The sequence below is a fragment of the Onychomys torridus genome, unplaced genomic scaffold (assembly GCF_903995425.1).
Source record: "Onychomys torridus unplaced genomic scaffold, mOncTor1.1, whole genome shotgun sequence".
Lineage (NCBI taxonomy): Eukaryota > Metazoa > Chordata > Mammalia > Rodentia > Cricetidae > Onychomys > Onychomys torridus.
In genome coordinates this window covers 3756266-3809000 of record NW_023414046.1, presented here as the reverse complement: position 1 = coordinate 3809000, position 52735 = coordinate 3756266, and the positions used below count along the sequence as shown (strand labels likewise).

The 52735-nt window shown below is 37.2% G+C and overlaps 1 pseudogene; it reads right to left on the bottom strand.

Annotated features, from left to right (window-relative positions):
* Nucleotides 1-23737: 23737 nt before the first annotated feature.
* Nucleotides 23738-47401, bottom strand: LOC118576623 (annotated as a pseudogene).
* Nucleotides 47402-52735: the final 5334 nt, after the last annotated feature.

Genomic DNA, 52735 nt, shown 5'->3' with positions numbered 1-52735 from the left:
GCTTCACCTTTACTTTCCTTCATTCTTTTTGTTCATTTTACAATCTAGTAGTGGCTGCATAGAAGTATTTTTTTATTATCTTAGAAGCAAATAGAAACCCCAAAGGGATCCTTGATTTAATGTGTATGTTTCGATTATACAATTCTGCTAGCTTTCTATTTTTGTTTGCATTCTACAACCTTATTTAAGTTAAGTCCCTTATTTCTCTGTTAAGTTTTAATTTGGCAGATATTTCTATTGGTGAGTGTCAGGAGTTGAGGTCTCCCACTATTAATGTGTGGAGTTTTAAGTGTGATTTACGTTTTAGTAATGTTTCTTTTACATACGTGGGTGCCCTTGGGTTTGGGGTATAAATGTTCATAATTGAAACTTCATTTTGGTGGATCATTCCTGTGATGAGTATGTGATGCCCTTCTTCATCTCTTTTGATTGATTTTAGTTTGAAGTCAAATTTGCTGGATATTAGGATGGCCACATGAGCTTGCTTCTTATGACCACTTGATTGGAAAGACTTTTCCCAGCCTTTCATTCTGAGGTAGTGTCTATCTTGAAATTGAGGTGTGTTTCTCCTATGCAGCAGAAAGATGGGTCCTGCTTTCTTATCCATTCTGTTAGCATTTGTCTTTTTAGGTGAATTAAGTCCAGTCATATTAAGGCATATTAATGACCAGTGATTTTTAGTTCCTCTTATCTTTGGTAGTAGTGTGTGTGTACTTCTCTTCTTTGGAGTTTACTGTTGTTGGGTTACTTTTGCCTGTATTTTTGTAGGTCTATTGAATCCCTTACGATGGAATTTTACTTCTAGTGCTTTCTGTAGTCCAGATTTGTGCATAAGTTTAAACAATATCTATCCACAAACCCAACACATGTAAAAACAAACTCACAATCACATACACACAAACACATAGACTGTCGTATAAAATTATATAAAGACTGTGAAAATACTTAATTTCTAGAGTCTGTCTGTTTAGGTAACATGGTGACCTCCAAATTTGCCCCATTTCTTCCTAATGACATCATTTAATATTTACAGGCTGAGGACAACTCCATTGTGTGTGAGAAATCCTGTGAGATTTTCCTCTGAACACCAATATGTCCAAAAGAAGTCTGGATGCAGCAATATAACTTGTTTAACTTATCTTTAGTTCCAAGCATTTATGAATTATATAGAATCCATTTATTTCCTTGATGACCAAGAATGTTGAAGTAGAGGCTAGCTAACAGGAAAATACCCTAGGAAAACCATGATAGATGAGGGCACATAGGGAATAGGGAGAGGTAGGGAGTTGAGGAGGCTCTCAGTAATCCACAAGTTTGACTCCTCCTTGGTCTTCTGGCAGTGAACCAAGGGTGCCTGGACCAGTCTACTCTGGTGACCAGCCTAGCATATAACCCTGCTGTCATCATAGATCCTTTGTCCAGTGACACATAGAGGCATATCCAGAGATCCACAGCCAGGAACCAGACTGAGCTCCAGGAAACCAGTTGATGAGAGAGGAGAGATACTGCGGGCAAGGAATGTGGAAATCATGATGTTAGGACATGCAGAGATGACTGGCCACACTTGGAGGCCATGAACTGTGGCCTGGTTGCTGTGGAGCCCCCATGAGACTGGATTAGGCCCTCTGGATAGGGAAGACAGTTGTTTGGCTCAAACCATTTGGGAAACACCCAGGCAGGGGAATCGGGATCTGTCCCTGGTCTATGGGAAGGCTTTTGGGATGTGGTGCCTGTGGTGTGACACCTTGCACAGCCTTGGTGCACTGGGAAGAGGCCTGGACCTGCCTAGTCTCAGTGTGCTGGGCTCTGCTGACTCCACATGGGAGACCTCTATTTGGGGGATGTGGGGATGGTGGAAGACTTGGGAATGAGGGCTGAGGGGTCGGAAGAGGGAGGATGGGATTTTGTGGATAGCATTGGACTGAGTAGAAAATTTCTTAATAAAGAAAAATGAAAAAAAGAAACTATTTACTTAAAATTTTCTAAAATCTGTGTATATGGATTAGTTAAAAATCACTGTTTATATATTTAAGTATTGTAACTAATAGAATAAAACTATCAAAATTCTAAAAAATCATTGCAAATAAAAATAATCAATTTCTGTACAAATGAAAATAAAAATAACAAAATTTTAGCGAAATATTTTATTTTCCTCATCTTTTCAATAGCACGAAGATTGATTCCATATCTAGTATATTCTGAATATAAATGAAATAAACATGATGAGACAAGTATTTATTTGGTTTCCTGACTAATGTACGTTCAGAAGGTTCCATGAGGGGTGTGAATGGACCATGAGATATTCTTATATTTACTGACTGAAGTAGCTGTATGTGCTTCCCACAATGGAACCCTCAGCATCTGATCACGCTAGAATATTCACATTTATTCCCACGACTCCTAATTGTTCATTAATTTATTTGGTCATATTTTAACTATCCATTGTCACCATTATGGAGGAATCTTATCAAAACAATGTCATTCAGTTTTTATAGCCAAAGCAATTGAATTACTTTTGTACTGGTGTTGTCTTTTAAGTTTTGAAAACCTAGAAAATAAAATCCAATCCTGTTTAAAAAGAAGTCACCATTTTTGGCCACAGAATTGCTTTAAACTGAGGTATGTTCTTTTTATCCCTTATTGTCTCTAGAACTTTTACTACCAAATATTGTTGGACTCTTTCAAAGGATTTTCTTCATCTCATAAGGTGATCAAGTGTTATTTCCTTTTTACGGTTTGAATATGTGGTCGATTACACACTAATTGAGTTTCACATATTCAATCATCCTCACAGCTGTGGGATGAGGCTGATTTCATCATGGTGCATGATATTTTTGATGCATTATCAGATTTGATTTGCAAGTGTTATATTGAGATTTTTGCATATAATTTCATAAGAGAAATTGGTCTTTAATTCTCCTTTTGTAATTAATATTTAAGAGATTTGCATATCAGGGTAAGTGCCTCATAAAGTGAATTGAACAATGTACCTTCTCTGCCTGTTTTTTGGAATAATTGTTTGTGTATTGGTGTTAATTGTTCTCAAAAGTCTTATAGATTTCTTTACTAAAACCCTATGAACCTGGGCTTTTTTAATTTGCTTGAGAGACTTAATGAATGCTCCTATTTCACTAGGGGTTATACATCAATTTAAATTGTGTATATGACCTTGAGTTAAGTTTGGTAGGTGAAGTCTATTGAGAAAAGTGCCTATTTATTTTAAACTCTCCAAAATATATGAGCATACTTTTAAAAAGCATGTTCTTAAGGTTCTCTGCATTTCCTCAATGTCTGGTGATTGTCACTTTATATTTCCTATTTATTTAGCACTATCTAGAAGACACCTCTTTGTTTGTTTGTTTATTTGTTTGTTTTTGTTTTTTTACATTTTTTCTCCTTTTCATATTTATTGTATTTGTGTTTTAATTTTACACTTCAGCCATGGGTTCCTCTGTCCTCCCCCATCACGCCCCCACCACCACCTTCCCCCAAGCCACTCACCTCCATTCCCATCTCCTCCAGGGCCAAAACTCTTCTGGGTATTCATTTAAACCTGGTGGATTCAGTACAGGCAGGCCCAGTCCCCTCCTTCCAGGCTGAGCAAAGTGACCTGTGTAAGTTCAAGGTTCCAAACAGCCAGCTCATGCACTAAGGACAGGTCTGGGTCATACTGCCTGGGTGCCTCCCAAATAGTTCAAGCTATTCAATTGTCTCACTTATCCAGAAAGCCTGATCCAGTTGGGGACTCCACAGCTTTTGGTTCATAATTCATGTATTTCCATTTTTTTGGCTATTTGTCCCTGTATTTTTCGAATCTTGGTGTCAACAATTCACGCTCTTACAGTCCCTCCTCTTTCTTGATAAGTGGACTCCTGGAGCTCCCCCTGGAGCCTGGCCAAGAATCTCTGCATCCACTTCCATCAGTTATTCGATGAGAGTTCCAGCACAACAGTTAGGGTGTTTGGCCATATGATCACCAGACTAGATCAGATCAGGCTTTCTCTCGACCATTGCCAGCAGTCTACAGAGGATGTATCATTGTGGATTTCAGGGGACCTCTTTAGCACTTTGCTTCTTCCTGTTCTCATATGGTTTTCATTTGTCATCATCTGTTATTCCTTGTTTTCCCTTTCTGTTCTTGATCCAACTGGGATCTCCTGCTCCCCTGAACTCTCTTTTCCTTGAAACGTGCCCTTCATTACTCCCACAGTCATCCAGGTTGTTCATGTAGATCCCATCCAATTCTCTGTCATTGGGTGATCACTGTGTCTTCTCTAGGGTCCTGTTTAATGGGTAGCCTCCCTGGAGTTGTATAGCAGTCTAGCCATTATTCTTTTACATCTAGTATCCTCCTATAAGTGACTACATACTATGTTTGTCTTTCTGAGTCTGGGTTGCCTAACTCAGGATGATTTTTTCTAGATCCATCCATTTGCCTGCAAACCTCATGATGTCAGAGGTTTTCTCTGCTGAGTAGTACTTCATTGTATATATGTACTATATTTTCTTTATCCATTCTTCAGTTGAACGGCATCTAGGTTGTTTCCAGGTTCTTTCTATTACAAACAATGCTGATATGAACATGGCTGAACAAATACCCTTGTGGTATGATGGAACGTTCCTTCGGTATGTTCAGAAGAGTGCTATAGCTGGGTCTTAGGGGAGATGGATTTCCAATTTTCTAAGGAAGCCCCATATTGATTTCCAAAGTGGCTGTGCAAGCCTGCATTCCCACCAACAGTGGAGGAGAGTTCCCCTTTCTCCACATCATCTCCAGCATAAGCTGTCTTCTGTGTTTTTTATCTTAGCCACTCTGACAGGTGTAAGGTGGTATCTCAGAGTCATTTTGATTTGCATTTCCCAGATGATTAGAGATGTTGAGCAATTCCTTAAATGTCTTTCAGCCATTTGAAGTCCCTAGGTTGAGAATTCTCTGTTTAGTTCTATAACACATTTCTTAATTGGACTGTTGGGCATATTGATGTCTAATTTCTGGAGTTCTTTATATATCCTGGATATCAGCCCTCTGTCAGAAGTGGGGTTGGTGAAGACCTTTTCCTATTCTGTAGGCTGTCACTCTGTCTTGTTGACCCTGTCCTTTGCTCTATAAAAGCGTCCAAGTTTCACCAGGTACCATTGATTGATTGTTTCTCTCAGTGTCTGTGCTACCGGTGTGGAAACTGCTCTCCTATGCCAATATGTTCAAGACTACTTACTAATTTCTATCATATCAGGTTCAGAGTAACTGGATTTATATGGAAGTCTTTGATCCTCTTGGACTTAAGTTTTGTACACGGTGTTAGATATGGATCTATTTGCAGCCTTCTACACATTGACATCCAGTTATGCCAGCACCATTTCTTGAAGATGCTTTCTTCTATCCATTGTACAGTTTTGGCTTCTTTGTAAAAATTATATGTTCATAGGTGTGCAGGTTAATGTCAAGTTCTTCAATTCAATTCCATGGGTCCACATGTCAGTTTTTATGCCAGTACCAAGCTGTTTTACTACTGTAGCTCTATGGTAGAATGTGAGATTGGGGATCGTGATGCCTCAAAAGGTTGTTCTATTGTACAGGATTCTTTTGTTGATCCTGGATTTTTTGTATTTTCATATGAAGTTGAGTATTATTCTTTCCAGATCTGTGAAGAATTGTGTCAGTACTTTGATGGGGATTGCATTGAATCTGTAGATTGCTTTTGGTAAGATCACCATTTTTACTATGTTAATCCTGCCTATCCATGAGCATGGGAGATCTTTCCATTTTCTGACATCTTCTTCAATTTCTTTTTTCAGGGACTTAAAGTTCTTGTCATATAGTTCCTTCACATGCTTAGTTAGAGTAACCCCAAGGTATTTTATAACATTTGTAGCTATTGGAAAGGGTGATGTATCTCTGATTTCCTTCTCAGCCTAATTGTCTATTGTGTATAGAAGAGCCACTGATTTTTTTTTAGTTGATCTTGTATCCTGCTATGTTGCTGAAGATGTTTACAAGCTGAATCAGTTCCTTGGTTGAATTTTTGGGGTCACTTAAGTATACTATCATGTCATATGCAAATAGGGAAAGCTTGTCTTCTTCCTTTCCAGGTTGTATCCCCTTAATTTCGTTATATTCTCTTATTGCCCTGGCTATAACTTCAAGTACTATATTGAATAAGTATGGGGAGAGGGGACAGCCTTGTCTTGTTCCTGATTTTAGTGGTATTGCTTAGAGTTTCTCTCCATTTAATTTGATGGTGGCTGTTGGCATGCTGTAGATTGCCTTTATTATGTTTAGGTGTGTTCCCTCTATTCCTGATTGCTCCAAGACCTTTATCATGAATGGGTGTTAGATTTTGTCAAATGCCTTTTCTGCATTTAGTGAGATGATCGTGTGGTTTTTTTTCTTTGAGTTGGTTTATATGGTGAATTACATTGATGGACTTTGGACTTTCGTATGTTGAACCTCACTTGCATCCCTGAAATGAAGTCTAATTGATCACAGTGGATAATTATTTTGCTGTTTTCCTGGAGTCTGTTTGCCAGTATTTTATTGAGTATTTTTGCATCAATGTTCATGAGGGAGATCGGTCTGTAGTTCTCTTTCATTGTTGTATCTTTGTTTGGTTTAGGAATCAGGGTCATTGTAGCCTCGTAGAAGGAGTTCGGTAATATTCCTTCTGCTTCTATTGTGTGGAACAATTTAAAGAGTATTGGTGTTAAGTCTTCTTTGAAGTTGTGGTAGAATTCTGCACTGAAACCACCGGGTCCTGGGCTTTTTTTGGTTGAGAGATTTTTTGGCTTATTCTATTTCCTTAGGGGTTATTGGAATATTTAAATGATTTATCTGGTCTTGATTTAACTTAGGTAATTTGAACCTATTCAGAAAATTATCCATTTCTTTTAGATTTTCCAGTTTTGTGGAGTAGAGGTATATGAAGTATGACCTGATGATTCTCTGGATTTCCACATTGTCTCTTGTTATGTCCCCCTTTTCATTTCTGATTTTGTTAATTTGGGTGTTCTCCCTCTCTCTCTCTCTGTCTTTTGGTTAGTTTGGATAAGGGCTTGTCTATCTTGTTGATTTTCTCAAAGAATCAACTCTTTGTTTCATTTATTTTTTGTATTGTTCTCTTTATTTCTATTTTACTGATTTCAGCTCTCAGTTTGATTATTTCCTGGGATCTGTTTCTCCTGGGATACTTTGCTTCTTCTTGTTCTAGAGCTTTCATGTGTGCTGTTAAGTCACTAGTGTGAGATTTCTCCAGTTTCATTATGTGGGGATTAAGTGCTATGAATTTCCCTCTTAGCACTGCTTTCATAGTGTCCCATAAGTTTTGGTATGTGGTGTATTCATTTTCATTGATATCTACAAAGTCTTTCATTTCTTTCTTTATTTCTTCCTTAACCCACTGGTGATTCAGATGAGCATTATTCAGTTTCCAAGAGATTGTATGTTTTCTGTAGTTCTTTTGTTGTTGTTGTTGTTGTTGTTGTTGTTGTTGTTGAAATCTAACTTTAAACCATGGTGGTCTGATAGAATGCAGGAGGTTATACCAATTGTTTCGTATCTGTTGAGATTTGCTTTGTGGCCAACTATGTGGTTGGTTTTAGAGAAGGTTCCATGGGGTGCTGAGAAGAAGGTATATTCTTTTTTATTCAGGTGGAATGTTCTTTAGATATTGATTAAGTCCATTTGAGCCATAACATCAGTTAAGTCCATTATTTCTCTGTTAAGTTTCAATTTGGCAGACCTGTCAAGAGGTGAAAGTCTCCCAATATTAATGTGTGGGGTTTTATATGTGATTTAAGCTTTAGAGATGTTTCTTTTACATATGTGTTTGCCCTTGTGTTTGGGGCATAAATGTTCAGAATTGAGACTTCATCTTGGTGGATCTTTCCTGGGATGAGTATGTAATGTCCTTCATCATCTCTTTTGATTCATTTTAGTTTGAATTCTATTTTGCTGGATATTAGGATGGCTACACCAGCTTGCTTCTTAAGACCATTTGATTGAAAAGTCTTTTCCCAGCCTTTTATTATTAGGAGGTGTCTATCTTTGAATTTGAGGTGTATTTCTTGCATGCAGCAGAAAGATGGGTCCTGTTTTCATATTCATTATATTAGTAGGTCTCTTTTTATTGGTGAATTAAGTCCATTGATATTAAGGGATATTAATGACTAGTGATTGTTCATTCCTGTTATTATTTTTATTTTTTGGTGGTAGTGTGTGTGTACTTCTCTTCTTTGGGGTTTACTGCTGTGGTTTTATCTATTGCCTGTGTTTTTGAGGGTGTATCTGACTTCCTCAGGTTGCAATTTTCCTTCTGACCAGATAGCAGCGGGGGCCTGGATGCTGAGTCTGTGGAAGTGGCTGGGGTCTCCTTTTCTTGTCCAGATGGGAGCTCCTCTTTTCCAGATGGTTGTTCTGGGGCAGGATGGAAGCTCTAGTCCAGATGGGAGTTCCAGGGCAGGATGGAAGCTGGGGCCTGGTTTCTAAGTCTCCAGAAGTAACTGGGGTCACTCTGGTCCAGATGGGAGTTCCAGGGGCTGATGGGAGCTGTGGGCTCATCTCTGAGTCTCAGGAGAGGCTGGGGTCTAGGGCAGATGGATGTGGGGGCAGGGTGTGGAGATTGCAGAGTCTGCCTGCAGTCTTGGAAAAGGGGAGAGTTCCTGCAGGGCCCACAGAATGGCTGGGAACTGGGGCCAAGTTGGTCAGGTCTTCCTGGGATGGCTGGTGGCCAGGAGTGAAACCTAGAGGTGGGTGTCTCTCTAACTATTACCCCAGGCACTCATCTCTGGTCCAGATGGGAGTTCAGGGACAGGATAGCAGCTGGAGGTTGGTGTCTAAGTCTCCAGAAGTGGCTGTGCTCTCCTGCGGATGGGTGTGGGGGCAGGGCAAGGAGGTTGTAGAGTCCACCACAGGGTCTGGGAGATGGGGGGTCCTGCCCTATGGCCAGAACCTGGGGCCAAATTGGGCAGGTCTTCCCTGTAATGGCTGCTGCCCAGGGCTGGGACCTAGGTGTGGATCTCTCTGGGTGTGACCTCAGGCACTCACCTTTGGTCCAGATTGGAGAACCAGGGCCGATACTCATGAAGACTATTCAAATATATCTGAATGTAAAAGAGTAATAAAAACTTCAAGATGGTTATAATGTGATTTATTTGGTTTATTCTTTAAAATTAATGTTACCGAATTTGTTCAGACTAAATTGATATTGATGTAGTACTAAAAATAATTCTAGGATGAACTTCCCTATACACTTTTGACAAACTTACTTCAACGTTTACACTTTTATATTCAATATTTACATTTTTTACATTCAATAATCACACTTTGTATTACATTATATACACTTTGTACATTAAATATTTCCAGTTTTTACATTCTTAATTCAAAAGCAAACTCCATAGAACTCCTTTAGCACATATCTAGAGGAGATCTCTTAACAAAAGTAACTGACATTCAAAATCAAACTCTATAACAAAATCTAAAAAGAATCTCTTAACAGAATTATTTTCTTTGAAAAAGAGAGTATGCAAATCATGAGTTACCATAGTAAAAATTATAAGTGAATTCAATACCGCTTTATTTCTGAAAGTTCAGATTACATGGTTTGAAGTCAGAGCCTAATTTATCCATGGCTCCAGCTAATCTAGACCCCAAAATTCAGTGAATGCCATTGCTAGGGGGCTGTAAGGCATACTACTAGTGGCTGTAACACTAGGTGCGAGTGGGCTGTAGTGCTTAGCCAATGCCATTCCCCCAAAGTCACCCTTCCCATCAGACTCTCTCTGCTGTTCTAGAACCAGCAGAAATGCACTCAGCAGCAGACAGTGTCTAGCTAGGGGCTGTCCCTTTACTCAGACTCACTACAGGTGCCCCTGAATGCCAAGATTCAAAGATACTCTGCTGAAACTTTATTCCCCACTACAGTGACACTTTCAGTTATCATTCCTAAGAGGTCTTGCCTCAGGGCAAGAATGGAATTACATAATGGGCTGTTGTAAACCTCTTAGAAATAACTTCCTGCACAGCTATTCTTAAAGGAGCCTGAAATGAAACAGAAGTGGTGTGGCTCCAGGTTCCATTTCATTCCAGCTTTTCTGGAGAAATGTCAATAGCTACAGTAAATTAGAGCTGATATTTCTTTGTTCCACACACCTCCCCAAACTCAGAGAAGTAGCAAGCTTTTCCCAGGCTGCCTTTCTCTATAGCATCACTCTGTTACTTTATGGACTACGTTTCCCATGCTGCCTTTCTCTGTAGCAATGCTCCATTTCCAGGTTGTCTTTCTGGGTCTGCCACACACCCTTTTACATTTACATGGTTTGTTTTCATACTGAAAATCAAGATCAAGCAAGCTTTTTTGCCACAGGAGGTTTCTGTACTCCCTGAGCTGGCATCAGGATGCCTGCATTCCCGTTTAACAGATGTACCTCTCTCATTAGCTTTTTCTACTTGACACTGTACCCAGAGTGGATCATGTCTGTCCACATGTACTCAGACAGGTGGTTATTTCCAGAAGTGAAAACCCCTTGGTCTTTCTCCCCATCTTACTGGATCAGTGAACAAAGATGAAAGAAGTTGAAATAAAAAAAAAATTTCAGTAAGATGTTTTTCCCTGAATAGATCCTCTGACTGTCCCCACTTGTCCCCTCCCCCAAGATGTGGAGTCCCTCATGCCTCAGTTTCACTGCAAACTGCTTTTCCATGCCAGCAGCCACCAGGTCCCACACTACCTCTGCTGCATGTGGGTCTGCACTGCCTGCACTTACTTGGGTATAGGTTCTGAATGCTGGGCATTCTGGCTGATGTTTTTAATGTCTTCCTGAGAGATAGCACTACCAAAGAGCATTTGCCAAATTTCAAGATGTTTTTTGTTTTTTCTAAGAGCAAATACAGGTGATTTCCTATATTAACAGAAGTTATTTTGCTGGTGACTTAAATTTTTGCCCTTACAAGAAGAGAAACAAAATCTGTGAAGAAAAGTTCTGAAAAGCACTTATTTTTTTTTACACAGAGAGATTGATAACTTTTTCCTAAGACTTCTGTTCTCTGAACTTTGGCTTCATTTAAAATGGAAAGTAATGTTGATGGTTCAATGTTGTAATGGTGTTTGCTGATGGCACTGAAAGTTGTGTTTCTTGCACATCCACCTCAGGGAAAATGCTTTCCTCGTCCACTCAGAACTTGGAATTAAGCTGTCTACAGACCAAAGCTTCCACAGGAATCTTTTTCTGACCATTTTCTCATCTTTGATAGATTTTTGTGATTCATCCCCAAGAGTTTTTGTTCATAAACCCAAAGTTTGAAATCAAGGACTTAGCTTCTCTTTCTTGTTGCTTATCCTAGATTTTTTATCTATATTTCTAACCCTGTATTTCTATATTCCACCTTATGTCTTTTCTTTAATTTTTACAGAGAGAAATTAAGAGAGAGAGAGAAAGAAAGAAACCTAGAGACAAAGAAATCCACACTGCAGCCTCATTTTTCAAATTTGGCATTCCACCAACCTTCATTACCAAAAATAATATACTATCACATTTTTCAATTACTTATCAGCATGCTTTACACCTGGATAGAGAAGAGACAGATGAGGCCTATAGGCAAATGGCAGTTGACAAAGGTAAAAGGGGAATCCCCATGTTAGGAGGAAGTGTTAATTTTTATGACAGAATAATTAGACATCCTCAAGGGTGTTTTTTTTTTTTTGGTTGCACTTCAATAATTTGACTCTTCGACCTTGATAGTCAGCTTCAAGAGGATGGATCAGCCAAAGAAGGGAAGAGACATTATTGGCTATCTACAAGAATGAAATTGTCTTAGTTAGCATCCCTGTCATTGTGAAGGTAAAGCATGACCATGGCAACTTTAATAAAGAAAACATTTAATTGAATGTCTTATATTTCATAGGTTAAGTCCATAATCATTATGGTAGGACTTGGTGCTGTGGAAGTAGACCCAGACCTGGAAAAGAAGCTTAAATTGTACATCCTTAATCCTTAGGCAACAGGAAGTAAACTGAATCATTGGGTGTGGCTTGAGCATACATGAGACCTCAAACTCTGCCTCCAGAGTAAAACACTTCCTCCGACAGGACCACAAAACTTAATACACTATGCCCCATGAGTTAATGTGGGCAAAGTATATGCAAAGATCCACAGTTATCTAAAGATTTTTAGAAGGCAAAGAAAATGAGGGAGAAGAGCAGGGCTTGCTAGAGAGACATGTTTGCCCACCACGGGCTGCCTAAAGTACATTGAGAACATTTAAATGATATGTGTGTGCATTTATATATGTGTAAATATGTAAAATAACAAAAGAGCTCATAAATATGAGAATAATTAGGTTCCTATAGGGATAGTAGGAGGATGAAAATGACAGAAGAAAGATTTTTGAATGTATTTTTAATGTTTGAATATGCTAAAATAATTAAACTTTCCCTTAGTTGTGCCATAATTTGGCAGTAGAGATGCTGTACTCCTGAGTCTTATTCATAAGAACCAGTAACCCTATCACTCAAGGTAGAAACCTCTGTATGTGTTTATCATTAACAAGCCTTATCTTTATTCCAACAATTTGGGAACAGTCAAAAAAACTTCCTCCTTCCCTATATTACATCTGTATGAGACACTACTATATGTGTGTAATCAGTGTGAAACAGATATTGATATAACACAATTACACAAGAACACACTCCACCAAGAGTGATATCACTGAAGGTTTATTTTGAGGAATAGAACCCTATTCAGAAGTTGTAATCTCAACCATGGCTAATTTAGGAAATCAGATTGCTATGGCTCCAAACTTCTGAATAATTGCAGATAGTGCTGACATATTTCTAGAATTTTGTCTTTTTTATGTACAAAAATGCATTTGTGGACACATGTAATTAGCTAATTTGTTCACCAATTTGTTAATTTGTTACCTAATTATATAATTTGTTAAGAGACTGGAAATTAGGCTCAGTTGTGAAGGGAATGTACTGCCCTGGCAGAAGACCTGAGTTCAGTCCTCAGGACCCATGTCAGGTGTCTCACAAATTACTGTAACTCTAACTACATAGTTATGCATATGACTCTCACATGCACCTGCAGCTATATAGGCAAAACCACACATCTCATATATTTACACAATTGAATTAAAGTAATAATGAGATATTATTGTTTCATTTTTGTTGTATTTATCATTATGGATAAACTTTACTCTTTCCTGTCATTCATTGGGCACAATTTCCCCTCTACTAATGGAATATTTAGATAACCTTCTGTGCAGGAACACAGAGAGAATGCCTAATTTAAAGCCTTTCTGTAATTTTCATCATCAGCAGCATGCACCCAGGGCCATCTCTGGATGGACAAAAGTATCTTATCTGAGATACTTCACAGATTCTCTGAGAACTGACGTAAGCATCCAGACTATCTGTTTGAGAAGGCCTGGTGGATATGCTAATTGAGCTTAACTTTCTCCTTTCCAATGTCTTATTTCTAGTTTAGTTCCACCCTAAATAAATAGCTCAGAACTGAAGGTTTCCTACATTCAGGTACATCTAGCTGTGGTGGAAGTTGCCTAGCCAAGTTGCCTAGTGACCAAGCACACATGCCCCAACCTGCAGAAATGGCAGGAGCAGAGATAGCTTGGAGAGACAAGAGATAAAAGGATAAAAAGGAAGTTTTATTTTCAGAGCAAAGACAGAAAAGAAAATAGAGAATGGAAGAACTAGATTGGTAAGAACTTGAGGAGAACAAACTGAGATGGGGAAGAATTAGATTGGAAGAGAACTAGACTGGAGGAGAACTAGAGGGGCGGACTAGAAGAGAGAAGTAGAAGGATGAGACAGAAGTTGAGGAAGAGCCAGGTGGGGAATAACTAGGGGGATAAGAATGAGATGAGAAAGACCAAGATGAGGCAGAACTGAAATGAAGGAATTCAGATCATTTTAGAGGGAAAAGCAGAAAGAGGTCGAGAGTATTAGGCAAGAAAGGCACTAAGTAATAGAGCAAATAGAAGGCATGTAGAGGGAAAACTGACTCAGAAGGATAAAGTGTATGAACTAAAGAGTTTTGTGCACATAGATTTATTACAGAATCCCTCAGATTAATCCACCACCAGTAGTATCTCTTCTGGAACTCTGGGTTAAGGCTCTTGAGGGGGGCTGGACCCCAATAGCTTCATTACAGACTGAGGAAAATATCAAGTAAAGAACTTCATTACACTAACCTCTAAAACATGAAATACTTAGGAATAAATGATACCAAGGAAGTTAGACATCTTCATGGTGGACATTTTATAACACTGAGGAAAGAAACTGACCAACAATGTAAGATGGAAACTATCCTGCATGTTTCTGGATTGATATAATTAATAATGTTTAAAAAATACATGCTTATTCTATGAACAGTATGCTAATATTCTGCACAATATCCATCAAAATTCCATCTCATAAAGAAAAATCAGAACCATGAAAAAATATTAAAAAAATCAAATAGAAATACAGACTCTGGATGGATCAAGAAATGGAGAAAAAAATAACAATGTTTGAGTTATCATAATAATTATGTTCCACTACAATATAGTACTATAGTTACAGAAGACCATAGTATACTGATAGTATGCTATACAAATATTTCAATGGATAAGAAAATCCATAATTACAGTGCACAGCTCTAGCCAATGTATCTTTGACATAAGTTTAAAACACACCCATGGAAAAGACACAGCAGTTAAACAAGGAATTTTGGGACCCTGGGAATAAAGGACTAGTATATCTGTTAAGTAAAGGAATGGAAAATCTGAACAAGAAAAAATTTAGCTCAATTTTGAAAAAGTGCAAACTAAGAGTTCTAAGAAGATGAAACACACATGGAAGAGCAACACTTGAGAATGTACAACATTTTTAGCCACCATGGAAATGCAAATAAAACTACTTTGAAGATCAGGTAGGGAGGAGACTAGGAGGAAGGAGGAGTGAGAAATGGGTGGAGAGATGTCTAAAATTAAAGGACATTTGATGAGTACTATGTAAACATAATAGAGTGGAAGATTCATAAATAACATACATGTATAAAGGGAATCTAAATAAATTCTCTGAACAATAGAGGAGACAGAGCCCTAACTGGTCATTTCATGATAAAATGAAGTTGGATCACATCTACTTAAGTTGGTGCCTAAATGTGTCAGCTCTGTCTGAACCAAGTACACTGATAAGAACAAGAAAAACCCCCTAGGAGATGGGCAGACGTTAAGGCAGAAGTACACACAACAAAACAAAGAGGAATACATCATCACCAGAACCTAGCCCTTCTCCAACAGCTAGACCTGAACATCATGGAATGGAAGAAGAAGAAAACAACCTTAGAAGTAACATCATGAAGAGGCTAGAGCCTTATATAGAAGAAATCAAAAATAAAGTAGAGGAACAAACAAAAATGGGAAGAACGCTATAAAAAAAACTAGAGGAAAGGACAATTAAAGCAGAAGAAAACAATAAATCCTTGAATGAAAATCATGAAAAAGCAAGGGAGACAATCCAAGACCTGAAGAGGGGAATAGAAAAACTGAAGAAGACACTAGCAGAAGGAATGTTGGAAATCGAAAATCTGAGTAAACAAACAGGAACTTCAGAGGCAAGTATAACCAACAGAATGCAAGAGATGGAAGAGAGGATCTCTGGTGTTGAAGTTACGATAGAAGAAATAGGTTCATCAGTCAAAGAAAACACTAAAACCAACAAAGTCATGACCCAAAATGTCCAAGAAATTTGGGACACCATGAAAAGACCAAAACAATGAATAATAGGGATAGAGGAAGGAGAAGAATACCAATTCAAAGGCACAGAAAATACATTTAACAAGATCATAGAAGAAAACTTTCCCAACATAAAGAAGGAAATACCAATGAAGATTCAAAAAGCCTATAAAACACCAAACAGACTAGAACCCCAAAAAAAGTCCCCTTGCCACATAAAAATCAAACAACTAAACGTACAGAATAAAGAAAGAATATTAAGGGCTGAAATGAAAAAGGCCAAGTGACTTATAAAGGCAAACCCATCAGAATAAGACCGATTTCTCAATGGAGACTTTGAAAGCCAGAAGGACCTGGACAGATATAATGCAGACACTAAGAGACCATGGATGCCAGCCTAGACTAATATACCCAGCAAAACTTTCAATCATCATGGATGGAGTGAACAAGACATTCCAAGACAACACCAATTTTAAACAATACTTATCCACAAACCCATCCCTACAGAAAGCACTAGAAGGAAAATTCCAACCTAAGGAAGGCAGATACACCCATGAAAACTCAAGCAATAGATAAAACCACAGCAGTAAACCCCAAAGAAGAGAAGCACACACACACTACCACCAAAAGATAAAAATAACAACAGAAATGAACAATCACTGGTCATTAATATCCCTTAATATCAATGGACTTAATTCACCTATAAAAAGACACAGACTAACAGAATAGATACGAAAACAGGACTCATCTTTCTGCTGCAAACAAGAAACACACCTCAAATTCAAAGACAGAAACATCCTAAGAAAAAAAGGCCAGGAAAAGACTTTCCAATCAAATGGTCATAAGAAGCAAGCTGGTGTAGCCATCCTAATATCCAGCAAAATCGACTTCAAACTAAAATCAATCAAAAGAGATGATGAAGGACATTACATACTCATCTCAGGAAAGATCCACCAAGACGAAGTTTCAATTCTGAACATTTATGCCCCTAACACAAGGGTACCCACATATGTAAAAGAAACATTACTAAAGCTTAAATCACATATAAAACCCCACACATTAATAGTGGGAGAATTCAAGACTGCACTTTCACCTCTGGACAGATCAGCCAAACTGAAACTTATCAGAGACATAATGGACTTAACTGATGTTATGGCTCAAATGGATTTAATCAATATCTACAGAACATTCCACCTAAACAAAAAAGAATATACCTTCTACTCAGCACCCCATTGAACCTTCTCTATAATCAACCACATACTTGGCCACAAAGCAAATCTCAACAGATACAAAGAAATTGGAATAACCTCCTGTGTTCTATCAGACAACCATGGTTTAAAGTTAGATTTCAACAACAGAAAAAACTACAAAAAACCTATAATCGTATGGAAACTGAATAAGGCTCAAGTGAATCACCAATGGGTTAAGGAAGAAATTAAAGACTTCCAAGAGGACAATGAAAATGAATACACCACATACCCAAACTTATGGAATACTATGAAAGCAGTGCTAAGAGGGAAATTCATAGCACTGAATGCCCACATAAGGAAGCTGGAGAAATCTCACGCTAGTGACTTGACAGCACACCTGAAAGCCCTTGAACAGGAAGAAGCAAAGTCTCCCAGGAGGAACAGATGCCAGGAAATTATCAAATTGAGAGCTGAAATCAATCAAATAGAAATAAAGAGAACAATACAAAGGATTGGTTCTTTGAGAAGATCAACAAGATAGACAAGCCCTTAGCCAAACTAACCAAAAGACAGAGAGAGAGCATCCATATTAACAAAATCAGAAAAGAAAAGGGGGACATGACAACAGACAATGAGGAAATCCAGAGAATCATCAGGTCATACTTCAAAAACCTCTACTCCACAAAACTGAAAATCCAAAAGAAATGGATAATTTTCTGGATAGGTACCACATTCCTAAGTTAAATCAAGACTAGATAAACCATTTAAATAGTCCAATAACCCCAAAGGAAATAGAATCAGTCATTAAAAGTCTCCCAACCAAAAAAAAACCCCTGGACCTGATGGTTTCACTGCAGAATTCTACCAGATCTTCAAAGAAGACTTAATACCAATTCTCTTTAAATTGTTCCACAATAGAAGTAGAAGGTATATTACCAAACCCCTTTTATGGGGCTACAATTACCCTAATTCCTAAACCAAACAAAGATGCAACAAAGAAAGAGAACTACAGACCGATCTCCCTCATGAACATTGATGCAAAAATACTCAATAAAATACTGGAAATAGACTCCAAGAACACATCAAAACAATTATCCCTCATGATCAAGTAGGCTTCATCCCAGCGATGCAAGGATGGTTCAACATACAAAAGTATTACACCATATAAATGAACTCAAAGAAAAAAACCACATGATCATCTCACTAGATGCAGAAAAGGCATTTGACAAAATCCAACACTCCTTCATGATAAGGCTCTTGGAGCAATCAGGAACACAGGCAACATACCTAAACATAATAAAGGCAATCTACCGCTAGCCAACAGCCAACATCAAATTAAATGGAGAGAAACTCAAAGCAATACCACTGAAATCAGGAACAAGGCCAGGCTGTCCCCTCTCCCCATACTTATTCAATATAGTACTTGAAGTTCTAGCCAGAGCTATAAGAAAACATAAAGAGATTAAGGGGATACAAATTGGAAAGGAAGAAGTCAAGCTCTCCATATTTGCAGATGACATGTTACTATACATGAGTGACCCCAAAAATTCAACCAAGGAACTGATACAGCTAATAAAAACCTTCAGTAACATTGCATGACACAAGATCAACTCAAAAAAATCAGTAGCCCTCCTATATACAATAGACAAATAGGCTGAGAAGGAAATCAGAGATATATCACCTTTTACAATAGCCACAAATGATATAAAATACTTTGGAGTTATGCTAACTAATCATGTGAAGGACATATATGACAAAAACTTTAAGTCCCTGAAAAGAGAAATTGAAGAAGAAGTCAGAAAATGGAAAGACCTCCCATGCTCATCAATAGGCAGGATTATCATAGTAAAAATGGTGATATTACCAAAAGCAATCTACAGATTCAACGCAATTCCCATCAAAATACCAACACAATTCTTCACAGATCTGGAAAGAATAATACTCAACTTCATATGGAACAACAAAAAACCCAGGATAACCAAAAGAATCCTGTACAATAAAACAACCTCTGGAGGCATCACAATCCCCGACCTCAAGATCTACTATAGAGCTACTGTAATAAAAAGAGCTTGGTACTTGCATAAAAACCAACATGTGGACCAATGCAATCGAATTGAAGACCCTGACATTAACCCTAAGAATATATAATTTTTGACACATAAGCCAAAAATGTACAATGGAAAAAAGAAAGCATCTTCAACAAATGGTGCTGGCATAACTGGATGTCAATGTGTAGAAGGCTGCAAATAGATCCATATCTGTCACCATGCACAAAACTTAAGTCCACGTGCATCAAAGATCTCAACATAAATCCAGCTACTCTGAACCTGATAGTAGAGAAAGTAGGAAGTACTCTTGAACGCATTGGCACTGGAGATCAGTTTCTAAATATAACACCAGTAGCACAGACATTGAGAGAAACAATCAATCAATGGGACCTGTTGAAACTGAGAAGATTTTGTAGAGCAAAGGACACAGTCAACATGACAAAGCGACAGCCTACAGAATGGGAAAAGGTCTTCACCAACCCCACATCTGACAGAGGGCTGATATCCAGAATATATAAAGAACTCAAGAAATTAGACATCAAAATGCCCAACAGTCCAATTAAGAAATGGGCTATAGAACTAAACAGAGAATTCTCCACAGAGGAAGTTCAAATGGCTGAAAGACATTTAAGGAATTGCTCAACATCCCTAATTATCCGGAAAATGCAAATCAAAATGACTCTGAGATACCACCTTACACCTGTCAGAATGGCTAAGATCAAAAGCACAGAAGACGGCTTAAATGGAGAAGATGTGGAGCAAAAGGAACTCTCCTTCACTGCTGGTGGGAATGCAAGCTTGTACAGTCACTTTGCAAATCAATATCGGGCTTCCTTAGAAATTTGGGAATCCATCTCCCCCAAGACCCAGCTATAGCACTCTTGGGCATATACCCAAGGAATGCTCAATCATACCACAAGGGCATTTGCTCAGCTATGTTCATATCAGCTTTTTTTGTATTAGCCAGAACCTGGAAACAACCTAGATGCCCTTCAACTGAAGAATGGATAAAGAAAATATGGTACATATACACAATGGAGTACTACTCAGCAGAGAAAAACAATGACATCATGAGTTTTGTAGGCAAATGGATGGATCTAGAAAAAATCATCCTGAGTGAGGTAACACAGACTCAGAAGGACAAACACAGTATGTACTCACTCATAGGAGGATACTAGATGTAAAACAAAGATGACTAGACTGCTATACAACTCCAGGGAGGCTACCTAGAAAATGGGACCATAGGAAAGACCTAAGGATCACCCAATGACAGAGAAATGGATGAGATCTACATGAACAACCTGGAAGACAGTGGGAGTAATGAAGGGCAAGATTTGAGGGAAATAAAGCTTAGGGGAGCAGGAGATCCCAGCTGGATCAAGAACAGAAAGGAGAACAAGGAATAACAGACCCTGATAAATGAAGACCATGTGAAAACAGGAATAGGCAAAGTGATTGAGAGGTCCCCAAAAATCCACAATGACACATCCTCTGTAGACTGCTGGCAATCGTCAAGAGAAAGCCTGATCTGACCTAGTCCGCTGATCAGATGGCTAAACACCCTAACTGTCATGCTGGAACTCTCATCCAATAACTGATGGAAGTGGATGCATAGATCCTCAGCCAGGCCCCAGGTGGAGCTCCAGGTGTCCATCTGTGGAGAAAGAGGAAGGTCTGCAAGAGCGTGAATTGTTGAATCCAATATTGCAAAAAGAACAGGGACAAATCGCCAAACAAATGGAAGCACATGAATTATGAACCAAAGGCTGTGGAGCCCACAGCTGGATCCGGCCCTCTGGATAAGTGAGACAATTGAATAGCTTGATCTGCTTGGGAGGCACCCAGTCTGTGGGTCCAGGATCTATCCTTAGTGCATGAGCTGGCTCTTTGGAACCTTGGGCTTACACAGGGACACTTTGCTCAGCCTGGAAGTAGGGGACTGGACCTGCCTGTACTGAATCCACCAGGTTTAAAAGAGTCCCCTGGGGTGCCTTGGTCCTGGAGTACATGGGAATGGAGGGGAGAGGCTGGGGTGTAGGTGGAGGTGAGGCAGGAGGGAGGATGGGGGAACCCATGGCTGATGTATAAAATTTAAAACACATAATAATAAAGAAAGAAAAAAATACATTTGGCAAGTCCTTCAAAAGCCCCAGTTTAGAAAGTTCCTGCAGAGCAGTGTGTGAACAAATACTTCTCCCTTTGTTACTCCATGGCCTGTTTGTCCTCAGAGGCTGCCATCACTCTCAGCTGCTTGATATATCCCTTGCTGTGACTTCCAAATGGTAACCTTAGGAGGAAAAAAGATACAGGTCCTGGGGCACTGTATTATCAAATAGAATACTAATGCCATCCTTGTCCATCTATATTTCAAATCAACAAGTCTTATCTATTCATCTGAAGAGGTCCAACTTAATGATCATCATTATTTTACACTGGAATCACATGGATATTGTGGCTGATATTAAACTCTTCAAGACTTCAGTCAAATCATCCCTTAGCTTTCCCCTTCCTGGTATAAAATGCAGATTGGGCAGACAGCTGGGGCAGGTGCTACAGGAACACCAGCTCTACAAGTCAACAAAGAACATCTCATTGAGTGCATTACAAAGAGCCCCAGAAGGACATGTGATGGCCCTAAAATAAAATAAAGCTAGAGGATTTGTACTTAGTTGTGAATTCAGACTATATTTTCAGTAAAGATGAGAGTATGGGTCACCAAAGCTGCAAGCATTTAATGTGTACCTTGTACCAGGCATGCAAAGGTCTTCAAATGTATGATTCACTAAACCTCTCTAATGCGATGGTGTGTTATGTAATAAATTTTGTTAATGACATCATTATACATCTATGAATAAAAACAACTCTTACTCAATTTTTTTAAAAAAAAGGTGTAATATGGATTTGTTAAGATTTAAATTTAAAAATAGACTCACCAAATCAGACATGAGTGAGTCATCTTCTGTTCTATAAGTGAGCAAATGCACCTGGCCAATGGATCAAGCCAGTAAGGAGAAGAAGAATGTGACCCCTCTCCCTTTCCTTTTAAGAGGTTACATATTAAGAAGCACAGCCTCCTTTGAGATGTATAGCCCAAGTTCATTCATGGAGCAAATACCATTACAGAGGACACCAAAAAAAATACCCTCTTAATAAACAGGATTGATAAATGAAAGAAATCATAGACTCTGAGGAATGAGGAACAGTGCATACTGGGTTTTCCCAGTTGGTGTCCCACTTGAAAGTAGAAGTGATCACAAGACTCATCTCTAAACCAGAAGCAATCTCCAATTGACAACCATCAGCTAATGAAAATTTACTTTCCTTCAAAGGTGTCTCAATAAGGAATCAAACTGCTTTTAAGTGTGGACAGCATGTCCAGAAATAGAAGGGAGCACAAAACTCATCCAACCTAATTTGTGGGGGTCATGTCTCATAGTATTGTGTCAGAGTTCCCCCTTTTCCTCACTTTTTAGGTTTGTCATGATGTATATTTCTACTCACATTTTAACCTAAACATTGCTTGCATGTGTATTATGGGTTCAAGGTAAGAATTTTTTTTTTTTTTGATTCCTGAATGTGGAAACACATGTGTTTAATTCTAATGAATTCTCTTTGGTTCTTTTCCTTATATTTGCCAATTTTGACCAATTACAATGAGTTATATTTTCTTTAGCATAGTTTATTTTTTATTATTATCCCATAGAAACCTGAATGTTTTCCAATGAGAGATAGAAATGGGATGGATTCAGACAGAAAGTGATGTGGGAGGATCCTGGAGGAACTTGAAGAGGCATGGAGGAGAAACATAATCAGGGGATGTTATGTGAAAGAAAATCTATTTCAATGAATGGAAAAAAAGAAAACCAGTGCTCCATTGCACTGCTATGTAAATTTCACTTTAAAATTTTCATTTAATTTTGCCTCGCAGTAGTGGCACAAGCCTTTAGTCCCAGCACTCGGGAGGCAAAGGGAGGCAGATCTTTGTGAGTTCAAGGCAAACCTGGTCTCCAAAATGAGTTCCAGGAAAGGCTCAATACTACACAGAGAAACCCTGTCTTGAAAAACAAAAATTCACTTAATTTCAATAAGTTTATTTTTGCTTTTTGAGTGTGCTCTTACGTGCATATCTGTATTTAGTTGATCTTGAAAGACAGAAAAGGCATCCATTGGCACTATTGATAGAGATGAATATGAATTGTAAAATGAGTGGATTTGATAGTGAACTCATCTTTCCCGAAAAAGCTATATATGATTTTATATGCTGAGACATCTTACCATATTTCACAATATTCTTTCTATCTATTTAAGAAAACATCTTTCTTTCTGCTAAGTTTTACTCCCCAAACCTCCAGGTGCAACAGGATTCACTTTCCACTTCCACAAAAATTAAATTAGATTCATCATCTGAAAACATTCATTCCCTCTGCTACAAACTTTCTCTGTTTTCTCTTACATTAAAAGGCACACAGTAATTCAGTGATTAAAATAATTATTTAGAGTTTATTTCAATATTACTTTAAATTAGAGAAATATAACAACACATCCCTATGTACTATCATCCAAGAACCAAGTCTTATACAATAAGTGTCCGAGTTGAAGATTATAGACCAACATGTACAATAAAGTACTATACATGATTTTGCTGAGCATTATCATCAGAAGAAACAAAGAGGATCACTAGCTGACGCATACATCTTGGGATGAATCACAACAGGTGTCTCTGTACCATCACTACAGTTGTTAGTAACAATTTATGAAATGAGTGTTCAGTAAGATGTTTTCTCCCTTAACTTTGGAAGAGAATTTCTCTCTGGTCGGAACAAAATTATGCAGCACTTGGGAATAAAGATGCATCCCAGCAGACCTGCACTTGAGGACAAAATGGAGAAGACCTCCACTACCACCATGACCTTGCCCTTGGTGCCACGGTAGACAGGGAGAAAAGTGACCCAGACACTGCAGAACAATAACATGCTGAAGGTCAGAAATTTGGCTTCATTGAATTTGTCAGGGAGATTCCTGGCCAAGAAAGCCACAATGAAGCTCCCTAAGGCAAGGAAGCCATGGTATCCCAAGACACAATAGAATGCAGTAACTGAGCCTTTGTTGCACACAATGATAATTTGGCCATGCTCAGAGTGTGCATCAGTGTCAATAAAGGGGGGAGAAACTAGCAGCCAGATTGCACAGAGAATGACTTGGATGAGGGTACATATGACAATGATGTAGTTGGGTGTCCTTGAAACCATGAAGAACCTCATCCTTCCAGGGGCTGTGACTATGAAAGCCAAAAGCACAGTCACTGTTTTGGCCAACACAGTGGAAACACCCACAGTGAATACAAGTCCAAATGTGATTTGTTGCAAGATGCAGGTAGCTGAGTTGGGCTGGCCAATGAAGAGCAAGGAGCACAAGAAACAAAACGTGAGTGAGATGAGCAATATGTAACTAAGATTCCGGTTGTTGGCCTTCACAATGGGAGTGTCATGGTGCTTGACAAATATCCCAAGAACCAGAACTGTGAATGCAGAGAAGCCCAGTGCCATTGAGGCAAGAGTCATCCTCAAGGGATCTTTGTAGTTCAGAAAGATCACAGCTTTGTGAATGCACTGGTTGTGCTCTCTGTTGGCATACTGCTCCTCTGGACACCTCACACACTTTTCCATATCTGGTGGAGAAAGAATAGTATGATTATTGCAGATTTAGCCATTTATTCCCCAGAAATTTCACTTTAGTGTGTAGAGGAAACATTGCACTATCTGCATTTGTTTCAGAGGACGGAGTTGAGGGACATTGCAGGATAAAATGTTTCCATTGATGATGCCATTTGTTATGTTATCAGAAAGCACAGATATTTTCAGTACATGACTTAAACTGGTGAATTGACAAAGTATAAACTCAATAACCATTATTTTGCTGTGAAGAGAACCATGACCACAGTAGGTCTTACAAAGGAAATCATTTGATAGAGTGGCTTATAGTTCAAAGGCTCAGTCCATTATCATCATGGAATTCCCTCACATTGTAGTTACATTATCAAAACTTTCTGTGATAAAAAGCCACCTAACATAGATTTTTCAGTGAGTCAAAGATGTATGTCATGGCAGAACATGTTAATTAAAATGACATTGATAATGATCATACTCCTACAAAAAACTAACTTGAGAAAGTGATATGGTTTATTTGTACAGTGGCCTTTTGAACCTTTGATCCTCCCAGTGTGTTGGGGAGAAGATGATCTGTATGAAGGATTTATCTCAGCAGCAAACACTCACTTGTCTCATTAGAAACTTCATTTTCTGGGCACAGGATGCAATCAAAACAGCAGGCTGAACTTCCTTCCCGCATGAATTTCTTCAGTCCAGGACCACAATCAGCACTGCACACAGAGGGTGGCATCTGAGGCAAATTAGACATATGCTGATAACAGGAGTTTTATCTTCTTCTTCGATAACAAAATTATGTTAGCATGTTTAAATATTAATAGGCTTATTTTATATATACAAAATGAATGACCACATTAAACTTATTATATTTTATAAAGACAAACATGTAAATATATGAAAACAATCTGATGTAAGTTGAGTAGCTTCCAAATCTTAGAAATTTAGGAAAAGTAATGGGTTGTTTGCTGTAGGCAAACAACATAGAGCTTGCAAACTGATTTTTCTAGTTAATTTTCATCACCTTGACAGAAAGTACATTTAAAAATTTAGAGGGAAGCATAACTAAAATATTTCTCTTCATTGAATTAGCCAGCTGTCATATTATTTATGCATTTTATTAAGAAGTAATTGATGTATGAGTCCCCAGTCTACTGTGAGCAGTGCTGTCCCTAGGCAGGGCTGTAGGAGAAATCAAGCAGAGCAAAGCAGTAGACAATCTTCCTTCAGGTTGTCTGCTTTAGTTGAAGGATCCAGATTCCTTCCTTGTCTTCCCCTTTCTGTAACCCATGAGCCTAATCAACTCTTCCTCCTCAGTTTGCATATGGTCAATGTTTAATCATAGCAGCAGTACAGCAAACCAGGATAAATGGATATCAGAAATATGGGAAATATCTCTTCAAAGCTCTGGTAGCAAATATGATTTCCAATAAATAGCACTGAAAAGCATGACAAACAGAGTGTAAAGAGAAAAATAACTAAATAGACAGAGCCTGGTGTCTTTATTGTAATGAGGTACTGAACTGATCTGTATTGAACTGGAAGGTAGAATGGTTCCTGAGATGAAAGTGCCTTAAAATGGCTGCAAATATTTGGGGAACTGGAATAAAATTGAGATTGTTTAAAGTTAATTATAGGATTTCTTAAAGTTTAAAATATAGAAACTTTACATTGTCTAAAACCTGGTGATGGGGTCTATATACTGGTTAACACAGCTGCTGATGGTCAGGGTTCCTATTGACTTCATCCATGGAAAAAGTTAAGGCCAATGGAAACTTGTTGTTTTCAGTTGGTATTCTGTAAGAAGGTATAATATTTATTATGGACAAAGATCTAAAGGTAATCCTTTGTAGTAAATAGAAGGAGCTTCCTGAAATGGATGGTATTCTCAAGCAGCCCCAAATACTGAAACAACTGTCCAGTGCTGTGAAGGTGAATTGCCTAGTAAGCTAGATGTGGAGAAATGTGGTAATATTTTATTTGTATGTTAATAAATAAAGTTTGCCTGCAGATCAGAGGAAATATTAAGCAAGCCATTTAAGCAATCAGGAAAGTCAGGCAGTGGTAGCACATGCCTTTATTTGATCACTTGGCAGGCAGGGTCTCTCTGTGTTCAAGGCCATACTAGGAAACAGAGCCAACATGGTGACACATGCCTTTAATCCCAGTAGCAACCATAGAGATCTGGAGGCCTGAACAGACAGGCAGTGACCAGGAAGTGTGGTAACAAGGCTAAGAGCCAATGAGAGGACAGAACAGCAAGGCAATAAAGGCGGAGATAGACAGGAAGTAGCACACAGTTTGGAAGCTGTGGTATGGTGAGGTAAGGTTAGCATGTAGTCCTCCCTATTTGCCTGATGTCTCAGACTTTCACCACTATATTTGGCTCCATGTTTTATATTTAGTAAAATTGCTTAGGAATTCAGCTACATATGGTGTAACAGGAATCTTAAAAGGTCTTATTAATGAAATCAAACCTGAAGCCAGTTATTGGGGTGAATGCTGGACAATCAGAGAAGCAGAACAAGCCACAGTTTTCTCACCTTGCTAGTTCCTCAGGTGATCCTGTTTCCTCAGGCTGGAAGCTTCTCAGTCCTCCTCCACATGAATCTCAGCTGAACTGTGTTGCTCCAAAGCCTGAATGCTTTTCCAGCCAAATGCTTAACTAACAAAATGCTTAACTAACTACATGCTTTACTTACTTAGTTCCTGGTCCTCACACCTTATGTACCTTTCTCTTTCTGCCCCTACTCCCTGGGATTAAAGGTTGCATTCCTTGGATTAAAGGCATGGGTCAACATGCTTAGCTACATTCTCCATTAACAACAGAGAAACTTCAGGCTTTAACAGAGCTGATACAAGAACAGTTATATGCAAGGCATATTGAAGAATCAACCAGATCTTGAAATTCTCCTGTATTTGTTATTTAAAAAGAAATTTGGTAAATGGAGAATGGTAACAAACTAAGAGCAATTAACAAAGTAATTAAACCAATGGGCTCTCTACAATCTGGAATTCCTTTACCTACTCTGTAACCTTAAAGGGGACACTTGTAGTTATCAATTTAGAAGACTCTTGCTTTTTGATACCCCTACAGGAAAAAGACAGAGAAAGATTTTCCTTCATGGTGCCTACTTATAGTAATTCTCAACTAGTTATAAGATATCAATAGTGGGTTCTCCCACAGAGAATGTGGAATAGCCAAACCCTATGGCAATATTTTGTACAACAGCCAGTGGAACTAATATGTAAATATTTTCCTAAGTCTATAATTTATCACAACATAGACAAAATTTTACTAGCCATTTCAAATGCTGATAATTTAGAAAGAATATTTGAAGAAATAAAGAAAATTTTGCCTAGATGAGGATTACAAATTGCTCCTGAAAGATATAAAGATGAGATTCTATTAATTATTTAGGATATAAAATAGGTCTAAAAAAATTTAGACCCACAAAGGTGCAAATTAGGAGAGATCAATTGTGGACTCTACATGGCTTTCAAAAAATAATTCCCATCTATGAACTGTAGTTGAGGAAAAAATGATGAACTGGGTAATTTTTTCAAAACATTAGAAGGTGACAAAAACATAAGTACTCCAAGAGAATTATCAGCTGAAGCTGAGAAAGAGTTGGCCTTGGTGGAAAAGAAAGTACAGGAAGAAAATGTGGATCTTGTGCATCCAAAGCTTCATTGCATTTTGATTATGTTACACTCTAGGCATTCTCCTACAGGAGTTTTAATGCTGAGGAAAGACATATTGGAATAGATATTTCTACCAAATAAACAGAGTAAAAAAAATTTCAAACATAGGTAGAAAAGATCTCTGACTTGATTTTAAAAGGAAAATTGAGACTTCATCAATTAGCAGGAATAGTCCTGGCAAAAATATTCTTACCTTTAACTTAAGAACATTGATAAATCATGGTTAGAAAGTGAACCTTGGTAAAGATCTTGCAATATTTTGGGGGAGAGATTAAGATTAAATATCCCAAAAGTGATAAAATTAAACGTATGATGATAGCTGATTCGATTTTGCCTCACATAGTATGGGAAACACCCATCTATGGAGCTAGTACAATTTACTCAGATGCAAACAAACAAGAAAATGGAGGTTACAAATCAAAAAAATTAAGTAAAGTGGTTCAAAGTCCTTATAGTTCCTTAAAAGAATCAAAATTGTGTGCTATTCTGTTGATATTAATGGATTTTTTAAAAAACTCTCAACATAGTTACTGACTCTGAGTATGATGAAATCATGTTATTACATATTGAGAATCCAGAATTTATCCCTGATGAGTCAGAAATAACTTCACTATTTACTCAGTTACAAGATATAATCAGAAAAAAGAACCATCCTTTACATATAATTCACATCCAATTCCATATGGGTCTGTCAGACCCTCTAGCACAAGGTAATGAAACATTAATAAATTATTGATAGGATATGTGCTGAAGGTCTCAGAATTTCATTAAAAAATCATGTCAATATTAAAGGTTTTAAAAAAGAGATTTTTCCATAACGTGGCTACAAGCCAAAGAAAAATTAAGTAAATGTTCTTCTTGTTCTTTTTACAATCAGACTCTGCTACCAGCAGGATGTAACCCAAAGGGTACTCAGAGGAATGAAATCTTGCAGATGGATGTGTTTCACTTTGCAGAATTTGGAAAACTGAAATAGGTACATCACACTATTGATACTTATTCAGAATTTCAATGGGCAACTGCTCTGAGTTCTGAAAAGTCTGATTCGGGAATCAAGTATTTCCTAGTAGTTACGACCATCACAGGTATACCTACACAAATAAACCTAACAATGCTCCAGCATATGTCTCTGGTAAAATAAAACAGTTTTTTGCTTATTACAATATAAAGCATATTACAGGTATACCACATGATCCTACATAGCCAAGCAGTCATAGAAGGTCACAACAAATTCTAAAGTATATGCTAAATAAAGAGAAAGAGGTAACAAAAAACACAGAAATAGATTACATAATGCTCTATTAACACTGAATTTTCTTAATGCTAATGAGAAAGGAACAACAGCTGCAGAAAGACACAGGATAATAGAAAAAAAAAAACTACAGAATTAAATCAGCCTATTTACTTTAAGGATGTGCTGACCTCAGATTGGAAACCAGGATATGTGTGATGTTGGAGACAAGGTTTTGCTTTTGGTTCTGCAGGAAAAAATACACTCTAGATACCATCAAAATTGATAAAGATTCAGTTTGAACAAGAGAGAACTCTTAATTGCAAGAGGTGATAGTTCAATAATTAGAAGAGGTGATAGTTCATCAACCAGCATGACCATCCAATTTAAACTAACTTACACCACTAAGAAATGTTTTTCTTTTAAACAGCTATAATTGACAAAGAAAACCTCCCAAAGTTAGGCATGCAAAAGGGTTTTTGTTTTTGTCTTTCAGGAGAATGAAGGCTAAAGAATCTGCAGAACACTGGACAAATGAGACATCTGAAGAAAAAGGACAAATCATCTCCAAAAATTTCCCAAGAAAAAGAGTAAATTGGCTTATTGGTATGTCACATATAAAATTTCATAAGTCTTCCCAAATCTTTGTTTCTACTCTTCTCTAATGACATTTAACACAGATGGTTTTTTGTAGTCCCAGTTCAATTAAAAATTAAAGCTGGCTTTGGAATTGGACAATGGCTCTCTCCTTCTCTAATTCCATGCATGTTGTCAAAAGGAAAATGCAAAATCTCTGTACCATTTCAGAAGAAAGAGCCATCTTGTGATATGGGAAAGAAGAAAACATAAACATTAAAGGAGTATTCTATTGCCACTGATCTCAATTCTTTGATTATATTTTGATTCTTTAATCTTTTCTTAAGATATGAATTTCATATCAAAATTTATAATATTTATATTTTTCAACTTTTGCTTTGATATTGATGGTCATATAGAGTACTAATTAATTCTAGTAAAAAGGCTTCATTTAGGTGCCTATAAATGTTTTTGTGTTTGAGTCTCTATCAGTTTTCAGCAGGGAATAATGTCCAAGTCAAATATTGTATTGAAGTCTCCAGAAAGTTGATGGGTCCCCACAACATCAGTTCCATGTGAACAATAATAATACCACTAAGCTGATGAACATCACCCAAAGATCAGCTTTGGACTACAAACTTCTCAGAATGATTTTGAGATGGCAAGCTGAGATGATCCAGCATCACCAACTACTCGAACAAGTACTTCAGATAAGCCCTGCACTTTGCTATTATGCAGAGACTGGACAGCAAATGATACAGCTACATCTCCCAGAACTTGACAATTAATCCAAATGTTTTCTTTTAGCACCCCCTGAAGATACCTTCTCTCACAACAAAAGAAAACAGCAGGAAGCAGTTTTAACAACACAATACCCACATTCCCAAGTGGTGATAGGGGGAGTGTGGTATTTTTGGACTTTCTGTGGTTTTGGGGATTAGGATAGTTGTCATTGATTAGGGGTGTTGGTTATAAGTTGTTGTTAATGGTCAATAAAAGGGCTGAACAAAGGAGATTAGATTTAAGGTTCTTGTTTTCACAAAAAGGGGATATATATAAGAGGTAGATATCTAAGGCTTACATCCCTGTGTCTGGCTCCGTGTTTTTTATTTAATAATACCAGTTATAAATTGGTCTAGAGTTGGAAGCTTAGAAAGGTTTTACAGTTCTTGAGAGTATGTCATAAAATGAACCAATAGTACCTTCCACATAGATTAGTATCTATTTTTATTTTTAGAGATTTACTCAGAAGGTAAAGTCAATAGAACAGGCTTTAACCAAACAGCAAACCTGATATATCTTTGTTTAGGGATTATCAAGCAATATGAAAAATCCATGTGATAAGTGATATGTGAGTCTATGGAATTTTCTTGTGAAATTAACTGAGTTGGCTAAGGCAACCAAATAATGTCTGGTTGAGCATACAATAGTCTGGGAAACATTTGGCTCTTGTCCCTACATATTTTATAATCAATGGATAATATACTTAACATAAACCATCAAATACATCTTGATCTTATTTTTTTTACTCTTCTGGTTTATCTGATGAAGGCATAAAATACTTTTTAAAGATTTATTTCCAAATAAATTTAAATACAAAAGATATATTTGGCTAAGATACAAGTAAGTATTCATCTGAGTGTGTGTACAGGATTAATGCTTACATAGGCCATAAATGAGGAAAGGATTACATGGTTTTGAATGATACTTTGCTGTAGTGGAGAATGGCCTCAAATGTGTAGAGAGATACCTGCTCCAGATTCAGAGGGTAGAGATTAAGGGCATATACTATCTCCCCACTACTGTTCATGTATTTTATGTTTATGCAAGTGTGTTATAGATTCACACTTGGAATATCAGGTCAACATAATTATTCTTCTAGAAAACACCTTTTCACTACATTTCCATTTACATTAACATAGAACTGACAGTCTACTGAAATTTGTATATGCTAGTATTACATCTTTTTTAAAATAGAGTGTACATTTTATACTATAAAGTATAAAGTGTCAGAAAAATGTTGATTGGGTTTTTTTTGTAATAAAAAATGGGTAACAAGTCAGTTGTAAGTGAATAATACGTTTTTATTACTGTTTATGGGAAGAGTTATAACTTGTGTTTCTTTCTAGTCATTTCATATCATTTGACCAATAAACAACCAATATATACCTTCACTCTGAATGATTCCCTCTGAGTTAAATATACTCTCATTCCCAATTAGAATTTGTACCACTGTGGTATCTTCATTTATAAAAAAAAAAAAAAGAAGAGAAATTACCCTGTCCATTTTTAAAATAAAAATGATTTTAGATTATTCTGTATAACCATGCAGAAAAATGTCATTGAAAATTTCATATCACTCAACAGGAAATCATAGTAGAATCTATGAAGCTCAAACACTAACTCCTGCACACTAAACATTCAGAAACATCAAGGACTTGAGCGATTAGAATGTCCCAGTGGACTAAAGGGCTGTGTATGAAAACAGCTATCAACAATCCACAGAATGAAATGTACATTTTTTACAGTTTAGCAAAATATGCAGCTATAATTAGTAAAATTACTGAAAGCAAGCATAAAAGGTAATTGGGATATAAGTGTCAGAGAATAAACAGCTTAGATACAAAGAGAAAAGACAAATGCTTCTTAAATCACGTCAAAGATGAGCTAGTGGGGACCTTCTCTATCCTTGTTCCCATCTATTGTCAACTATCACATGCCACAGCTGTCAATCAGTCAAGTGACAAGGGAAGTGACAGCCTCACTTTTCAAAGAATGCAAACATATCATTTATGGTTCCACAAACTACTCCTTTACTAAAGAGAGAGTGAAGAACTGGAATTTGAAATCAAAGGCCAGTGGAGAAACAGGAACACTTAAGATATTTACAAGGGTCAGGTTTCCTACTTCTACTTTTGAAGGATCTTTGGAAGGCATTGCATGATCACATGCAGAGCATCTAAAATAGTAACTGCATGTCTATGTGAAAACTCTCTGAGACTAGGATTGCCACAAATATTATTTGCCCTAGCAAATGCATTATGTCCTACACACTAATGGAAGGACCATCAGCTGTCTCTACTCTATGGCTATTACTTATACCCACTTAGGATAAAACTAATTGATACAGAATGTGGTTTCACATGATTAGTCATCACCTGCTCCTGTGCTATAGAAACTGTGAAGAGGAGGGCTATATGTTATGGAACTGAGTAGAGTCCTTTCTTAACTCAGATTCCAGCATTGTAAGTTAAAATTGTACCTGGGAGAAAAACAGAACACTATCTGGACAAATTAAAATTAGAAAAATAGCATTGAGTCTGTAAAATAATTTTGGGTGTTTGTTGGTGTGCAGATTGGGAAAATGGGGGAGAAGATTCAAAGTTATGTGCTGATCCTCTCCCTGCAGGACTCATGAAATATTCATGATGATATTTCACAGAACACCCAAAGGAACTTATATATAAGTTGTTGAAATTCTCTTTTTCCACTGGCCACTGCACTGTTGCAAGGGTGAAAACACAACTTGTCACCAATTCTCCATCCTTATCTTCTTTCTGCTTTCTTCTCCAGGAGCATCTGGGAAAATGAAACTGGACACAAGAAGTGGAATGCTCATGAGCAAGCAGAGGAAAGTCAAAGTGAACATATTTGTCCAGCTGTATGGCTGAGCAGTATCAATTGTGAAATGCCATGCAGACAAGCACATCAAAAGGGCAGCCATGTATCCCCATCAGCTTTTATTTCTATAGACAAAGAGAAGATACTTGTGCATTCATGATTCTTTTTGTCTTTGCTGGTGTTTCCTCACCCCTTGTGAAATCTCTGACACTTTCTACTCTGTGGCTCTGCATCTGGTATCTTCAGTGCATGTGATTAAATTTGCTTGATTAATAAAAAGGAAGTGAGTTCAGGAAGATTTATTTCCACTCATCTAGAACATTTCTACTCATTCCACAACAATGGCAGGTACAGAACATTTACCAAATCCTGTGCTTCCATTATCTTGAGATCCAGTAATCAAGGCACATCCAGATATGTCCTGAATTCTGCTTTTCCAAAACTTTCCAGCTCCTAATAAAACCACACTTCTTTTACATGCTAAATGTTGATTTTTAAAAATTCAACAAGATCCCAAGAGAATACCAGACCACTATTCCTCATTTCATAAACAACATAAGATACATCAGTTCTTCTCCCAACAAATCGTTATTAATGAAAAGACAAGCTGAATATTTGATTTCTAAAACATGATATTGCTCCATGATCCTGAGTTCACAAAGATCAATACACTGTGATGATGCATTTCTTCTGGTTTATCCACATTTCCTACATTTTTTGCTCATTTTACACTCCAATAGTGACTGCAAAGACTTTTTTAATATCTTAGAAGCAAATAGAAAGTGAGATGTGGCCTTCTTATAACATTTTCCTAGTAATCTATTTAGTTTGTATTCTAGAACATGTACTGCCATTATGAGAGTGTTCGGATGAGTATGGAATGATGAGCCTCTTTTAGTGAATTTGTAATACACAGAAAGGAGGAATATATTTGTCAACTCTTTGCTTTGGGTCATGACAGGCCAGTGTGAGAGTGTTCTGATGAGCCTCTTTCAGTGTTCATGGACTGCTGGGTAAGTAGGTATATATGGGCAAATTTTTTCTGTGGGTGTGGTATGTCTTGTATAGTATTTGAGATGAGGCACACAGGACTATTCTCTTCTATATTTTACTGTACATTTGAAAAAAAATTTAAAAAAATAAAAAAAGTGGGGATGCCACATATAGTTGGTGCTGATAAAAAGCAACAAATGAGGGTACAAAGATGATAGGTGAAAGATCTCTGGCTTGCATAGTTGATAGGAGCAGATGGTCAGTGAGCAGGCACCTCGGGTTGTTCTGCTGCAGATCTTAGGCTGAGTTGGGGAGACTGGATATGGGGGAAGTATGGGAGGAAAGATTTATGGGAAACCTTTCTGATATTTGGGGAGGAGTGGACTTTGTTTAAGCAATATATTCCTGCTGTATTTGGGTGCTCTAATCCAGCAATCACTGGTAAAAAGCAATGTAATGGTAATTTTAAAAATGTAAATGGTATAAAGACTGGGAAGATCTGTGGGAATCACAGAAAATGGGAACAGTGGGCCTGTGAAGACTGCCACATGACATCTGTTGCAAAACTTATGACAAGAATTTGGTGGTTGGGTCTGAGGGAAAGAAGGAGAAAATAAGGACGGCGGGTATTATAACTTGATATCTGGCAGGCATGGCTTGTTGGTTACCTGGGAATTTTTGTAGGGTTCCTTCTATACTTTGGTGTGTAGTTGATAAAACCTTTTCCCCATTCTGTAAGCTGAATGTTTTGTCTAACTGTATTGTCTGAATAACACCTGGGGTTATTTTGGGGGTCATTTACGTATTGTTTCATAGCATTAGCAAATAATTACTTTAATTCTTCTATTTGAATTTTTCCCCTAATCTCACTCAGCTTTCCTGTAGTTCTAGGTAAGACTTCAAATACTATTTTTAACAAGTATGTAGAGATTGGGCAACTTTGTCATCTTTCTGATTTTAGTGGGAATTCCTTTAGTTTCGTTCCATTTAAGTTGATGTAGGCTACAGGCTTGCTGTAAACTACCATTGTTGTGTAGAGGTGTATCCCTTGAATCCCTAATTTTTCCAGGATTTTTGTCATGAAGGGTGTTGGATTTTGTCAAAGGTCTTATCTTCAGCTGATGCAATGAACCTCTGGGTTTTTTAGTTTTGTGAAATACACTTAATGATTTTCATATATTGGAACATCCTGGAAGCTCGGAGAAGGAGCCTACTAAATATAATAGTAAATATTTTTATGTATTCTTACACTTAGTATATTATTTTTGTATCAAAGTACATAAGGTAAATTAGTATGTAATTCCTTTTAGTTGTTAATGTCTTAATATGATTTGACTTTCACTGTGATGTTGGGCTCATAAGATTAATTGTTCAATGTTCCTTCCTCTCTGGCTTTTGGGATGATTTAGGAGTATTAGCATTTCTAATTTTGAAAGTCTGGAAGAATTTTCTACTAAAATTATTTGGCTCAGCCTTTTTTGATTATGAGAATATTAATGGCTGCTTCTATTTCACTAGTTCTTTAAGTCCTGTGCAAATTATTTATATGAATGCATGAAGAAATTATCCATTTATTTGAATTTGCTCTTTGATGGTGTACAGATTTTTAAAGTATGTCCATATGATTATCTGGATTTTCTCATTGTCTGTTGTTAAGCCCCCTCCACTTACATTTCTGATTTTGTTAATTTGAATATAAACTCTCCTCATTTTACATAATTTTGAATATGTATTGACCATATTGATTTTTCACTTTCTGTCGATTCTTTTTGTATTATTCTCATTGATTATATTTTACTGGTTTCATCTCTAAGTTTGATTATGACTTTCTTTCTACTACACTTTGGTGTGATTATTTGTTTATGTACTAGAGCTTTCTAGTGTATTGTTAAATAACTAATGGGAAAATACATCTTTTCTTAGGTAGGCACTTAATGTCATAAACTTGTCCCTTACAAAGTCTATCATTATGTCCAATATGTTTGGATATGCTGTGTGTTCAGTTTCATTGAATTCTAGAATTCTTAAATTTCTTCATTTCTATTTTGATCCATTTTTCATTCATTAGAGAATTTTTCAGTTTCCATGCTATTGCAAGCTTCTAGCTGATGCTGTTGTTTTTTTTTTTTTATATCTAGCTTTAATCCACAATGATCTGACAGAATGCAGTGAGGTTTGTTTTTTTTTTTAATTTTCTTGTATGTACTGTGACTTGCTATATGTCTAAGTATATGGTCAATTTTGAAGAAAGATCTCTAAGTTGCAAAATAGACTTTATATTTTTTGTTTGTGTGAAATGTACTGTAAATATCTGTTATTTCTATTTGGTTCACAAAATCTGTTAGCTCCATTATTTTATGAGCCTGACCTGGCCATTGGTGCAAGTAGGTTATAGAAACCTCCCACTAAAAGTATGTGAGGATCAATATGTGAAACTATAGTAGCAATTACTTTGCAAACATAAATACCCTTGTTTTGAGGGTATATATGTTAAAAATTGAAATGTCATCTTCATAGGTATTTACTCTGATGAGTCTATAGCATCGTCCTCTATTTCTTCAGATTAGTTCTTATTTGAATACTATTTTTTATATTTTGAAGTGAAAAAACAAACATGTTTTTCGCTTCATTTTCTAGGAATATATTTTTCCAACCTCCTAAGCTGAGCTAATATCTGTCTTTGACATTGAGGAGTTTTTGTTGGATACTATAAACAAATGGGTCATATATTCATGACCATTCTATTATACTGAGGCTTTTTATAAGGGATTTGAGACCATTACTATTAATAGATATGAATGAGCATGTGCAAGGTGTGCCATCATAAGTATTGGGCTCCAAAAAGCCTGCTCATGCACCAGAGATGTATGTTTTTCTGTTACTTTGATTTTGTAACTTTTTTTTGGTGGCTGTATGTTGCTTGGTAGAAAAATTTCTGCTGTCCTGAGAGGCCTGTTCACTGAGGTTCCCATGTAAAATATATTTTTATGTACTGGGAGCTGAGACTGATAAATGAAGAAGTACCATGTAGGGTTATGGGATGGGTTGGTTCCTTTGAAGCAAGGAAATTAGGTTTGTCCTCCAGTATGTCTTAGACCCCTGGAATACAATAGAGAGTCAGGAAAGGACAGGGCAGAAAGTCTGTTATAAAAGTGAGGATGGTCATATGTGTGATCAGAATCTGTATATAGCCAATCTGCTTCTCTGGCCATGGTTTTCTGAGTGTTCCCTAGGTATAGTTGCTCACTTTGCATGACTCTGAAAAAAGCATAGAGTATGGAGAAGGAAGTTTGGTGAGGAGGATCTGTGTGATTCACTGGAGCATTTGATGTGACTGGCTGAAGCAGGTGACCTGCAGCAGAACTGGGTATATGACATGGCATTGTTTTTTTGGTTTCTTTTTTTTTCTGGAGCTGAGGGCCGAACCCAGGGCCTTGCACTTGCTAGGCAAGCACTCTACCACTGAGCTAAATCCCCAAACCCCTGGCACTGGTTTTTTAAGAAACTGAAGGAGAAGTGAACATTTGCAGTTAGGTGTTATGCTTCCCTTCCTAGAGTGAACCAAAAGTATGCAGGGAATGTCTCCTCAAACTTGGGGCTGTTTTAAAGCAGTGAATGATAGGAGGAAAGTTAGGAAGGGAAGAGTTCTATGTTGCATTTTGGCAACAGGGTCATTGGTAGAGAATTGAGTGCCCAACATGTACCCTGCTACTGATCTGGGGCAGGGATTGTGTGATTGGATTTGTTGGAATGGAGGGAAAGGTAGTGATCTGCAGTTAGTCTATTACCATGCATGATTTAAAGGAAAATTGGTGCAAAGTAAACTTGATGTGTGTTTATAACAGAGGTTGTAACATAATCTCATGATGCAACTTGTGTAACAGTGTAAGAAGCATCTGAGTACTTTCACTTTTAATATTTACTAACTTTTTGTAATTGACTGTTCAGAAAAGTTGCCCAGTTGTCACATGTGCTTTGACAATTGTGGGTTCCTCGAAGATGAACAAATGACTGTTCACCACAGATAAGGCACCCGTGACAGAGCAAGTCAATGATTCAACCCAAACATACACTTGTCAATCAATTCTCTACCCTGTAACATGTCCGCCAACAAGTCTATGTAGGCCACTTGCATGTGGAACTCTCCAAGTCTCTCCCTTAGTGACAGCCTAGTCTATCCCATTTTCCATACCTGTTTCTACATTATCCCAGACCCAAATGGGGCAGGGTTTCCCATCTCTACCAGAGTCGACAATGGCCACCAGAATTCTAGGTAGGCCACCTATCCTTGAACAACTTCCACTGTTTTTGTCCCCCAAATGCTATCACCCATCCATAACTCTCCAGACCATAATGCCCCAAGTGATTCTGAGAGTGATTCTCTGCTCAACTGAAGAACATGCAGAACTATAAGATATCCACATTGGAGGCCCACTTCGATACTACATCACATTGTGGTGTCCCACTCTATCCACAATCACAAATCCCTGTGTATCAAAGTGTGTCAGCTCCAACCTGGGTAGAGCCCTCCCCCTCCCCCCCGATGGGCCGGAGCACAATCCCACCACTAGAAATTAAGTGGAGATGCCTTGAAGAGCCTCAGGCCACAATGGAGGGAAAAACAGAAACACGAACAAACACATCCAAATAAGAACTTATAAATAAGCATCTAGGCTTATATTCACCACAAACTTAGAAGCCTAGACACAAGTGTAAGTATACAATCAACAACAGCTGAGGTACTGTGTCACTAGCAATGCCAGCTATCTTACTACAGCAAGCCCTAACTATTCCAACATAGCTGAAGTAGAATAAAAAAGACCTTAAAACCAACTCCTTAGAGATGGTTAAGGACCAAAAGAAGGAAATTTAAAAAAATCCCTGAAAGAAATAGAGGAAAGGATGAATGAAACAGTGTAGGAAATTATTAACTCCTTCAAAGCCAAGCACCAGGCAGAGCTCCAGGAGTCTAATCAAAGAATGAGAAGAAGGATTCTATGAGTAAGAGGCATCATGATCATGATGGGGAAATCTACAGAGATAAGCAAACCAAGGTAAACTTTAGACCAACACCTGTAGATCCTCCATGGGAATCAACTAGGCCCTCTTCATAAGTAAGGCAGTTGTGTACCTTGTCTGTTTAAGGGGCCCCTTTGCAGTAGGATCAGGATCCATCCCTGAAGAATGAACCAGCTTTGTGGAGCCCACCACCTAAAAATTGGACACCTTGCACATCCTTGATGTGAAGGGATGGGCTTGGACGTGCCTCAGCTGAATGTACCAAGCTCTGCTTACTCCCTATAGGAGGCCTTAACTTGACAGAGGAGAGAATGGGAGATGGGCTAGAGGAGAATGCTCAGGGGCAGGAAGTGGGAAGAGTGGGCAATCTGTGGGCCAATGGCTTCTGATATGCAATGGAACAGCAGATGAAACAGTTATTCTTGAAGAATAACTAAGATCACCCCTCTCAATAGTAGACTGGAGTTTAATAGAGGGATGTGGAGAAGAACTGGATGCTGAGATGAAGCCACATATGCAGAGCCAAGAAAAATTTCAGCTAAATTGAAAAAAAACATCAATAATTTCCAGAATTTAAAATCCTGAATCATGACATGACACTAATGGAATTCAGGTGTTTCTGGTACATGGACTGATCTCACCAAATGTGAGGTCAAACTGTTGACCTTGTATACATCCTAGTTCACAAATGAGTCTGTTCGATATGCTAAGACTGTAGGCTGAAGATGATGCCCCAACACTGTGGAGAAACCTCAGGTGACTGTCCAGGCAGCTGGCTGTTTCTGTCAACTCACATTTTTTTTTTTTTTGGAAGCTGCTTGCATGCACTTCCTGTTTTTATTTTGTATTAGGTAGTATTATTTCCTTCTGGGTTCTCTTAGGGAGTTGAAGATCAGTTAGTTATAGTTATAATTATCTTTGTTAAGGATTTCAAAAAAACTCACGAAGAGCTATAATTTGAAAGACGTTATAAGAAATTTCCGTTAGTAATATAAGTTAGGATAGAAAGTGAATCAGGTACATTTTGGACTTACCAAAATAGGATAGATAATGGAATTATTTTCTCTGAATTTGTCAAATGAAAATGGACTAGACATTGTTTAGGTATTTATTGTTTGTATATATGTGTATATATAGTTAATGTACTTTTGTATATAGTTTTTCTTATATTAGTTATAATTTTTTCCTTTTTTTCTTATTAAAATAGAAAAGGGGAAAATAGTGATATTTTATTTGTATTGAAATGTGATTTTATTTCTATGCTAATAAAGTTGCTTTGAGGTCAGAGCAAGCCAGAGCATAAATTGGGCAGTAGTGGTGCATGCCTTAAATCCCAGCACTTGGGAGGCAGAGCTAGGTAGATCTCTGTGTGTTCAAGGACACAGCCAGCATGGCAGACACATGCCTTTAATTTCGATACCAACCATGGAAGACCTGGAGGCCTGTACAAAAAGGCAGTGACAAAGAGGTCATGTGGCTGGGTTTACAACCAATGAGAAAACAGAACAGAAAGTCTATAAAAAATACAGGACATACAGAAGTAGGTCTCTTGTGGAGAGGAAGGACAGCAGAAGCAGTGAAGGGTAAGGTTTTCCGCTCTTGCTCTGACCACGTGGATTTTAATTCTGCAACTGGCTCTGTGTTTCTTATTTAACAAGACAGTTACATCTACATTTGAGAAAATCAACAAGACCAAGATAAATCAAGATCAGACAGACAAATGAAATGCACCTACATCCCCTAAGGAAATAGAATCACTCTTTTACAGTCTACAAAACAAATAAATCCTAGAGCCAGATGGATTCAGGATAGACTTATACAAGATTTTACAGTAGGAGCTAACATCAGTTTTCTTCAAATTATCCCAAAAATATATTAACAGAAGAATGTTTGCCAATTTCACTTTATGAAGCCACAGTCATCTATTACACAAACCACAAATAATCTTCAATGGAAGAAAATTAAAAACAAATTCCTCTTATGAATGTAGATGTAAAATACTCAATCAAATAATTGCAAATTGAATTCCAAATACACATCAATAAGATCATCCACTAAGACCAAATAGACTTTATTCCAAATTAAGGGATGGTACAACATATGAAAATCAATCAATGTAATCCTCCATATAAACAAACTGAAAGAAAAACACCACATGGTAATCTCATTAAATGCTGAAATAGCCTTTGACAAGATCCAACAGCCCCTCATGATAAAAGTTTTGGGGAAAGAAGGACTACAGGGAACATACCTCAACATAATATAGGCAATGTAAAACCATTCTATTGCCAACATTCTAGTCAACAGAAAGAAACTCAAAGCAACCCAACAAAAATCAGAAAGAAGACAAGGATGTCTATTCTCTCTATATCTACTCAATATAATATTTGAAGATTAAGTAAGAGCAATAACATTGTTGAATTAGATCAAGAGGTTATAATTACACACATACACACACATTGCTACACACAGAGATACTCACATCCATACAAAGATACATTCATAATGCAGTAACATACTCATTTACACTCACTCCTATACATGCTAAGACACACAGAGAAACATACTGGTACATATAGACAGAGAGGCATATACACCCAAATAGACACACCAAAAGGGAAACAATCAAAACATGCACAGGCCCACACAAACATGCATGTTCTCAGAAAAAAAATACACATAGGGGGAGATATACAGATACAAACAACCACATTGAGAGACACTGACACAGACAAATTTATACCCACATCCAAAGACATACCAACACACATACACACACATAAACACCAACACAGACATATGTATGTGCAACCACTACACAGAAACATGCAAGATAGCCACATAGGCACATGCAGACACATACACTGACAAATACACACAGACAGATACACAGGTAGATACAAAACTACATATATGTAAAGCAACATAGATACAAAGGAACACACATACATGCATACACAGTGAGAAGCATCCATTCATATACATGAATATGAACATGAATTGCAGCACAGTTTCTAGCATAATTACTCTCAGAGTTCTAAGTCAGGTCCCCAAAGCCTAGAGCCATGGTAGAATCAGCTAAGGACACTTGTGAAAACCATCTCCTACACTGATTACAACATATTAGAGAATTAATAAATGAGGGCTCATCTTTTCAACATGGAGAGCATTAATAACTAAGGACTGATATATTTTTAGTATTAGGATAGCTGATATTATTTGGATGCTTTGTAAAATAATCACTAATTTTCATTGATAAATTGTTTCTTCCACATAATTGGCTTTGCAGTAGAGACTTACAGCACTCTTTTGATTAATTTCCTCAGAAAGAAAAATATTCAGAAGTTTCTATTTATTGAATATTTCTTAATACACTGTATTTGAGCATCTGAGAATTAATGCTGTTAATAACAGGGTTTTTGCTATTGTCCATTAGCTGATTATCTTCTTGTTGAAGAAGCATCTCATGCAGGGGAAGGGACACAGCATACACAGAACTGTATGCAGTGTTTTTGCCACAACTAAAGGCCATGTCAATAGTCTGGACTATAAGCCATTTCAACGAGGCATTGTATGAGCAGTTTTTCAGTGTCTTACAATTAGATGTCAAGACTTCACAGTTAAATTTCATCCACTGAGCCTTTCCAGGTATTCATCTGAGTGATTAAGATGGATCAATGTCTTGACTAAATTTTAAAACCAAAAATCTCAGCATAGTGGTGTGCAAAAGCCAGAGTCCCAAGAGATGAGTCAAGTGTAAATCCTCTCTAACTTATAGTGACATCCCACTGTGAAGTGGTAGCCCATATTCTCTGTATACCTAAAAATTCCAATATTCTAACATTCACAGCTTTAATACTGTTTGATTCACTATAAATGACAACTACATTTAGGAATATGTCATGATTTGTTTATAGCATATATCAGCTCTTGACATGTAAAAATACTTCTTGCCTGGGATCATGATCACAAAGATGAAATAGAATATTTTTTCCATATCTGTTCTCAAATGTGAAAGAAATGGCATAGTCTGATTATTTTCTATATGGACAGTCCAATGACGAGCCAGTTAAAATGAAACATCAATTAGATCATGGTCTCTCCAAGAGATGTGATTTTGGGAGGCATCTGATACAGATGGGGAAAGTGATTGTGATTGTCCAAGATAGGATTGAAAGGTCCATATGTAAGCTAAATGAACAAGGACACAGGAAGGAGCATGAGGTATCATGCACTCCTAAAAACTTATAAGCACACTTTTGCTGAGTATTCTAGAAAATCCCCTTACTTGTTACTTTTTCCATCATCTCTGTTTCACACAAGGAAATGTGGAAGCACCATCAAGTCTCAGAATTGTACCCTTGAACTACACAATTGGAGATGACTGTGAGGCCAGTCTCCTCCTCACTCTCCCCTTAGCATGTGAGAAAGTTACCAGTGAATACGGGATTTCTTGCAAAATCACCCCAAATAAAACTCACCTGCTGAGATTTGTAGAGGTCTAGGAATTTCCCAATGATGACAGATGCTGCCCAGTAAGGTTCTGTAAGCACCACTGCACACCTGAGGTTTTTGTTAGAGACATAATTGGGGGAGTTTCCTGATTTTTGTTCAAAAATATAAAAAAGATTGTATAATTGTGACATGGTATTATTCCATTACCCCCTGTTGGTAATGGAAATAGTAGAATCATATTTTATAAAAGATCAGGGTTCCTGTTAACTTCAACAATAAAAAATAGCCAAGTCCAGAACAAACTGATAGTCTACAGTTGGAGCTCTGTAAATGGGACACCATTTATTTTGAACAGAAATCTAGAGATGATCATTTATAGTCAGGATGAGGCTTATCCTATACTGCATGGTATTCCCAACCATCTACTATGACTGAAACAAATATACTGTGTTGTGAGAAATTGCAAGGACGGAGAAGTTGGAAGCTTGAAAAATCTTTAAAGGTTGATGAGAGTGCATCTAACATAAATAAGATGAGACTTTGCATTTTCCACAGAGTAGGCTGGCCGTCTCTAGTTTTGCATGCTTTCTCAGAAGCTAGATACAAGGGCACAGTCTTTGACACAATGGAAAACTTGATCATGAATTCATTTTGAAATTATTGAACAATGTCAAAAATACATATGATGCATGAGCAAACTTTCTGGTCATTTTTATTAAATAAACTCAATTGGATACAGCATTCAAAGCATGGCAGTTTAATGCTCAGTAGTCTTTCAGGGAAAATATTTGGCTTAAGTACTTATAATTCATTATAATTATTTGTTAATATAGTTAACATATTCCCTCATGTCTATCTCTATGTTGTTCTTTTTTCTTTCTTGTTTACCTATTGCAGGCACAAGATTTTTTAAAAGATTTATTTTGTAATGATTTTAAATATCAGAGTATATCTGCTAAATCTATGCATCTGTGTGTGTGTGGATATAACAACTACTCATTTAGATCATAAAGGGGCAATGGATTCCATGGTTTGGTTTTGAGAGACAATTGGCTTTAGACTGGCTTGGAATCAAATGTACAGTGATAACTCTGTTCCATTTCCCAAATACTGATATTGAGGCACGTATTCCAGTATCATTCACCTAGTTTATGTTTTTACATGTATGTTAAATGTAATCATAATTGATATAACTACCAACATAAATCTCTAGTAAAGAGCACATTTTGCCAACATGTTCACTACACATACACAACACTGGAAATATATTGAAAACTAGGGACATCTGGAAATTGCAGTGAGATTTATTTGTGTCAGCGTTACATTTTTGTATACTAAAAAAATAAGATATGCAGCTGGGAGGTGCACGCCATTAATCCCAGCACATGGGAGACAGAGCCAGGCAGATCTTTGTGAGTTCAAGGCCAGCATGGTCTACCAAGTGAGTTCCAGGAAAGGCACAAAGCTACACAGAAAAACCCTGTCTCAAAAAAACCAAAAAATAAAAAAAAAAAATTCAAAAAAGAATAAGATATGCAATGTATGGAAAATAATTATGAATTTTGAAAATAAATACAATCAGAAAGTTAGTAAGCACAGAATAATATCATTTTGTGCTTATGGGTATTCAAAGAAGAATAACATTCTTGACTTCTAACTCATTTTATATTATCTGACCAATAAGCTTCAAATACAGACATACTTTTTTATTCAGAATGATACACTCAAAGTTAGATACAATCTGTTTCCTACTAAAAAAACATGCCACTGTGGTATCTTTAGGTATAAATACAGACATACATATATGCATTTTTAAATAAAAATCATCTTAATATATTCTTTATTACCATATGGAAAAATGTCTTTGAATTGTCAGTAACACTCCTCAACAGGAATTTGATATTGAAACTTATAAATCTCAAACACTAACTCCTGCACACTAAATAATAAGAAATATCAATTACTGGAACTGTTAGAGTAAACTACTGGACTAAAGTGCTATGTTTGAAAAAACTATTTGCAATACACAAAATCAAAATGTGTATATTGTCCAAATTGGTAAAATATACAACCAGCTATAACTAGTAAAATTACAGAAAGAAGAAACATATGAGTTAAATGTGATACAAGTGTCAGAGAACAAACAGCTTAGACATAAGGAGAAGAGACACGTGCTACTGAAAAATGGCAAAGATGGGCTACTAGGTAGATGTTCTCAAGTGTGGCCAAGTATCACATGCCACGGCTGCCACTCAGGCAAGGGACAAGGAAAGTAAGTAATCACCACTATTACTGACCCTACATTTCAAAGAATGCAAGCATGTCATTATCAGTCTACACACTCCTTCTTTACCCTAAAAAGAGAGTGAAGAACAAGACTTTGAAATTAATGGCCTGTAGTTGTACAGGTATAGGGGTGAAGAATGGGGAAAGAGGAACACATATGAAGTTCAGAGTGGGCAGGTCTCCTACTTTATTTGTGATGAAGCTGTAGAAGGCACAATGTGACCACATGCAGAGCATCTGAGAGAGTAACTGAATAGCTATGGAAAAATTCTCTGGAGCAAGGGGTACTACAAATATTAGTTGCCCTAGCACATGCATTAGGAGAGACATAGTGATCAAAGGGTCATGACAGACTCTACTTGACAGTCATTTACTTACACTCATTTAGAATTATAGTCATTGAATAGATTGGCCTTTTGTTCAGTAAGACACCACCAGCTACTGTGCTGTGGAAACTGTCAAGAAGAGGACTATATGTGATGGAACAAATTAGAGAGCCCTTTCTTCACTCAACTCTCAGGCTGTTAAGTAGGAGAATAACTGGGAGAATATCAACACTCTCTGGACAAATTAAGAGTAGAAAAAGAGCATTGAGTCTCTAAAAAAAAATCTCAGGTTCTCATCTTCCTCCCCACCATGAAATATTCATGATGACATTTCCATAGAAAATAGAGAGAAACTTACTGTCTATTCAGAATGTGGTTGAAATAATCCTTCTCCACAGGCCCCGGCACACTTAAAAGGAAGAAGATACAACCTATCAACAAATCTCCTTGCTTGTCATTATTCTGCTTGATTCTCCAAAAGCACTTGGGATGGATGATACTGGACACAAGAAGTGCACTGTTCAGGAGCAAGAAGAGAAAAATCAAAGTGAACATCTTTGTCCAACTTGAAGCCTGGTCAGTGTGTATTGTGTAGTGCTGTTAAGATCAGCACATTATATGGCACCTGTATATTCCAACTTGCTTTTATTTCTCTAGGAGAGGCTACTTGTGTGTTTATGATTCCATTTTTCCAGATGATTCAGCCCCACAGTAGGTATCTTGGACAGCATCTTCCCTGGGGCTCTGCAGCTGATGTCCATGTGATTAAATTTGGTTTATAAATATATATGAGGTGACTTCAGGTAGTTTTATGACATCACTCATATTTCTGAAAATTAACGTTCTTTGGAGGATGTTATTTTGAGGAAATTTGTTCCCAGGACTCCCTGAACAATCTGTTTATATTAATGCCGTTAGAAATGATGTCAGTAGATTTAGGCAGATGATCCACATTGAGATATGTAACAATGGTTCAGAGAAAACTCACAAAGTTAGAACTCATGGTTACATAGTGGGAATTGTAGCACAAAAGCCCTGTAGGGAAAAGCAGCTCGATGTTTACAGCAAGAGAGTTCCACACAGCTTGCATAGTGGAGCCTAAGCTACACCTGTGACAGTTACAGGGTATCTAACCAAATCCCGCGCTTCCAATATTTTGTGAACCGATAATCAGGCCAAATTCCAAAATGTCCTGAATCCTGCTCTTCTACCAGTATCCAGATCTTCATAGAGCCTTTGTTTGTTTCATTTACAGCATTGCAAAAGTGTTTTTAAAATATTCAATAAGTTCTATAACTTCTGTCCTATATTTCAAATACAAAGTAAAGTCTTTCACTGATCCTCCAATCCAAACATTATTAAACAGAAGATAAGGTAAATATTTGATTTCTAAAACATTATCTTCATCTCCAAGATCTAATAGTTCAATTCCTTGTGTTGACCCATTTCTTCTGCTTCATCTTTAATTTCCTACATTCTTTTTGTTCATTTTACAGTCTAGTAGTGGCTACATAGAAGTCTTTTTTGAGTATCTTAGAAGCAATAGAAACCCAAAAGTGATCTTCAATTTAATGTGTATGTTGCTCTTATACAATTTTCCTAGCTTTCTATTTTTGTTTGCATTCTAGAACCTGCAATGCCAGTGTGAGAGTGTTCTGATGAGTGTGGGCTGATGAGCCTTTTTCAGTGGTTTGGGACTTGAGAGAAAACAGAACAATGTAGGGCAATTGTTTACTGTGGTTAGTGATGTGTCTTATTTAGTATTTCAGACAAGGTGAACAGATCTAGTGTTCTCATGGGGATATTATTGTACATTTAATAATAAACATTTAAATACTACATGACCTATGGTTCTATGATGAGCAATCCTTGGGGCCTAAGATGTGAAAGTACAGAAATGTGACAAGAAGACAAAGATAATTCACCTTTCATGGTATCCATGAAAAATTCCCATGCTACAGTTTCAGCATGGTATCCAGTTTTGTTTTGTATGGTATAATTATTATTTTTTTTAAAGTAATATACTTTATTTTCTGTCCAGTGGCACATGTGGAATGTCCCTTTTTTGTATTTTCCCCTCGTACTCACATCTGTTGCTCATCTTACTACTCATTCCATTCCTCAGCTTAAGTAGTTTTCTTCTGAATTTATGATGTGTGTTTGTGTTCGTATGTGTGCATGTTGAATTAATGACACAAGTGTGATATTTTCCTTATATTGCATTCACATGGTAACCTCTCCCTAGTTCTTTGAGGCCTCTAATTCTCACATACTACCTCTCCTACATTTTTTAGTAAAATATTTGCATATATGTGAACATACACAAAACCATGCATATGCACACATTCAGTTGAGCATTATTAAGATTCGATGAGATTTTAGGCTTTTTGTAGTTTTTGTTGTTGTTGAAATCTAACTTTAAACCATGGTGGTCTGATAGAACACAGAAGGTTATTCAAATTGTTTTGTATCTGTTGAGATTTGCTTTGTGGCCAAGTATGTGGTCAATTTTAGAGAAGGTTCCATGGGGTGCTGAGAAGAAGGTATATTCGTTTTTTCTTAGGATGGAATGTTCTGTAGATATCGATTAAGTGCATTTGAGTCATAACAACAGTTAAGTCCCTTATTTCTCTGTTAAATTTTGATTTGGCAGATCTGTCTATTGGTGAGTGTCAGGTGTTGAGATCTCCCGCTATTAAGGTGTGGAGTTTTATGTGTGATTTAAGTTTTAGTAATGTTTCTTTTACATATGTGGGTGCCCTTGTGTTCAGAGCATAAATGTTCAGAATTGAAACTTTATTTTGGTGGATCTTTCCTGTGATGAGTATGTAATGCCCTTCTTGATCTCTTTTGATTGATTTTAGTTTGAAGTCAATTTTGCTGGATATTAGGATGGCTACATGAGGTTGCTTTTTATGACTACTTGATTGGAAAGACTTTTCCAAGCCTTTCATTCTCATGTAGTGTCTATCTTGAAATTGAGGTTTGTTTCTTGAATGCAGCAGAAAGATGGGTCCTGCTTTCTTATCCATTCTGTTAGCCTATGTCTTTTTATAGGTGAATTAAGTCCAGTGATATTAAGAGATATTAATGACCAGTGATTGTTAGTTCCTGTTACCTTTTGGTGGTAGTGTGTGTGTACTTCTCTTCTTTGGAGTTTACTGTTGTCGGGTTATCTATTGCGTGTGTTTTTGTACGTGGATTGACTTCCTAAGGTTGGAATTTTACTTCTAGTGCTTTCTGTAGTTCTGGATTTGTGCATAAGTTTAAACAATACCTATCCACAAATCCAACACATGTACACACAAAGTCACAGTCACATAAACACAAACACACAGATTGTCATAAAAAAATATAGAGAGACTGTGAAAAGGCTTAATTTCTAGAGTCTGTCTGTTTAGGTAACATGGTAACCTCCAAATTCTGCCCCATTTCTTCCTAATGACATCATTTAATATTTCCAGGCTGAAGACAAGTCAATTGTGTGTAATAAATCCTGTGATATTTTCCTCTAAACGTCAATATGTCTAAAGAAGTCTGGACACAATAATCTTAATTTATCTTTAGTTCCCAGCATTTAGGAATTACATAGAATCCATTTACTTCCCAGATGACTAAGGGTGTTGATGTAGAGGCGAGCTAACAAGAAAAGACCCTAGGAATACCATGATAGATGAGGGTGTTTTTTGTTTTTCTAAGAGCAAATACAGGTGATTTCCCATACTAATAGAGGTTTTTTTCCTGGTGAGTTAAATTTTTACCCTTATAGGAAGAGAAAAAAATCTGCGAAGTGAAGGTCTGAAGCTCTTGGTTTTTTTACACAAAGAGATTGCTAACTTTTTCCCTAGATTTCTGATCTCTGAACTTTGGTTTCATGGTCAAATGGAAAGTAAGGTTGATGGTTCAATGTTGTAATGGTATTTGCTGATGGCGCTGAAAGTTGTGTTTCTTGTGAATCCACCTCAGGGAAAATTCTTTCCCCTTCAACTCAGAACTTGGAATTAAACTGTCTACAGACCAAAAGCTTCCACATGAATCTTTTTCTGATCATTTTTCTCATCTTTGATAGATTTTTCTGATTCATTCCCAAGAGTTTATGTTCATAAACCCATAGTTTGAAATCAAGGACTAGCTTCTCTGTCTTGTTGCTTATGTTATCCAAAATTTTTTAAACTATATTCCTAACTCTGTATTTCTATATTCTACCTTATGTTTTTTCTTTAATTTTTACAGAGAGAAATTAAGAGAGAGAGAAAAAAACATAGATAGAAAGAAATCCACAATGCAGCCTCATTTTTCAAATTCAGCATTCCACCAACTAACCTTCATTACCAAAAATAATATACTGTCACATTTTTCAATTAATTATCAGCATGACTACACCTGGATAGAGAAGAGACAGATGGAGCCTATAGGAAAATGGCAGTTTGTAAAGGTTTGGGGAATCCCCATGTTAGGAGGGAGTGTTTAATTTTGATATGACAGGATAATTAGACAGTTACAAGGGTGTTTTTATTTTTTTTTAAGTTGGACTTCAATACTTTGACACTTAGACCTTAATAGTCAGCCTCAGGAGGTTGGATTGGCCAAAGAAGGGAAGAAATCTTAGTGGCTATCTACAAGAATGAAGTTATCTTAGCATATCTCTGTGAAGATAAAGCATGACCATGGCAACTCTAATAAAAGAAGGAAGCACCATATTGATTTCTAAAGTGGCTGTACAAGCTTGCATTCCCACCAGCAGTGGAGGAGAGTTCCCCTTGCTCCACATCCTCTCATAAGCTGTCTTATGGGTTTTTGATATTAGCCATTCTGACAGGTGTAAGGTGGTATCTCAGAGTCGTTTTGATTTGCATTTCCCAGATAATTAGGGATGTTGAGCAATTCCTTAAATGTCTTCAGCCGTTTGAACTTCCTCTGTGGAGAATTCTCTGTTTAGTTCTATAGCCCATTTCTTAATTGGACTGTTGGGCATTTTGATGTCTAATTTCTTGAGTTCTTTATATATTCTGGATATCAGCCCTCTGTCAGATGTGGGGTTGGTGAAGACCTTTGCCCATTCTGTAGGCTGTCGCTGTGTTTTGTTGACCATGTCCTTTGCTCTACAAAAGCCTCTCAATTTCAACAGGTCCCATTGATTGATTGTTTCTCTCAGTGTCTGTGCTACTGGTGTTATATTTAGAAAGTGATCTCCAGTGCCAATGTGTTCAAGAGTACTTCCTACTTTCTCTACTATCATGTTCAGAGTAACTGGATTTATGTTGAGGTCTTTGATCCACTTGGACTTAAGTTTTGCGCATGGTGACAGATATGGATCTATTTGCAGCCTTCTACACATTGACATCCAGTTATGCCAGCACCATTTGTTGAAGATGCTTTCTTTTTTCCATTGTACATTTTTGACTTCTTTGTCAAAAATTATATAATCATAGGTGTGCGGGTTAATGTCAGGGTCTTCAATTTGATTCCATTGGTCCACATGTTGGTTTTTATGCCAGTACCAAGCTGTTTATATTATGGTAGCTCTATAGTAGAGCTTGAGGTCAGGGATCGTGATGCCTCCAGAGGTTGTTTTATTGTACAGGATTCTTTTGGCTACCCTGGGTTTTTTATTTTTCCATATGAAGTTGAGTATTATTCTTTCCAGATCTGTGATGAATTGTGTTGGTAATTTGTTGGGAATTGCATTGAATCTGTAGATTGCTTTTGGTAAGATAGCCATTTTTACTGTGTTAATCCTGCCTATCCATGAGCAAGGGAGATCTTTCCATCTTCTGACATCTTCTTCAATTTCTTTTTTCAAGGAATTAAAGTTCTTGTCATATAGGTCCTTCACATGCTTAGTTAGAGTAACCCCAAGGTAATTATATCATTTGTGGCTATTGTAAA